The following is a 71,433-nucleotide window of genomic DNA, read 5'->3' on the forward strand; positions in this document are numbered from 1 at the left end:
CACAAACTCAGTGGCTTAAAACGACAGAAATTTCTTCTCTCCCAGTTCTGGAGGCCAGATGTCTGAAATAAGTTTCACTGGGCTGAAGGTGTCTCCTCCGCAGACTCCGGGGGCTCTAGAATGGAGTTGCCTGGTCTTCTCCGGCTTCTAGAGCTGCATTCTTTGCATTCTTTGGCTCCAGGCCCCTTCTATATTTTCAAAATTAGCAGCATAGCAAGTCTCTCTCTGCTGCAGAGGTCAAATAACCTTTCTGTGACCCCATCTCCCTCTGCCTCTGTTTCATAAAGATACTTGGGTTTGCATCTAGGGCCCAGCCACATAATCCAGGCTAATCTCATCTCAAAATCAAAGTAATTTGCGGAACAGCACATAGCTAGTAAGTGAAGAAGTTGGATATAGTCCTAGATTGACATTGCACTATACTATTAAATTAAAATTCTATTTTGTTTTTCACAAAGCTCTAGTAGAGACTCATCAAATCGATTTCACAACTCACAAATGGGCCACAAGTTAACAAACACAGCCTTGAGATCACCCCTAAACATTTTCTCATTCATGTAGATCTTCCTTGACTTACGATGGAGTTACCTTCCAATTAAGCCATCATAAGTTGAAAATATTGTAAGTTGAGGGGTGCCTGGGTGGCTCAGTAGGTTAAGCATCTGCCTTTGGCTCGGGTCATGATCCCAGGGTCCTGGGATCGAACCCAGCATAGGGATCCCTGCTCAGAGGGAAACCTGCTTCTTCCTCTCCCACTCCCCCTGCTTGTGTTCCCTCTCTCGCTGTCTCTTTCTCTGTCAAATAAATAAAATATTTTAAAAAAAGGAAAATATTGGGCACCTGGGTGGCTCAGTTGGTTAAGCGACTGCCTTCGGCTCAGGTCATGATCCTGGAGTCCCGGGATCGAGTCCCGCATCGGGCTCCCTGCTCGGCGGGGAGTCTGCTTCTCCCTCTGACCATCCCCCCTCTCATGCTCTCTCTATCTCATTCTCTCTCTCAAATAAATACATAAAATCTTTAAAAAAAAAAAAAAGGAAAATATTGTAAGTTGAAAATGCGTTTAATACACCTAAACACACTGACCGTCATAGCTTAGCTTAGCCTCACTTTAAATGTGCTCAGAACACGTTAGCCCACAGTTGGACAAAATCATCTAATGCAAAGCCTATTTTATAACAAAGTGTTGGATATTTAATGTAATTTATTAAATACTGTCTGAAAGTGAAAAACAGATTGTTTGGGTGCAATGGTTGTAAGTGTATATGGGTTGTTTATTTTCCCGATAGCATAGCTGATTGGGAACTACAGCTTGCTGCTACCTGGCATCACGAGAGAGGATCATACTGGATATCGCTAGCCCAGTGTTAATTTTAAAAATAAAATAAAAACTGCCAGTTATTTTACTAGTAAAAATGGACTTACTCAAGAATAAAAGAGGATTGTAATCCGGGACAAACAAGTTGCGGCAAAACCCATAGTCGAGTCCAGGGAATAAAGGGGAGGTACCCTTTTTTAAGGAGAAAAGGAGTAGGTTGGGAAGGCTGTTATAAACTAAAAAGTCCACTGGAGTAGATTGGGAGTTCAAAGTATAGCGGCTTCTTGGCTGAGCTGTTTCAGGGGTGTAGGAGATAAGGTAAGTGTTTTTTCTTTCCCCCAGGGATAGTAAAGTAGTACAAGGAGCAAGGTCAAGCCCAGGTAATGTCAAGTCGGTCTCTTCTTCTTGGGTCTGCCACTGATAAGGATGGGTAGGGCAGGAGAGGTCACCCTGTGGAACCTCCAACTCCACTTTAGTGAGGTTTCTGGCTATTAATTTTCACACCAGCAAAAGAGCAAAATTCAAAATTCCAAGTAAAGTTTTTTTTTTTAAGAGTTTATTTATTTATTTATTTGAGAGAGAGCAGAGCAAGAGAGAGAGGTATCTCGAGTGGGGGGAGAAAGGTGGGGTAAGGGCAGAGGGAGAGGGAGAAGCAGGCTCCCTGGTGAGCAAGGAGCCCAGTGCCAGGCTCCATCCCAGGACCCTGGGATCATGAACTGAGCTGAAGGCAGACGCTTAACCGACTGAGTTACCCAGGCGCCCCCCCAAGTACAGTTTCTACTGAATGCATATCATTTCCACACCATGGTAAAGTTGACAAATCCTAAGTGGAACTGTGGCAAGTGGGAAGACCATCTGTATTGGAAATAATATTTAGTATATAGTAAGCCTGGATTAATGTATACCAAATTGTTTATATGTTCTGGTGAAGAGATTGGGGGTAAATTTCATGTTTTATATTTCCATATTATCTGAATTTTTACAAAGAAAATGTATTACAGTAAAAAACGCAATAGGTGGGGAGTGGTTGGGAGAAATGGGTTAACCGGGTTTTGGTGGATCTTTTTTTTTTTTAGTTAAAAAAAATTAAAAACAAGTGTTGGAGACCTGACATGTGCTTAAACTTCCCAAAAATCAGGACAAAGAGATAAAAGGAAAAACAAAAAGCAAAAAACCTAAATGGATATTTAAAAAACCCTTTCCATCCTCTCTTTACCTGCAGTATGGAACAGCCCTAGACTTACTCATTTCTATATCTTACTCACTTAGCCCAACACCCGGCGCAAAGTCGACACTAAGCGTGCATGAGCGGAAGGACTCAATAAATGTGCACGCAAGAAAGGACTCTTCACCAGGCCGAAGGATGATAACGTCCAGAGCAAATCCAAAATGCACGAAGTCTACATTTCGTTAACAAGGTTTCAAATCACATTGACACAGGTGGGCATGGGCGGCTTGTTTTAGTGCAATTCACGCCCAATCAGGCGCCTCGAGTTCACCTCTCCGGGCCCCAGCGCACGTGGGGACAGACTTCAAACTCTCCACCCTCAAGTTTCCAGATCCAGTAAACGCAGCGAGCGACCCTTTCGCGCCCGCCAGTCTCACGCATGCACCCTTTCCCTGCAGGGCCCAACGCTTCGAGCCCAGTTCTCCCAGTTCATCCCGGGAATTTACTTCCCCCATACTCTTAATACAACTGTGTCTGGGGCGGAAGTGGGCGGGCGGGGCAGCCGTGCGCCCCGCCCCGGAAGTGGGCGGGCCCAGCGGGCCCCACAGTCGTCTCGGCCACCTCCCAGTCGGGTTGCGGCCGAGGCCGGTCCTGGCTTTGTAGCTCGCTCAAGATGGCGGCGCAGCCACCCAGCGGGATCCGCCTCAGCGCGGTGAGCAGCCGCGAGGGGTGGAGCGGGCCGTGTCCCAGGAGGGCGGGCAGGCGGGCAAGCGAAGGGGGGCCGGCAGTGGGCGGTGGCGACTCGTCGGCGCGGTGCGGCGGCTCGGGCCGCGGTGGGGCCAGGGGAGGGGGCGGCCATCTCGCTCCCGTCGGCGGAGCGACTCGGCGGCGGGCAGGGCCGGGCGGCACGGGCCGGGCTGCGTTCCGTTTCCTCCGCGCTGGGTTTCTGTTTTGCCCCCGCGGCTTTGGGGCGGGCCGGGGCCGCGGCCCCTCCTCCCGGCTCTCTCCTGGCTGCTTCGCCCCTGTCGGTCGAGGGCGAGGCCTCGGTGGCGGGACCGCCCGCCCTTCGGACCGCAGGGCCCCTGACCCTTCCCGGCCTGCGGGCCCGCGGGGCGCCCCGGAGGGGGAGGTAGCGGGAGCGGCAGTCCGCGGCCAGAAATGCCAGGCGGCCTTGACCTCTAGGCGGTGGGACGGGGTGAAGCGAGCCGGGACGGGTCTTCCTGATTCGTTCACATTCCTGCCGCTTCCCTCCAGTTAAGCCCTCGGGCCCAGATCACCAAGTCACTGGGTTCTCCCGTTTCCTCTAGTCTCTCCGTCGTTTCTGTTTTGGGGCGTTCTTGGAAATCCTCCAGCATTTCTTGTATCTAGGAGTCTTAAGTCGTAGGGAGTGGTCACACACAAGAATTGAAATTTCATCTCCTGAAATGTGGGCGTGGCTTTCCTACCTGATAATCCTTAAAAAGTTGGAGTTATGCAGAAGTGTACGTCCTCTTTTGAGGTTGGGGACTCTTGCCAGAGAATGGCTACCACAGTCTTGTTAAATTTAACAATCGAGTGGTAATACCATTGCTTTAAAAATGGTGCATTGCCCTGTGACTTTCATTTAATCATTCTTACCCATACCTGATATTGTTGGGACTTTAACAATTTTCCTGTATGGTGAATGTGAAATGTATCTGGGTTTATTTTGCATTTCCTTAAGTTATTTAACTTTTTTAGAAAACACCTATTTGTATCCTTTGCCCATTTTTCTATTTTCTCTTAGATCTTTATTGATCTATATATAAGCATTCTTTACCTATACTGAATAAAGGTCCTTTGGTTATGTAACTGGCCTATTCAATGAGATAGTATTTAGTAGTTTGAATATAGAGAACAACTTTATTCTTTTACCACTGGGTTTAGATATTGTTTGCTAATGGTTCTCTTCCACGCTTAGGTGAATCTGGGCAGATGTAAGGCTTTCCAATTAGCCTCAGGTATTGTGAAGTCTGGCCTCATCTAATTTAAAATATCTTATTCAATTTAATGCCCAGCCCTCCCCCCTCCTCAGATTGGGCCACATTCTGTACCAAAATCCTGTAGTGGGGAAAAGGAGTGAACTGGTTTCATCCTGTTTCTGCCCTTTGATTCTCTTCGTTTCCTGCCCCCCCCTACCCCCCTTGTTGCTGTCTCAGGTTCTTCAAGATTGAGGTGATAAAGGGAGCAAAGATAAGTGTCAAAACAGTGTTAAGAGACCGGTATTGTTGTTAGCTGGCTTTCTGGGTGAAGCAGCTGTCCATGTGCTAAATATTTCTTTTGTGGGTAATATGGGCTGTTTGGAACCTCATTGACGGTAATCTCCCATCTGCAGCTTCTGGACTGTATCTCCACCCATCTTTTTGCTTTAGGACAGGAATTGGCAGACTACAGTTCATGGGCCAAATACAGCTTGCCACCAGTTTTTGTATGGCCCATAAGCTAAGAATGATTCTTAAACAGTTGGAGAAAATCAAAAGAATATTTTGCAACATATGAAAATTATGTGACATGGTAGACATTACAGTTTCCATAAAGTTTCGTTTGAATACAGCCATGCTCGCTGTTTGGGTGTAGCTATCAAATGCTTTCATTAGGAGTCTAGGAATTAATGAGTTTATGCATTTGTCCGAAGTCATAAACCTAAGACACAAGGGGTGAACCATAATGATGTATGCACAATTTTAATTTAGGAGGGCAAGAGATCCAAGAACGGAATTCAGAGTGACAAAAACATTTACATTTTTGCTTTCTGCTTTCGTGTTTCTAAGTAAAGTGGTGGTACCATTTTGTTGTTTTCCAGTAGTCCTGCTGTGGATTTAACTGACACGTGCACACTCTTCACCTCGTCCCATCCTTCCAATGCACTTACCTCTTTTTTGTTGAATTACTGTATGATTTATCACTCTTACCATTATTCACAAATGAACCAACCAGAATTATGATTGCATTTTCTTTGTTGTACAGCTTTTTGTTTTTCTGAAGTTAATAATTGTATTTTGTTTGCTTAGATTTGCTCTTTTGTCCAAACTTTAACTGGAAAATCTTTTCCAGATGTGCTCAAGCACACCCAATATTTTGTCAGTTTTGTTGGCTCACTTGTGTTTTGGGGACTTCCCTTTATCATCTTTCTGGAAATTTCCTTCCCCTTTTGTTGTGTCTCCATCCCACATATTACCTCTTTTGGAGTTTACTCCCTTGGCAGGCGCAATAGATTAATGACTGAGAGCATGGGCTCTGGAGCCCACCTGCCTAGGTTCAAATCCTGACTGACAACTGGATATGTAACCTTGGCAAATTACTTACTCTCTCTGTGCCTGAGTTTCCAATCTGAAGGATGGGTGGGCACCTCAAAGGGTGGTTTTAGACAGTAAAGGAGCAAATACATATAAAAGGTCTGTGCATGCAGTAAGCACTCAGTAAATATTGTTATTTTTGTTCCTGGTAGTGGTGGAGCCCATCCATCCTTCCAAAAACAGGTATAGCTTCCTGAGAGCAGAGTACATGGGAAGAAAAAAAATTTATGTCATTTCTTAGAAATAGGTTTATGCTACCATTGCTTGCTCTTTACATATCATTTATCTGGAATTATAATTCTAAATTAGGAATGATTTCTCTTAGAAATTTAAAAACATGCTTTTAGAGTCCTGTGTATTGTATTGGGCACTTAGGCTGGAAACTCAAGTTCTTAATAATCTGGCAAGATTTCTCATTTATTTGACATATTTCTTCCATTTTTCTGTTTTCTTTTCTCTCCTGTTTTCCTACTCATTGTTTCTTTTCTGTGAGATTTCCTCCACATATTCTCCTACCTTTCTCCTACTATTTAACTATTATAATTAATAATTATATTGATTATATATAACTGTATATCTTTTTTTTAAAGATTTATTTGAGAGAGAGCATGTGCACACAGCAGGGAGGAGGGGGAGAGGGAGAGTCTGGAGCAGACTCTGAGATCAGGACCTGAGCTGAAACCAAGAGTCAGACACTTAATGGACTGCACCACCCGGGTGCCCCACTGAATGTCTTTTTAAAATCTTCCCTGGAGAGGGGTGCCTGGCTGGCTCAGTCAGTGGAGTGTACGACTATTGATCTCAGGGTCATGAGTTCAAGCCCCACATTGGGTATGGAGCCTACTTAAAAAAATAAAATAAAATGCTATATATATATACATACACAATCATCTCCCCTGGACAGAATATTTGTTATCACTGGACATATTGATCAAAGTATTTTTCAAGTTTTCTTTTGCTCACTGCATCGCCTCTACTTTCTTTTTCTTTTTTTTTTTTTTTTTAAAGATTCTATTTATTTATTCATGAGAGACAGAGAGAGAGAGAGAAGCAGAGGGAGAAGCAGGCTCCCAAGGAGCAGGGAGCCCAATGCGGGACTCGATCCCAGGACTCCGGGATCATGACCTGAACCGAAGGCAGACGCTTAACCATCTGAGCCACCCAGGCGCCCCGTGCATCGCCTCTACTTTCTTTGTTCCTTTTACTTTGTGTTTTTGACTTCTAATCTTACAGTCTCAAATGTCTGGAGATGGTTAACCTGATTACATTTCCAAGTAAGACACACAGCTGACTGGAAGGTATTCATATATGAGTAGAGCTCCTTTGGTGGGCTTCAGTGTTGGGTGATCATATAGGTAGGAATCAGTTATGTTTTGTTGGGGACACCCTATGTCAGTATTTGTAAGAGCCTAAAGAATGGAAGTGTTAGAAAATAAAAGAGGTGTGTTTGAAGTAACGTAAAAATTTGTGATGAGCACCGGATGTTGTAATGAAGTGTTGAATGCTATATTGTTGAATCACAATCACTATAAGTGTTGAAATTAATATTACACAGTATGCTAACTAATTGGAATTTAAATAAAATCTTAAATAACTTAAAAAAATTTTAAGTAATTTTTAAAAAGTGGGAACAACAAAAATAAGATGCTATCCAGAAAGGCCTGACACAACTGTAAAAGAAGCAGATGGAACTTTTAGAAATCATTTGGTTTTCCAGAGAGGAATTCTGCATCTAATCTTTTGCCATGGCATAGATAATTCTGGCTGCTAGCTCTTCTTTTTTTTTTTTTTTTTTTTAAAGATTTTTTATTTATTTATCTGAGAGAGAGAATGGGAGACAGAGAGCATGAGGGGGAGGATCAGAGGGAGAAGCAGACTCCCTGCCGAGCAGGGAGCCCGATGCAGGACTCGATCCCGGGACTCCAGGATCATGACCTGAGCCGAAGGCAGTTGCTTAACCAACTGAGCCACCCAGGCGCCCCTGGCTGCTAGCTCTTCTGAAAGCTCACCTGGGAGAAAGGAGATGGGAGTATCACGTTGTTCAGTTTGCTGACTTGGTATTTATCTCTTTATTATTGTGGTAAAATACACAACATAAAATTTACCATCTTGACCATTTTTAAGTATTTAAGTCAGTAGTGTTAAATACATTCACATTGTTGTAGAGTCTCCAGAACTCTTCTCATCTTGCAGAACTAAAACTCTATATACCTATTAAAAAATAATTCTCCGTTCTTCCTTCCCACAGCCCCTAGCAACCACGATTCTACTTTCTGTGAATTTGACTACTGTAGGTATCTCATATTAAGTGTAATCATCAGTTACTTGTCTTTTTGTGACTGGCTTATTTCACTTAGCATAATGTTCTCAGGGTGGTTCATCCAGTTGTAGCATATGTCAAGGGACCTTTTCTTTTTGAGGCTGAATAATATTCCCTTGTATGAATATAACACATTTTGTTTATCCATTCATTGATGGATATTTATGTGGCTTCCACCTTTTGGCTATTGTGAATAATGCTGCTATGAACAGGGGTGTACAAATAATCTCTTCAAGATCCTACTTTCATTTCTTCTCAGTATGTACCCAGCAGTGGAATTGCTGGATCATATAGCAATTCTATGTTTAATTTTATAGGAGCATGCTAATAAGTATGAGGTGGTATCTCATTGTGGTTTTGATTTGTATATCCCTAATGATTAGTGATGTTGAGCATCTTTTCTTGTGTTAGTGGCCATTTGTATACAATCCTTGGAGAAATATCTAAGTCCTTTGCCCACTGTTTAATTAGGTTTTTAGTCTTTTTGTTGATTTGTGCAGGAGTTCTTTATATGTTCTGGATATTAACCTCTTACCAGATACTTGATTTGCAGATGTTTTTTCCCATTCTATAGATTGCTTTTTCATTCTATCGGTTGTATCCTTTATTTTTTTAAAAAATATTTTATTTATTTACTTATTTGAGAGAGACTGAGCATGAGCAGGGCAAGAGGGGGCAGAAGGAGAGGGAGAAGCAGACTCCGCACTGAGCAGGGAGTCTGACGCTGAGACGTGGCTTGATCCAGGGACCCTGGGATCATGACCTGAGCCAAAGGCAGACGACAAACTGAGCCATCCAGGCATCCCAGTTGTATCCTTTACAGTTGATTTTGTTTTGTTTCCTGTACTTTTGGTATCATATCCAAGAAATCATTGCCAAATCCAGTGTCCTGAAACTTTTCCCCTATGCTTTCTTCTAAGAGTTTTATAGTTTTAATTCTTTATGTTAGATCTTTGATCCATTTTAAGATGTTCTTTTTTTCTCTATATGTTGTGAGGTAAAGGTACAACTTGAGTCTTTTACATAAGGATATCTAGCTTTCCCAGCACTATTTATTGAAAAGGCTGTCTTTTTCCTGCTGAATGGTCTTTACACCCTTGTGGAAAATCATTTGACCATATATGTGAGGGTTTATTTCTGGGCTATTTGCTGAGTTGCTTTTAACCCACCTGTGTTCCTTGTCCCTGAACCTGCCATCATCACTTTCTCCAGAGAACAGACCTCCAGTTTTCTGCCGGCTTGCTTTGAGTAGTTGGCAGGGTGAAAGAAGGAACTGGAGGGGAATCCTGACTGCTTCTTTAAAGACTTTGAAGCTATCTTGTTTTCATACAATCTCTAGTACCTTTCACTTTGGAGGCACGAAAGTCTAATTCCTAAGGCTTTCTGGAGTTCTGCCAAGGTTCCTGGTCTTGTTTTGCTGCTTGTTTCGTTTCCCATCTCTTTTAGGTTTCGGATTCTGCTCTTTATAAAGGCTGTTAAATCAGTTGTCACTATCTGTGCTTTCCAATTTCCAAACTACGGTTTTATCTCCTATTATCCATCACTTCTCTGATTATTTTTGTTCTTCTGGGTTTATTTCTTTTTTTTTCCCCCCTTCATTAGAAAACAGTTTCAGGCAGGAGCACAGGTAAACATATTGTGAATAATGCTGCTGTGAACGGGTGTACATGTGTTCAGGCTTCCAAAAAAGTTTTATATTTAACTGATTTTTATTTTTATTTTTTATTTATTTTTTAAAGATTTTATTTATTTATTTGAGAGAGAGAGAATGAGAGACAGAGCACGAGAGGGAAGAGGGCAGAGGGAGAAGCAGACCCCCCGCTGAGCAGGGAGCCCGATGCGGGACTCGATCCTGGGACTCCAGGATCATGACCTGAGCCGAAGGCAGTCGCTTAACCAACTGAGCCACCCAGGCGCCCTATTTAACTGATTTTTAAAATGTGTGACTACTTGTTGATTCTAAAAGTTCTATTAATTCTTTAAAAAATCTGTGTAGTCTTCAGAGCATCTCATTTGTGTGTGTGTGTTTCCTAATGTTTAGGGGTGGGAAGTGATGTCTAATACTACTGTATCTTGTCTGCTAACATTTTCTCCTGGTGGATTGTTCCTTAAAGGATTGTTCCCTTATTTTAGATTTTGTACTCAAATATTCTCCCAGATAATGAGCTAAGAGAATCCTGTGTGGTCTGGTTGAGGTTGTGTCTCCATAGAGTTTCTGCAGGTTATAGAAATTGAAACACTTAACCAAAGTGAAGGCATGCCCCTTTTTACAGAGCTTCCTGTTACACTTTTTTTTTTTTATTTAAAGCATCTAGACCAAAACAGACAAGCTTCCCATTAGAGAGATTCCTGCTGCCCCCAACTTCTTATTGAGGTGTGGAGAGGGGCAATTACTTCCAAATCTCCTATCCCTGAATCACCGTTAAAACCAAAACCTTAAAAACAAAAACAAAAACAAAAAAACCTTTTATTTCAGTTAAGCATCTCACTCATTGCATCCTTATTTTCAAATCTTATTTTTGTTGTTAATTCCTTCTTTACTTGAAACCCTTAAAGATTTTCCTTTTTAAAATATTTTTAAGGTTATTTATTTATTTATTTGAGCGGTCCAGAGAGAAAGAGTGCGCATGACTGGGGTGACGGCAGAGGGAGAGGGAGAAGCAGACTCCCTGCTGAGCAGGGAGCCTGATGCTGCTCACTCCTGGAACTCTGGGATCATAACCGGAGCTGAAGGCAGATGCTCAACTGACTGAGCCACCCAGGCTCCCCTTCCTTAATTTTTATTTTTATATGAGCTCAGTTGTGCCTTTAAGGAATACTTAAAAAGCACACACAGACACACACACACACAGTGCTTATTATGTTCCAATTGGTCTTCTAAGCATTTATAAATATTAACTCATTTAATAGTCTTAATACCCTGGTAAGCTGATATGATTATCATCCTCATTTTTATAGATGACAGAACTTGAGGCACAGAGGTTAAGCTTTTTGCTCAAGGTCACACACCTAAACATACTCTGCTTCGCGTGCATGTTTGTGTGTCTGTATGTGTGTCTGTGTGTGTATTACTGCTTTGGCCGTTCAAGGGTGTTTTTTTCCCTCCACAGCTAATGACATGTTCTAGAGATGAGAATTCAGAATAGTTGAAGAAGCCACTGTTTACCATTCAGTTATTTCTTATTGATGCCTTCTTTGCTTTGCTCTCCTGGGGCTCTTATGCAAGAACTATGTGTGCCATTGTCAATTTGGAATTGATATACAGGATGAAGACATTAAATGAAAATTGACATTCCCACTACCACATTCTGCCAGTACATCTGAAATTCACAGTACCCCATTTCCAATTCCAGATTTCACACCTAACAGAAATGCATAAAATAGAGCAAAGACAGATATTCTAAGGGTGTCTTCTCCTTTGGTAGCCAGAAGTTTCATACTCCAAAGCCATGCCCCACTGTAAAATTTTAACAGGTGAGGAGTATGCCATTCTATAAATGGTAGTGTGATAATTATGCAAAGGCAGGCGGCTGGGACATAAAGAGCCTCCTGATGGCTGACCCCTGGCACTGTCTCAGGTAGATTAATTGGAGAAAGGCCTCTTGTGCAAGATGAAGATCTGGAAATTGATTTTTATTAAAAAAAACTTTGTAACATATGCTGTAGAAAGGCTGAATTAGGGGCGCCTGGGTGGCTCAGTCGTTAAGCGTCTGCCTTCGGCTCAGGTCATGATCCCAGGGTCCTGGGATCGAGCCCCACATGGGGCTCCCTGCTCAGCAGGAAGCCTGCTTCTCCCTCTCCCACTCCCCCTGCTTGTGTTCCCTCTCTCGCTGTGTCTGTCTCTGTCAAATAAATAAAATCTTAAAAAAAAAAAAAAAAAGGCTGAATTACTTCATAGTCATGAATGTGTGCCATACTCCAGTTTGAAGACTGCTCTTCTACAGAATTTCATTTCTCACATGTGTACTTCAGTCTAATGGTGAATGAATGCCTGGGAATTACCTAAAACCAAGTGTGGACAAAGGAAAAATAGACCTCTTTCTGACACCTTGTGGCAGCAGCTGAGCACTACAAACTCAGTTGGTTTCATTTATAATCTCATCACATTTCCAGAGCTCTTCACATTGAATACTTGAAAGTAACCCCTCTCTTTTTTTCCCTAAATATAAGATAATCTGTTCAAAATGAACACAAAATCCCCATTGCATGGAAACTGTCTGAAATGGAAATTTTTCAGCCTCAGCCTTTGAAGGCCCCTTGTACAATTTTATATGTTTGATATCTATATTACTCAGGAATTTAGAGAGTTCCCTATAGCATGAGGTTGATTGGCATAGTCTTTCATACTGTATTACTGTGAATAAAATCAGACCTAAAGTCCTTGGATTTGAACTTTTATTTGACATTGTGTAAAGGGTTGATTTACTACTCCACTGCCAAGTTTGAACTATAATGAACTGGGAGTAAATAATATAAAAAGTATCAAATACTGATGTTCCAAGAGACCACTAGAAAAGCCTGTTGATTAATAAGTGAAGTTAAGTTTATTAAGCTAATGCACTCAGGAAAAAACACCCCCTTGGCAAAATCTTAGTTGTGTCTCACAGTAATTTTGAGGTAGGCCTTGCAAACTGGGTAACTTTCTGATTGGGTGGTTTATGATATCATGGCTTTGGATTGGTGGACCCAAGGAGGCAAGGGTTTTGAAGCAGGTGTTGATGAGTAAACTATTTAGTTGATTAGCACAGGCTTCCAAGAATCTTATCTTCGAGGTTATAACTTCCAGGTATATCCTGAAGCAAGCAGCTATTATTTTTGCTTGGTCTCAGTGTTGATTATTTTATTTTTATTATTTTTATTATTTTAAAATATTTTATTTATTTATTATTATTATTTTTTAAAGATTTTATTTATTTATTTGACAGAGAGAGAGCATAAGTAGGCAGAGGGAGAGGGAGAAGCAGGCTCTCCGCTGAGCAGGGAGCCGGACGTGGGGCTCGATCCCAGGACCCTGGGATCATGACCTGAGCCGAAGGCAGCCGCTCAACTGACTGAACCACGCAGGCGCCCCTAAAGATTTTATTTTTAAGTAATATCCACACCCAGCGTGGGGCTTGAACTCACGACCCTGAGATCAAGAGTCACAGGCTCTACCGACTGAACCAGCCAGGTGCCCCAGTGTTGTTTAATACGGGGACAGAAAATTATATTGGTTTCTGTTCTCAAAAATATGACTTGAATTAATTTACATGAATCATTGCTTTGTTTCAGCTTTGCCCGAAGTTTTTACATACAAATTCTACTAGTCACACTTGGCCATTCAGTGCAGTTGCTGAACTAATAGGTATGTAAAATTGACATTTCATGTATAATATGTTACTTGCAATTGAAGTTTTAAAAAACTTTTCATTGAAAAATAATATGCAAATGTGCTGTTTAATAAAACATGTATTTTGAATGATACCATCAGTAAAGGTTATCTAGCATAACAACTATTCAAATAGATGTCAAATTAATTGCTGCTCAACCTTCTCTGTACTATAAAAGTATTTTGCTAAATTTATGAAACATGTTGAAAATAGTTTTATTCTGATTATAAAAGAAATTGACATACTGCAAAAATGGAAATTGTGTTTTTTAATAGCTGGAAAGTACATATAACAGTCGATTTGTTTTTCTGATGTTAGCAATAGGGGGATTAATGTTACATTAGATTTGTGATAATACATTTTTGTTTCCTCCAATAGAATGATTAGGTATAGAATTGTATTTTAATAGTGTTTCAGTGAACATGAGAAGAGGCAAGGTTGTGATCAGATTTGCATTATGGGTCATGATTTTTTTCTATCTGGAAAATTCATGCATGTGAAATTTTTTTTTAAGATTTATTTATTTGAGAGAGAGCAGGGGTAGGGGCTGAGGGAGTGGAAGCAGACTCCTCGCTGAGCGTGGAGCCAGAGGTGGGGCTCCATGCCAGGACTTGAGATCTTGACCTGAGCCAAGAGTCAGCCTCTTAACCAACTGAGGCGCTCAGGCGCCCCTGATTTTTTTTTTTTAAGCATGTGTTTGAGAAACAGGTAATAAAGGAAAGTATATTCTTTGGAATTCTTAGAAATACTTTAGATTCTTTGTCAAGAAAGGGTTCTATCTTAGATGTATAAGAGAAAAAAAAAGGAGGCACTTTTGAGCACCCTTCTTTTCTTTGGCATAGTTAGATTTTCCAAAGTCTCCCAGCTAGCGTGTGCTGTTCAGCTGGTTTTTTAAAAACCCGGAAGTGGGTATAACACTGCAGCTATTCAGAACCATTCTTTTTTTACGGCAACCCAGAGGAGCCACCCAACCTGGGATTGATTGTTCATTCATATATAGTGATTGTCTGGCTTTGGGTTAGAGCAGCTGAAAGTCATGGTGCTCTTTGTGCTATACCAAATTTAAGTGAAACACCATTTCTCCCGACGTTGTTGATTAAAAAGATGATTTTAGTTCTAGGCTGCCTTATGGAAGGATAGTTTGAGAAGCATTATTTATGTTTAGTCATAAAGACTTCAAAATATACCTCAGCAAGTATTTTTGGTCAGTTAAGGATATTCAGGTAGAACTTAGATAGTTCACAAGCTGATGTTATTGCTGCTTCTGTTGACATTTTTAAAAAAAAATTTTTTTTTTAAATGTATTCCTTCCTACTTATTTATTCTGAGACAAACAAGGAAGCTAAACAAGAGTGTTAAGTGGGGATCTGTACAGAGATCATAGAAATGTAAAAGCCAGCAGAAACTTTGGTTAGATTGGAAAGGGCCACAATTTGAAGAACCGTGTAGAAGGTAGACCTTCATCTGTGTATCCAGCTTAGCAGAAAACATGACTGCTTCCTTGGTTATTCAGGAACTGCATTGCATTCCCTCGGTGTCAGCTTGTAGTGCGAGATGACACTCAGCTCTCAGTTCCTCTCTTGATAGCCAGGCCGGTTCTTTGGCAGAGGAAGACCTCTCATTCATCTCTTTGGTACAGTCATTCTTATTATTTGTACTTTTTCAGTAGAGTGGGCACCAGTGTGACAAATGGAGGGCTTTGGAAAGAGCTAATTCTGTAATGATCAGTGAATGATGTATAGCAAGGTACAGTTTAGTTTCATGTTTTCAAATTTTAGGAGTTTCTAAACATTTCAATTTTTAAAAAATATGTTGCATGTTAAAGGATTGTACTGAACTAATTGCTCTTTAAAATGAAAAATCAAAATTTCTCAAAACTTCTGTTTCCCAGATAATGCTTACGATCCTGATGTGAATGCTAAACAGATATGGATTGACAAAACAGTGATAAATGACCATATATGCTTGACATTCACTGATAATGGGAATGGTATGACTTCAGATAAGTTACATAAAATGCTAAGGTATGTAAAAGTGTCACATTTCTTTCTTTTTTTGAAGATTTTATTTATTTATTTGAGAGAGAGAGAGAGAGAGAGAGCCCGAGCAAGGTGAAGGACAGAGGGAAGGGGCTCAGCAGCCCGACACAGGGCTCGTTGTGACCTGAGCCAAAGGCAGACGCTTAACCGACTGAGCCACCCAGGCGCCCCAAAAGTGTCACATTTCTTAAAAATATTGCTTTTACCCAGTTCAGGGGTTTCATGTATCCTACTTATTGCCCATACTTTTTGTTTTTTAAATATGATATGCTATACCCACAGCCCACTCCGTTCTCTTAAGTCTTCCCATCATTTCCTACTACTATTTGATTATTAGACAATCCCTGCCATTCTCACCCCCCGCATGTCTGACTTATCCAAAATTCCACCGTTCCTTTAGAGTTATAGTGCAGTGATAGCAGTTATTTATACTCCAGTGTTAATTAGTTTTAACCAGTATTTCCAGTAAAACGCCACTTTTGGTGGGGAGTCATTTTAAAGGGATTCTGAGGATAAGGAAGGAAGCAAGATAAAATAGTCATAAAGCCTTGGGCTCTAGGGTCACAGAATAGCATGTCAGTGTGAAGCCAAATGTGCCTGAAAAGGAAACCAAAGTACCTAGTAGAGATACAGGATAGAGAAAATGTGGCAGCAGAGCCCTTTCTGCTGTCCCTTAAATACTTGTTATTCTGCCAAAAACTCTAGTCGATGCCATTAGTAATCATACTACAGTAGGCTTGCTGAGATCAAGGGAGTTGTTTGCATTTAGAAGAAATATCATGGGGTAAAATCTCAAGGGTCACAGGAGCCCAAATGAGAACTCAGTCATTTTGGCATGATGTGCTAGGCAATGAGCTCCTGTTTTAGTGTGTAATTCATACACCCTACAATGCAGATTTAGTTTTCATTTTAGAGATGGGGAAAAACGTCAAAATAGATTAAAAGTAGTTTGCCTAAGATTATGCAACTAGAGGATGAGGCTAACGTTTATACCCAGGCTTTTTACTTTATAATTTTTGAATTTAAAAAAATGAAGATTATACATATTTATTTAAAAAAAAATTTTTTTTTCCTTTTTAGCTTTGGCTTCAGTGACAAAGTCACCATGAATGGTCATGTCCCAGTTGGATTGTATGGGAATGGCTTTAAGTCAGGTTCTATGCGTTTGGGTAAAGATGCAATCGTGTTTACCAAAAATGGAGAAAGCATGAGTGTGGGCTTCTTATCTCAGACCTACTTGGAAGTCATAAAAGCAGAACATGTTGTTGTCCCAATAGTGGCGTTCAACAAACACCATATCCTTTTGATTTTGAAATAGAAACTATGGAGAAACTGAAGAAATACTCCGAACCCTTCCCTCCTCTTGCCCTTCTCCAGATTTTCGTTTTTTAATCAAAGTTTCCGTGATTGTTCCTACCCATTGCCTCTTACATCTGAGGCTAAGCCTTTGTCTCTTTCTCTCTTCTGTTGGAATTGTGCCATGGAAACCCTTAACGTCAGGTGGTTGCATTCTGTATTCAGCTTCCTGTAGCTCTCCCCTTTATTTCAGTTGTGTTATGCCTAATATGATATGTGGTTTGCCTTGAAATTTCCCCTAAGCCCATGAAAAGCAAGGTATCTTTAGGAGAATGTCTTCTGTGTATAAACACATTCTGTGTATAAACACATTCAGGTATTAGGAACCATTAAATTAGGAATCATAATAAACTTGCTCATACTTCATCTTCCTTGGTGTTCATCTGAAATCAAACTACAGTTTTAAAACTTAGAAATTAATTTAGGAAATAGTTATCTGTTACTGTTACTGTTTGAGTCTCCATATTGGAATTGTGAAAAATATGTTGTTGGTCTAAGTCTTTAACTTAAGATATACGACAGATGATAAATTTATCAGAATCAAAAGCAAGCCTTGCAGCAATTCTGGAACATTCTCTGTTTTCTACGGAACAGAAGTTACTGGCAGAACTTGATGCTATCATGGGTAAGAAGGGGACGAGGATCATCATTTGGAACCTTAGAAGGTAAATGTGGAACTCAGTGAATGGTTTCTCATTTGGAAAGGAAATTGCTTGTGCAGGAATGGTTTTATTACATTTATCCATTGTCACACGGAGTAGAAATATGTTGGAAGGTACTCATTTTTTGGCATAGGTAACGATTTGTCTTTTCCAAGAGTGTTTTATTGAGGCCACTTTGGCTTCAATTTGAGATAATTTCATATTATTAAAACTAAATTTCCTATCCCTGCCATTGAGTAACCATAGAGCTCAGTTCTCACTTTCTGTTATTCTACCCCTCCTCAAATAATAAGCCCTACTTGTGTAAGTTAGGAAGAGAAATCTTTGTCAGTTACTTAAAGCCAAGCATAATTTAACAACTGGTGAGAAAAGTAATGTAGATGAGACCTCTGTATTGCTAAAGATTGTAGTCCTTTATCCTTGTGAGGATAAAATCATTTGCAAATAAGGTTTTTTTAAAACTTAGGATGAATGTATAATGTTGAGATATTTAGACACACAGAATGATAGGAATAAAGCACCAATTGAGTGGTAAGCCTAAAATACTTTACATCTTTTCTGATTTATATTCCCTTTTTTCCTTGTTTTGCTGTCAAGCCCCACCCATTCTCACTCCCCTTTTTTAAATTTACACTTTTTATTTTGAGATACCTGTAGATTTGTGTGCACAAATCTCATGTACTCTTTATCCAGTTTCCCCCAATGGCAGCATCTTACAAAACTGTAGTACAGTAGTGTTGATATCGACATTGATAGAGTCAAGAGACGGATGTTTTCATCAACCGCGATCCCTCATGTTGGCCTTTTATATCCACACCCCCTCCCTCCTTAATCCCTGACAACCTCTAACATGTTCTCCATTTCTGTAACTTCATCATTTTAAGAATGTTATATGAATAGAATCCTATAGTGTGAAAGCTTTTGGGATTGGCTTTTTTCATTATATTTCTCTGGAGATTCATCTGGGTTCCTGTGTGTGTCAGTAGTTTGCTTCCTTGTCCTTGCTGAGTAGTAGCATATGGTTGGACCATCGTGTGTTTAACTATTCACCAGTTAAAGCACATCTGGATTTTTATCATTTTGAGTTATTGCAAATAAAGCTGTGAACATTTGTGTACAGGTTTTTGTGGAAATATAGTCTTTCTTTTTCTAAGATAAATACCCAAGAGTATAATTGCTAGGTCCTATGGTAGTTGCCTGTTCCGTTTTTTAAGAAACTGCCAGAATGTTTTTCAGAGCGGCTCTACCATTTGACTTCCTGCCAGCAGTGTGTGAATGTATACAGTTTTTCTGCATCTTCCTGGATTCTTTTTCTTTTGTTTTTCCCTTGCTTTCGTCTCCCCCCTCGCCCCCCAACCAGGACGGGTAGGTGTTTTGTTTTGTTAAATAAGTATATTTGCTTATCTTGCTGTGAAGTTAAAATTTAGCTCTTTCAAAAAATTGTTTTTATAGCTACAAAAATGCAACAGAGTTTGATTTTGATAAGGATAAATATGACATCAGAATTCCTGAAGATTTAGATGAGACAACAGGGAAGAAAGGGTACAAGAAGCAAGAGAGAATGGACCAAATTGCTCCTGAGAGTGACTATTCCCTGAGGGTATGTATTCAGCTCTCTTTCTGGACATGAGAAAATCATCAAATAATGGAAATTATGTTATCCACTTGTGTTATAAATGCTGTCAGTGATCTCTAAGTAAAAGTATCTCAGACAGGAACCAATTTATCTCACTTTTCATGAGCACACTGTCAGAAAAGGTTTTTTTGTTTTTGTTTTTTTTTAAAGATTTTATTTATTTACTTGACAGAGAGAGACACAGCGAGAGAGGGAACACAAGCAGGGGGAGTCGGAGAGGGAGAAGCAGGCTACCTGCTGAGTAGAGAGCCCGATGCCGGGCTCGATCCCAGGACCCTGGGATCATGACCTGAGCCGAAGTCAGACGCCCAGTGACTGAGCCACCCAGGCGCCCCTGTTCAGAAAAGTTTTATAATTGTAAAGTCATCAGGTCTAACAGCACTTGTAGTTCTTTCACTGGGTGGTTAGATTATTTGCATTAGGAATTCTAGAATCAGTATGTCCTATAGTAGCCATATTGATTAATCCAGGCAAAAACACGAAGTTCAGTGTCTCTCTTTTTTAGTTTAAAATATTCTAGAACACCTTAATTTGCATCCTAAAGCAAAATATAGATCATACACATTAATACAGTTTTGTGATAAATATCTCTGACATTTGACCTTATTAATAAGTGTTTTTGAGATTGAAATTAATACTGTTTAAAATGTTGATATGATAATAAGAATATTGTTTCTTAGTCACTATAAGACATATAATACTACCTTCCCTTTATTTTTTTGTGCTAAGATGATTCCATAACCCCAAGTTGAGGAAAATGTGACATTAACACATTTACAACTTTCTGATACCCTAGCAGTTATATACCCCAAAACGTTATTGAAGTATGTCCTAGTTGTTAAGAAAATGTTGCTCAATTATGAAACAGATCCAGAGGCAGGCCCAGCAGGTGGTGTGGATTTAGTGTACCATGAAGTAAAATGTTTTAAATATTGTTAATAAATTTTATAAATGATAAAACACTAATTTTGAAATCAGGAATCAGGAAATAAAGAGAAATGTTCAAATTTTGTGTTGAATCTTCATCTGTCCTTGTGTTATTCAATTCATTTCTTTAGCGATATATGATGGCTTGGAGGCAGGCATAGAACAGCATATTTATTTTTAACATGTTTTAGAATATGGACTTCAGTCAAGATTGTAAAGTATTGGGGCACCTGGGTGGCTCAGTCGTTAAGCGTCTGCCTTCAGCTCAGGTCATGATCCCAGGGTCCTGGGATTGAGTCCAGCATTGGGCTCCTTGCTCAGCAGGGAGCCTGTTTCTCCCTCTGCCTGCTGTTCCCCCTGCTTGTGCTCTCTCTCTCTCCCCTCACCCCATCAAATAAATAAAATCTTAAAAAAAAAAAAAGATTGTAAAGTATCTCAACTTTCTTTTTTTCTTTTTTTTAAGATGTATTTATTTATTTGTGAGAGAGAGAGTGCATGTGTGAGCAGGGGGATGGGCAGAGGGAGACGGAGAGAGAAAGAATCTCAAGCAGACTCCCCGCTGAGTGCGGGGCCTATGCAGGCCTCAATCCCAGGACCCTGAGATCATGACCTGAGCCAAAATCAAGAGTTGGCCGCTTAATTGACTAAGCCCCCAGGCATTCCAGTATCTATATTTTCATACATTAAGAATTGAAAATACATTTAGATTAGTGCTGATTGTTACAGTTCAATTTTTAAAAAATACTGAGCTTGTCTACTTGGCTTAAGTGTTGGTGTATTTATGATATTTTCCTTTTCAGGTGTACAACAGGCCTTTCTGTCTATATTAGATTTTGCTTGTTATTTTTGCCTAAATAAAATTTATCATTACTTTTAAAATGCAATAGTAATATATATACTTGACAAAGAGTCAGAAATACAATCCTTTTTTGTACATATGTACATTTTTTAAAAATTAAAATGAAATATCACATATGCTGTTTTATAACTTTAAAATGTTTTATTTGTAATATAATATTCATATAGGTCAATAGATTGTTTTCTGCAAACCATTTTTCAGGCTATAGTATATTGAGTATATATTTTTTTTTTTTGTAAAGATTTTATTTATTTGACAGAGACATAGCAAGAGAGGGAACACAAGCAGGGGGAGTGGGAGAGGGAGAAGCAGGCTTCCCACTGAGCGGGGAGCTTGATGCGGGGCTCCATCCCAGGACCCTGGGACTATGACCTGAGCCGAAGGCAGATGCTTAACGACTGAGCCACCCAAGCGCCCCTATTGAGTATATTTTTAAAGAAAAGCAATCAAATACTAATAAAAGCTTTATAGTCTATATTGTTGAAGAGTTCATGGGTCCTTTATCAAAGCAAAGTGGTAGGTTTCTTTTTAAATACACATATCAGTAATGTTGAACAAATGTGTAGGTAATTATTTGGAAAGGACAGATATTGTTGTGTGTCTTTGCAGGCTTACTGTAGTATTTTATACCTAAAGCCAAGAATGCAGATCATCTTACGTGGACAGAAAGTGAAGACACAGCTGGTTTCAAAGAGTCTTGCCTACATCGAACGTGATGTTTATCGACCCAAATTTTTAGTATCCTTTTTTTTTTTTTTAAGATTATTTATTTGTCGGGGGTGGGAGGAAGGAGGGAGGGAGGGCACGAACAGGAGGAGCGACAGGCAGAGGGAGAAGCAGTTCCCTGCTGAGCAAGGAGCCCAATGTAGGACTTGATCCCAGGACTCTGGGATCATGACCTGAGCTGAAGGCAGACACTTAACTGACTGAGCCACCCGGGTGTCCTTTATTTTCCTTTTTACGATGCTGTATAAAGATACATTTATAAAGTGTATTTCTCTTCCCTCCTTTCTCCTATCCTGATATGGAGTCTAATCCTCTCCAACTTTGCCTTTTTCTTTACACTTTTGGATTCATTAAAAAATGACTTGGAAAGGATGATTTGGGGGGAGTGAGGTGGTGTGTTCAGAATTTTCCTTAACATTTAAGACTAAAACGGTGAGAATTACTTTTGGATTCAACTGCAGAAATAAAGACCATTATGGGATAATGATGTATCACAGAAATAGACTCATCAAAGCTTATGAAAAAGTTGGATGTCAGTTAAGGGTAAGCTTTATATCTGAAATGTCTATCTTTTATAAAAAGTTAAAATATCTTATTGGGTCAAATGTGAAATATGCTTTGCTTAATGACTTTTAAATGTCAGTGTGTTTAATGTTGGTATGGCACTTGAACTTAAAATACTTTTATATTAATTTCCCGCTTGGTCCAAATAATCTTATGAGGGGGACAGAATATTTTATCTCTGTTTTACAGATGAGGAAATGGGGGCTAAGAAGTTAAGTAACTTGCCCTAGACCTAAAATGAGTATGGTTCTTAGATCCAGATGCAGATCTTTTGACTGTATTTGGATATGGATCCCTGATTATTTTGGGGATGAAATTGGTTAGTTTTATTTAGTCCTGACTTATTAGCCAGAAAAACAGGATCATACAGGTGATTTACTTCTTTGGAGTTAATTTCTAAATATATTGGAGCCTTCCTCCTAAACCACTTCCATTGTTGTAGAATTCAATTTAGGATGATGCACATTGCCCACTATGCTAGTCTGTTCATCCTTTACATGTTTTCACAGAAAGGTTTTTTTGGAGTATATGTGTTAAGAATTCAGTGATAAATTCTGAAAATGAAGTTTGTTAAAGGTATTAAGTCTAGGCATATCTTGTTTTCCAAGTTTATGGTTTTCATTTTCTATTCATCTTGTTTCATTCTAAGTTCTTTGTAGAATGGTGTGAGCTCTACACAGTATAATAGTGTGGGTTTATCTTGAATATTGCTCAATAGGGGTTGTAACTCTGTTACATGACCCAGAATATAGCATTTTCGCAAAAGTAAGCAAACTTTGTTGGATTCTTTTTGGTAACCACTAATTTCAGAACCACTAAATACAGAAATCTGGCAACCATGGTATGAGGTGTCAATAACTTTTATTTAAAGTGCTAATTTTCATTTATAATTGGACTAGTAATTTTCATCAGAAATATTCTATAATTAAAGTTACAGGGAATTTCACTGGTAAAATTAGAAATGCATTTTTGGTATTAAGCCTTGTTTCTCAAGTGCTTTGGGATTCAAAAGAAACAATGTATCTGCAACAGAATGTAAAATATTTTTTTTCTTATATCATTTATGAATCTTACTTAAGATACACAGCCCATTTTTCCAACCAAGTTAAATTTGCATTGTGTATAATTTCTGGTTAAGGTTGACCTTGTTAGAAATAGGCTTTTATAGCCAACTCTTACATTGTTTTTCTTTACCAGGTGATGGACTGGGCATAGTATTTGCATTCTGTGGATTCAATAAACAGTTACTAAATAAGTGTCAGATACCTGGTATGATTTGCCGTGCTTGATGCTCAGAATAAGAAGATGATAAGATACAGAGCATGCTCTCAGAGTTCTGGTGAGGGGAAAATGTGGTACAAGTTGGAAGAATCAGAAAAAGCTTCTTGGAGAAAGTGGTGATTGAGATGAGTCTCAGTTGATGTTACTGTGTTGAAAAGTCTGGCAAGGGTTTTCCAGGCAGAGAAAAATCTCTGCAAAGGAGGGGAAAGAGGCTTCATTAAGGGAGTAGCTAACTGCTTGGGGCATACGCAACTAAGTCAGGAGAGTGATGGAAGAGAGACAAGAAGATGAGGCCGGAAAGAAAGTGAACAGGAACTACAAATTGAAGGGTATTGTGGTTTATTAATGGTTTGAGATGAGAAACCACTGATGGTTTTTAATAGAGTGGGATTACGATTAAATCTGCATGGTTTCATCTGTATTTCTCAAAATTTTCACTTTCACTTTTTCCTTTTGTAGACTCAGCTATAATTGTGAACAGAATACACTTGTTAATCACATATAATCAGAATATATGACTCCTATACTTTGAATATTTTAGCTAGCAGCGTTTTAAAAATAACGTGAATTCAACTGGCCTGGGTTTTTACTTCATCACCATTAGCAACTGGATGTGTAACTTTGGATAAATGATTTTAATTTTTATCTAGCAAACTTTTGGAATATCATTGCTAAGGTCTTTGCTAGATACTGTGGATATAGAAAGGAGGTAGTTGTGGTTTCTACTATCTAAGAAATGTATCTCAGTAGAGGTGGTCTTTTTTCTTTTGTATAAAAGTGGGGATGATAATACTTGTCTAAATGGTTATTTGACAACAGTGGAAGTGGTTTTGGAGGAAGGCTCTAATATATTTAGGAATTAACTTCTAGAAAAGTAAAATACACCTACCAGACACTATTTTTCTTTCTTTCTTTCTTTTTTTTTTTTTGAAGATTTTATTTATTTATTCGACAGAGAGACAGCGAGAGAGGGAACACAAGCAGGGGGAGTGGGAGAGGGAGAAGCAGGCTTCCCGCTGAGCAGGAGCCCAATGCGGGGCTCAATCCCAAGACCCTGAGCCGAAGGCAGACGCTTAATGACTGAGCCACCCAGGCGCCCCCAGACCCTATTTTTCAATCTAAATTTCATAAGAATCATGACATAAAATGTAGGAAAATGGTTCATATAAATTATAAATCTTTGTGGAAGGGTAATTATTTTGAGCATCATGTCTTATGCTTGAAACACTGATTTCATTTTCTTTTTCAGGCAAACAATATGGGTGTTGGAGTAGTGGGAATTATAGAGTGTAATTTCCTAAAGCCAACTCATAATAAACAAGATTTTGACTATACTAACGAGTACAGGTATGTTACCTATTGAAGTTACTTTTTACAGTTTATTTTGGAAATACTTTCATCTCTTTTCCTAAACTGAATTTTTTTTTCTGTCTTGTGGATGTTTTTATATTATAGAACTTTAAGAAAATTGGTAGATGAGAGGCTTGCATAGAAAACACATTTAGCCATCTTCTCCCAACCTAGGAATTATATTTTACTCCATTACCGGTAGAAATTCGTTCTCCCCTGTCTTTATTGATGAAGTATTTCTGAGATTTATAGTAAAAATAGAGAGTATTTCTGCTTTCTTGGTGTCAATATTTACTGTGTAATATCCTGAAACTTTGTTCTTATTAGATGGGAACTTGAAGGTAATTTAGTCCTGTGTACATTAGACAGAAATACTCCGATCTTTTAAGAGTGGTTAGAAGTCACAGAATGAATATGACCATCAGTTTCACTTGTAGATTTAGGAGGCACACTTTCCTTAATGAGCACATAATGCAAATGCATGTGAACATTGGTGATGAAGACAAAAATAATGTCATAGGCCCTTTTTTCAAATAAAGAACAAATAAAGTAGAATAAATAATAAATGTAAGAGCAAATCAATGAATTAGAAATCACATATAATACAGAAAATCAGTATATACTCAAGAGTTCACTCCTGAGGCAGAGGCTACTCCTGTTAGTTGAACAGGGATAATTTAATATAAGGAATTATTAACTAGGATAGTAGAGGGTGATTACTAGAAGGGGTAAAAGAGAAGGTTCCTAGAACTAGCAGATATAAAAGACTAACATTCCCTCAAGGTTGAAAAAGAGGACTAGGAACTAGGAGAGGGGCCCCTGCCCCTAAAGTCAGATTCAGATCTTGTAGCAGTCATGACAAACATAGGAACAAGCTACCTCCAAGTTTCTTGCCAGAAAAAGAAGGCCTGGCCAGTGCTGGTCTGTAGATGTGACCTGCTGTTGCCAGAGGCTGTGGGTGGGCTGGAGCTGTTCTGTAGAGGAGACCTGTTTTTGCCCAAGGATGTGGGCACACTGGAACTGGTCTCTTGCTGGAGGTTGTAGGCTGCTGGAGAGCAGAGCATGGCTAGAGAGCACAGATGGAGCTCCTGGGGGCCACTGGGCTCCAGACAAATAATAATAATATATACCAGAACCTGAGGCACACATGTCTTCTGTCATCTAGCGGTTTCATTGACCTGTTAATCCAGTTCAGCATTCCTCAGGCTGCCAAAGGATAAATGTTTACGTGATCAAGCTTCAGAATCACAAAACTGAGCAAAGACTGGGTGTGGAGCTGAGAGACAATAAGTTCATAACTGAAAAAATCAAAAAAGCCCAGTTTGTTCTTTGATAAGATTAGTAAAGGGGCAATAAAAGGGGAAAGAAAGGAGAAAACAAATCATCACTATCAGAAACAAAAAGGAGACAGATGCAAAAACATCAAAGGAATAGCATGAACGGTTTTTTACCGTCTTAGATGATATGGCACATTCCTTTATAATTGAGTCAATTTTTAGAAAACTTTCCACATATTAAATTCAAACATTTAAGAAGGAAGTAGCAGCAGTCTTACACAATCTTTAAGATTTTATGAGGACATGTAATTTTGGTAGTGAACATGTGAATACATTACAAGAAAGGGATTTATGTCTCATGATCAAAATATAATTTTAATAAAATAATAGCAAATACCCTCTAGTGATATGCAAAAAGGATAATACATTAAAACCAATTGGATTATATTGCAAGATGACGTGATTTTAATATTCAAAAATCAATGTAGTTCATCACATTGATGTTAGAAAAGAAAAATCTTATGGTTCTTTTCATAGGTACAGAAAAAGCACTTGATAAATTGCAAGTCCCATTTGTAATTTTTTTTTTTATTTGAGAGAAAGCACCCGCACAAGCGAGTGGGGCGGAGGCAGGGTGTGGGGGTAGGGTGGGACAGAGGGAGAGGGAGAGGGAGAAGCTTAAGCAGGCTCCATGCTGGGCGTGGGGCTTGGTCCTACGACCCTGAGACGGTGACCTGAGCCAAACTCTTGAGCAACCTAGGCACCCCGCCCATTTGTAATTTAGGGGAAAAAAGGGAACACTTACAAAATCATTAATAGAAGGGCATATTAGCAATACAGAGCATTTACAGAAACACCAAGCATCATTCCTAATAGTGAATTATTAATAGCTTTCCCCTTAACAGTGAAAATGAGATAAGGATTCCTGCTATCCACCATTGTTCTTGAGGAAATAATCAGTATAATAAGGAAAGAAAAGGAAGTAAAAGTTATAAGGGTGAAAAGGAAGAAATAAAACTTTTCTGTACAAGATAGTATTAAGTATATAGTAAGTCCAGAATAATATGCAAATTTAGAATTAATAAAGGAATAAATTAAATGATACATATTTTCTAGGGTTGCTGGATAAGAAGTATTCAGAAATCAGTTGTATTTCTGTTTACCAACAACTAAAAACTAGAACATGAAATTAAAAAAAATTCATGAAGTTTAAAAAAAAATCAAGTACTCTGGAGTAAATAAAATATGCAGCATATACACTGAAAACTATGAAATATTGTGGAGTGAAATTTAAGCCCCGAATAAGTAGGCAAACCAGGTTCAAGAATTGGAAGGCTGTATATTATAAAATGTCAGTTCTTCCCCAATTAAATACAATTGCAGTTTTTTAAAAAAAAAATCCTTGCCAGTTTGGGTGTTGATATTATTAATAGGCTTATTCTAAACTTTATGTGGAAAGTCAGAAGACCCAAGATAGTTAAGACAATCATTAAAGAACAGCAAAGCAAGAAAACTTAACCTACTAAATACCAACACTTGTAAAGCTACGGTAACTTAAGTGTGGTATTAATTAAAGGATAAGCAGTCTGTTGAAATAGAGAAGCCAGAAATAACCCCCCACTTTTTATATGTTTGGTGACCTCATTTATGACAAAGATTACATCATGTTATAGTGGGAAAATGATCATCTTTCCAAAAATGCTGGATCAGTTGGCTATTTGTATGGTTAATATAATTAACCATACAATATGACTCCTACCTCAAAGGAAGCAAAAAATCGATGCCAGATGGATTTTAGACCTAAATGAGAAAGACAAAAACAGAAAATGAGAACAAGAATATTTTAAAAACCTTTAGTTAAGCAAGTTTTTAAAACAAGGTGCAAAAAGTATTGATCATAATGGGCAGAATGGAAAAGTTATTTAAAATGAGTAAGACAGAGAATGTTGGCAAGATGTAGAGCATTTGGAGCCCCTGCACGTGGCTGGTGGGTATGAAAATCGATCAGTTTTGAGAACTATTAGATTATCAAGTAAAACCAAACATCAGTGCCCATGACTATGACCCTGCAGTTTCATTCCTCAGTATATTCTCAACACAAATGGGTGCAGTCTCTTGGACTGAGGAATAGTGGTGATGAGAGGAAGAGATGAAGAAGACGTGAAAAAGTGAAATGCAGGGAGGATATGTTTGGGAAGGAAGATTCATTCTCATTTGGACACTTACATGTTATATGTTATGTGGTAATGGAGAAAAAATTAGTGGGAGATAATGGGTGTGGATAGAAATGTCTGATTAATCTGCCAGTGTAGAATTTGAAGTCTTGACATTTGAAAGCCTTATTTTAAATTTAGAATGTTACACTGACCGTACCTTGTGTGTGCATAGTTCTGGCAAAGTTGGTGCTTAACTCAGATGATTACTTAAGTGTGGCCTTAGATCCCACTGGTTTGATTTTTACTAATATCTTATTGGGGAAGAAGTGACAGTCTTAACTGTGGGACAGAAGCTGTTTTGAAATATACTTGCTGGTGATGATAGCATACTTTTATAAACTTAAAGTTTGAGTTCTAGGGGTGCCTGGGTGGCTCAGTCGTTAAGCGTCTGCCTTCAGCTCAGGTCATGATCCCAGGGTCCTGGGATCGAGCCCCACATGGGGCTCCCTGCTTGGCGGGAAGCCTGCTTCTCCCTCTCCCACTCCCCCTGCTTGTGTTCCTGCTCTCGCTATCTCTCTCTCTCTGTCAAATAAATAAATAAAATCTTTAAAAAAAGGTTTGAGCTCTAATATGAATTGAAGCTTATAAATTTATCGGTTGGGGTTGGAATTCAGAGAGCCTGTGGTACTCCCACTAATTGGTCTGCAACATACTTTCTCAACAGAGGACACAAAATATTACTATTTGTATCTTCAAAGATGATCCTGGCTCTGTTCTGGGAACTTAAAAGTGTCCTTGTAGAAAATTGCCATTAGAGCATTCTTTACTAACTGTACCTTTGGGAGTCATCAACCTCCCCTCCCCTGTAGTGTCCACATGATCCTTACTAAGTCGTTTGTGCTTTTTCTGTGTTTGACAAAGATTTAAGCTTTATCTTTTTTTTTCTTAAATTGATTTTGATTTGCTTTTTTAGGCTGACAATAGCAGCGTTAGGAGAAAAGCTGAATGATTACTGGAATGAAATGAAAGTGAAGAAAAATGCAGAATATCCTCTAAATTTGCCAGTTGAAGATATTCAGTAAGTACAATAAAAAATATCAACCCACTCTAATATCAAGATGTGATGTTGGAGCGTATAGGGATGGTACACAAACTTTGAACTAAGCCAGAGGAAGAAGTAAATTGTACAACTCCAGTGAGCACACCATGAAATGAGTCAGTGAATGTATACATTTATACATACACACAAAAGATTCATGAAGCAGTATTTATCCATACATTCATTGCATGCTGATACTTATTTCTTTTAAAAAATGTAAGTCGACCCATTAAATTGATTTCATGATCCACTAATGGGTTGTATCTCATACTTTGAAAAACTCTGGTCTTGTGTAATAGGATCATGAGTCTAAAGCCAGACCTGAATTTAGATTTTAGTTCTGCTTAAATAATGATGTGACATTGAACATGTTACTTGGCCTTTTATAAGCTTCCTTTTTTTTTTTTTTACTTGTAAAATGGGAACATTAGTAGCACCTCCCAGAGTTACAAGATTTAAAAACTATGCCTAACAAGCATTCAGTAACAGGATAGCATACAGAACCAATTCTGTGAATGAATGAATAATAACTGTGTACTGATGGAAAGATGACCAAGATGTATAATGAGGAACAGAAAAGATGCAATTCAGGGGCGCCTGGGTGGCTCAGTTGTTAAGCGTCTGCTTTCGGCTCGGGTCATGATCCCAGAGTCCTGGGATCAAGCCCCGCGTTGGGCTCCCTGCTCCACGGGAAGCCTGCTTCTCCCTCTCCCATTCCCCCTGCTTGTGTTCCCTTTCTCACTGTGTCTCTCTCTGTCAAATAAATAAAATCTTAAAAAAAAAAAAAAAATGCAGTTCAATGTATTAATTTCCCATTTTATTTTTTTAGTATATGTGCTGCCGAAGCGAGCACCCCACTTTATTTTTTTAAGGTGTCCATATACACATGCATAATTCTGCAAGCATAGAAAATTCTACCAGGGTTTAAAAAAATGAACAGTGGTAAGCTCCTGAAACAAGGGGTTTGTATTTACTTCATGAATTTCTGGAGCACATCCGACTTTGACCCTCCAACTCTTTTTTTTTTTTAAAGATTTTATTTATTTATTTGAGACAGAGAGAATGAGAGAGAGAGAGAGAGAGCACATGAGAGGGGGGAGGGTCAGAGGGAGAAGCAGGCTCCCTGCCGAGCAGGGAGCCCGATGCGGGACTCGATCCAGGGATTCCAGGATCATGACCTGAGCCGAAGGCAGTCGCTTAACCAACTGAGCCACCCAGGCGCCCCGACCCTCCAACTCTTGATTTCGGCTTAGGTCATGATCTCAGGGTGGTGAGACAGAACCCTGCGTCATGCTCTGCACTGGGTATGGAGCCCGCTTGGGATTCTCTCGTTCCCTCTCCTTCTGCTCCTCCCCCCTCTCTAAAAATAAACAAATTTTTGGATTGTTTCAAGTTTATGTAACTATGCAAATGCATTTTTAAAAATTTAGATATAAAAAGTTATTGGCGTTATTCATATGTTCAGTGAATTGTTAATAATTGTTAAGTGAAATGTTAAATGAATACCTAAATTCTTCATAGGATCATTGTAATTTTCAAATGATAAAACTAAAGCATTTTATAAACTAAAAGAATATACAAGTTTTAGATATTCAGAGATATGCTTATGGTAGAGGCTAAAATGTAATAGAATTATTAAAAATGCTTAAATTATAGTAATAACAGCTTGTCTGTTTTCTGTACTTGAGCTAATAAATATACTAGATTGGACATTGCGAATGCTAACTTAATATAAATTTCAGAGCAAGGCGTTTGGAATCTTAAGTTTGAATTTTTATTACTAGAGAACAAATTGAGTAGTATGCTATTAAACAAGACATTTAAGTCTCTGTTTAAATTGGCCTGTTAGCTTTAACCTTTTGAAGGTAACCAAAATTGTTTTTAAAAATTTAACTTGCTGTACAACAATAATTATGTCACAGGCATTTCAGGAACAGAATTAAATAATAAAGGCATTTTGTGGTAGAAATGATGTAGAAGATCTAATGAAGTGTACTTTGCATCCGTATTTTCATACTAATATTATGTTGTTTTGTTACAGGAAACGTCCTGATCAGACATGGGTTCAATGTGATTCCTGTCTAAAGTGGCGAAAATTACCAGATGGGATAGATCAACTTCCAGAAAAATGGTATTGCTCCAATAACCCTGACCCACAGTTCAGGTACCATATAGTTGGTAGTACCCTTTTTGGAAAGGCAGAAAGTACTGTTCAAGATATATGAATAGGCGCTGGTGACGTGTTATTCCCATGTGATTTTTCTGACTAGAAATTGTGATGTTCCAGAAGAACCTGAAGATGAGGATTTGGTGCATCCTACTTACGAAAAAACCTACAAAAAGAAGTGAGTATTGTATTAATGTTTGGTGGGGAAATAATGCTCAAATTATTAATAGTGGTGGGTGTGCAGCATTAATTGGATGCTTCTCCAAGATCAAGCTAGTACAACCCAGAAAAGATTATGACCCCGGAAGAGATTTTGATGTGGATGCATAATACCAGCTGCTTTTTTTGTTGTTGTTTTAACTTTATACTGTGGATGTCTGCTCTTTTTTCACTTGCTATTTATCCTATTATCTACAAGATAGTTTGCATACAGAATAGTTCGTTTTTGGGGGCCACACATAGGTGAATCATCAATGAGTAATGCCTGATACGAGTTTATAGTCTTAACAGGGAAGGTGAGATATGGGCATTACCAATGAGAAGTTGATGAGTACTGTAGAAGGCAGGATCCAGTCCTGTTGGGAAGCCCATAAGGAGAAATGACTTCTGGCTGGGGATGGGAAGGGAAATCTGGATCAGGAAAATTCATGAAGGATATTTGTGTAATAGGCCTTGAAGGATGGGTTAGATGCAAATGTATGGGAAACTGATTTGTTCAGCTTTAGAGCAAATACGTGAATGGGCATGATGGAAAATGAGGGAGGGAGAAGCTGGGTAATGAAGGATAGTCAGCCCTGGTGAACTGTAGGCTACTGTCCACACACACAGGCTGAGTGCATGCAGAACTTCCAGGTGGTTTTGATTTAGAGTGCACGGTTTTTGAAGATAAATGCAGCAGCAGAACTGTGAGTAAAGAGACCAGTTAGAAGCCTTTGTGATGTTCCAGCTCAGAGGTCTGAGAATAATGCTGGTGAGGGTGGAAAGCTTAAGGCAGACATTGGGCATTACTGAGGTAAGAGGTAGAAAGTATTTCCCTCCTGAGGGCTTACAAATGAAATTGAAGCAGAGTTCAGTGTACATATCTGAGTGAGTCAGTCGTGAAATGCCAAGTATGTCATTGAGAAACAGTGAAAAATAATTAAATATGTTCACTTTTCTTTCTTTTTTTTTTAAGAGACAAGGAAAAATTCAGGATCAGACAACCGGAAATGATCCCTCGGGTAATTAATGAAACCTTGCATTTTATAGCTGTGTATTATATTGGGTAGTGGGTAGTTTAACAAATAGTTTTAAAGCTTAAGAGTTGCATAACAAATGGAGGTGATTTTGTTCATTCAGTTCACATACTCCTTTTCTTATACCCCTTCTTGCCTTCTTTCCTAGCCCAACAACTTCATTGAAACTGTTCAGTTTTATTATTTAGTCGGGCATCTTCTGAGGAAAGGCAGGCATTAAGAATCTTACCACCCAGGCATCTGGGTGGCTCATTCAGTTAAGTGTCTCTTGATTTTGACTTAGGTGATGATCGCAGGGTTGTGAGATGGAGCTCCAAGTCGGGCTCTCTGCAGGCATGGAGCCTGCTTGGGATTCTCTCTCCCCATCTCCCTTTCCCTCTGCTTCTCCCCCTCTAAAAAAAAAAAGAGAGAAAAAAACGATGAATCTCACCATCACATAGGCAATTAAGGAAAAATTCACAGGAAGCCCTGGGGAGCCATGTTCTGGTACTAACCTGGACTAAAGCTACAGTGTTTTTCTTGACCACTTTCTTAGTGCTTAATGGTGTTAAGGAGCTTTTTCTGAGTATGTGTAGGCAGTTGTACTTCTTGTGTAAGGAAGTTTGGTCTGCTGCAGATGTGTATGTTTGCTTTTAGTTACACTGAAATGTTTTGTTTTTTTTTTTTTTTAAAGATTTTATTTATTTATTTGACAGACAGCGAGAGAGGGAACACAAGCAGGGGGAGTGGGAGAGGGAGAAGCAGGCTCTCCGCAGAGCAGGGGAGCCCGATGCGGGACTCGATCCCAGGACCCTGGGATCATGACCTGAGCCGAAGGCAGTCGCTTAACCGACTGAGCCACCCAGGCGCCCTACACTGAAATGTTTTCTTAAGGCAAAGGCTGAGGGTTTGGAGGTGAGGACAGAACTGGGTGAAAAAGAATAGTGGGCGTACTTATTCTAAAGGCAGTATCTTTGAAAAAAAAAAATAAATAAAGGCAGTATCTTTGACTTTATTTTCTATTTCTTTTTTTGAGAAAAATAAGTTTTTAATTATTTCATTAGGTTCTTTATAGCATAGGGTCAGTAAATCTTGCTATAAAAGACCAGGTAGTAAGTATTCTAGGCTTTCTGGGCCACATGCAGTCTCTGTTGTGTATTCTTTGTTCTGTTGTTTTGTTTACACCTTTAAAAATGCACAACCATTCTTCCACTCACTTGCAGGTTGGATTTGGCTTATTGGCCTGTTAGTGGCTCTCTGGTATAGACTAAAGAATTTACATGATTAGGATAGTTTTCAATGTTTTCTGGGATGCAGGGCAAAGGGATAATAGTATCTCGTGTTTTGGGGCATGGCACATTAAAAAAAGTCCTTTAAAGTTGATTTTTTTTCTTCCAACAGATTAATGCTGAACTCTTGTTTCGGACAACCCCCGTGTCAGGTCAAAGCTTTTCTCCTGTGAAGGAAAGTGTTCCAAGAGGACATCTTTCAGAAGTGGCAAATACTTATGCAACAAGACTTATAAATAATCATCGAGGTTCACCCCAGTCTGAACCTGAAAGCAACAAGTCAGTGGCTAAAATGTATTTTTCCAATGGGGAATGAATATTAAACAGAGCCTTTACTTGACACTTCTATGGCAGTAATGCACTTCTAAGAAGTTGTAGTTTATATATGCATGTAAAAAGTCTTAAGGATAAGTTAATTTACTTTTTTTTTTTTTTAAGATTTTATTTATTTGAGAGAGCGAGAATGAGAGAGAGAGCACATGAGAGGGGGGAGGGTTAGAGGGAGAAGCAGACTCCCTGCCGAGCAGGGAGCCCGATGCGGGACTCGATCCAGGGACTCCAGGATCATGACCTGAGCCGAAGGCAGTCGCTTAACCAACTGAGCCACCCAGGCGCCCCACTTACTTACTTACTTTTTTTTTTTTTTTAAAGATTTTATTTATATGACAGAGAGCACAAGCAGGGGGAGCAGCAGACAGAGGGAGAGGAGAATCAGGCTTCCCCCTGAGCAGGGAGCCCGATGCGGGACTCGATCCCAGGACCCTGGGATCATGACCCGAGCCAAAGGCAGACGCTTACCTGACTGAGCCACCCAGGCGCCCCTAGTTAATTTACTTTTATTATCTAAACTTACCCCACCCCACTCATGCCACCCATTTAAATCAATTTTTAAAATATCAGTGGTAATCATTGTGGAATTTGATCAAATTTTAACTTCTTTGAAATTCTGTATAATATGAAAATTCCTGCTTTTTAAATTACCAGTATCTTAGAAAAACATGAAGCAATTAATAGTACAGCACTATAATGTCAAGTGTGACCCATGAGTTCTTAGCTCATGGCAGGCTGTTTATTTTGGATGAGTGGATGGAGAAGGGAGGGAGAAAAAAAGGTATGAGTGATAGGTAAATTGGACAGTTAGCTCTCTTGACTGGAATGGTTAGGGAATGTTTGGGATGAGGTAGTACTTGGTTTGGTTCCTGAAATTCTGAAAGCAATACTCTTTGCAGGTGGCCATTCAGAGGGAATAGAATTGAATACAGGTGAAGAAGAAAACACGATGCCAGTTAACTAGGGGATCAGACTGAACTACACTTGGTCTTTTTTGTTGAAAGATAAACATTGAAACCAGGTTCCCAGGGATAGTGGGATGGGATTTTCTGAGTGGTTTTATAGCCTTCATTAAATTCTCAAAGGGATTTTTGACCTCCAAAAGAATTAGAAATAACTGCTTGCATGCATATATACATCAGGAGGGCCTGTTCTAAAATAGTTTGCTGTTTGTAGCCTACATTTTTGGGGCTGGATTGCTACTCAACTAAGAATTTGTGTGAATTTTTAAAAAATAGTCTCCTTAATGGTCTTGGCTTTTCTTCTTAAAGATGGTTCCAAACAAAGTAAGAAAAAGTGAAATCTGTAAAGTTTACAGATAAAAGATAATGGAATTTATTCTTTTTTTTTTTTTTTAAGGGGAGAGGGGCAGAGTGAGAGGGGGAGAGAGAGAGAATCTCAAACAGGCTCCACGCCCAGGGTGAGCCCTGAGGGGGGTTCAGTCTCACAACCCTGAGATCATGACATGAGCCGAAATCCAGAGTACTACGCTTAACCGACTGAGCCACCCAGGTGCCCCTGAAATTTATTCTTTGAAGTGATTTATTCCATCCAAGTGGAAGAAGAGAATAGAGAAATTTTTCATTAATTTTTAAAGCCTGAAGATTTTGAAGTTTGAATTTGAGAAAAATACAAGCTTTTTTTTTTTTTTTTTATATATAAGCTTTATAAATAAAGCCAAAGACTGGAAAGGTGTTCCTAAACTAAGTCTTCAGAAAGACAAATAGGAATTAGCTTCATAAGAAAAATAACAGGGCAGCTCCCAGTTAAGTGATTAACTCCATGGAACCCCAGGCGTGCTCCAAACTCGGAAGCATTTCTTAAGGCAGAAAATGGGTGAGAACAGGAGGCTTGTTTGAGAGTTTAAGGAAGAGTAGTTCTCTAAACCTCTTCATAACCTGCCAGGTCTGGTGATGTGGCTTCTCCTTCTCCGTCAGAAGGTAGGATGTTTTCCTTCTGGAGCAGTTTCACTGCTGAAGATGTGCGTGAGCCACTGTTTTGAAATAGGAGGAGTAAGGGAAAGTGAGTACTAAATGATGAGAAATCCCCCCGCCTTCCCCTCATTGCGCCCCCAGGGGAAAAGCCCTGGGTGGTGCTGACAGTTTGAGCACCCTTAGCACCACAGGGCCAGCCCTCACTGCTTCTAGTCGGTCTCACCCTGAAACATAAAGATAGGCAGAGATCACCAGGAGTACAAACTGAAACAAAGGGAGTAGAGGAAGCCCTGTGAAATTTACTGGGAGGTGGGTAGGTGTGGAACAAGCACATTTCTTAGAAACGATAAGCAGGTAGAGGGTAGAAAAAGGAAAACACAAGGTACAGGAGGGCCAACATCTAAATAAGGGAATTTCAGAATGGGAGATCAGAGAAAACAAAGGGGAGGAAATAGTATGACTTAACTTCCACTAAATACACAGCAAAAATGTCTGGAAAAAGATCCAATCTAAGAAACATGAAATTTTCGAACACCAGGGAAAATAATTTTTTCAGGGAGAGAAAACAAAAGTTACCTTCAAAAAGATCAGGAATCAGAATGGCAGGAACACCAAATGGTACATAACAATGGAGTGATGCTTTTAAAGTTTTGAGAAAGTAATTTCCAACCTGGAAGTCTATATAAAAACCAAGCCAGCAATAAAATTGAGAAGTGAATAAAGATACTTTCATCATGTAACCTTTCACATTTTTTTATGTCCTGTGTACTGTTCTCAAGATTTTATTGGAGACTATGTTCCCTCGATATGAGGGAGTAAAGCCAAGAACCAGAAGAACCTTTCCTGAGATGGAGGAAACAGGAGGGCTAACACCTAGGGCCTAAACAATAAACCTCAGATAACCTGCTGAGGGGGAGCAAATAGTATCATTTGGTGGTAAATTCACAGAAAACTGAGTCAATGAGGAAAATGAGGCAGTTTTTAATGCCAGGAAAATGGAAGGAGAGGGCATGCTGGTTTAGTTTGTGGCTCACCTTTGATCATCGAGCATTGATAAAAATGACAGCAAACTGGAAGGGCAGAGCCATTCACTGAGCGCTGGAATGCAAGGAGCAGACCTGGAGGGGAGGGGGCATTCCCATTTGGCCGTGTATATATTGAGGTGCCCAGAGGACATCAAGTGAAGGGATGTTTGGGAGTATGCAGAGCTCCTACTTTAAGGCAAGCTAAGTAGTCTAATTGTTTCCTCAGCTGTACAGGAGAAAATCCTCTCGACTTCATTAAATCATTGAGCAGTGCTGTGTTAAACATTTTTTTAAATGAACATGGACATTTCTTAGAATTTCATGATAGATTGCTTCAAGTCATCTATTTTGTTCATTTCTATATTTTATAGTCTTATATTTTATATATTAAATTTTTTTCCAGCCTGAAACGGAGACTTTCTACTCGTTCGTCCATTTTGAATGCAAAGACTCGGAGATTGAGTAATCAAGCATTTGAAAATTCAGCTTATAAAGATGATGATGATGAAGATGTCATCATCTTAGAAGAAAACAGTACTCCCAAACCTGCAGTAGATCATGACATTGAAGTGAAATCAGAACAGAGTCACATCGAGCAAAGTGGTCATCAGGTCGAGCCTGTGGCTGATAAGGGACCTTGTGCCCCGGCTGGTTCATCAGGCATCTCATCATCCAGGTGTGATCAGGGAACCGCTGCGGCTACCCAGACTGAAGCCCCGAGTGTAGTTGTTAAAAAGGAAGAGGCACTTGAAGATGAGATAGATGCACGAAATGATGCAGCTGTGCTGCCAGCCTGTGTGGAAGCTGAAGGGAAGGCACAGGAAACCCAGGACACCTTTGATAAATCTGCGGGTGATGCTAGTTGCCAGCTAAATGAACTGAAAAATGAGCTGCTTCTAGTTACCCAAGAAAAAGAAAATTATAAAAGACAGTGTAATGTGTTTACTGACCAAATCAAAGTGTTACAGCAGAGGATACTGGAAATGAACAACAAATACGTAAAGAAGGAAACTTGCCATCAGTCTACCGAAACTGACGCTGTATGTTTACTTGAAAGTATTAATGGCAAATCTGAAAGTCCAGACCACGTGGTATCTCAGTATCGGCAAGCTTTGGAGGAAATAGAAAGGCTGAAGAAACAGTGTAGTGCTCTGCAGCATGTGAAGGCCGAATGCAGTCAGTGTGCCAGTAGTGAGAGCAAAAGTGAAGTGGACGAAATGGTTGTGCAGCTTGACGATGTGTTTAGACAGTTGGACAAGTGCACTGTGGAGAGGGACCAGTATAAAAGTGAGGTGAGTGTATCATTCCGCATAATGAGAGTCCTGGGAGTCCCAGGGAGTCTGAACCACAAAGAACTGCCAGTTGCTAGATTGGAATAAATTACTTAGTAATATTTCCATGTATTGACTGTGTGTTGCCCTGCTGCTTCTCAGCTGGGGAGTGGTCATCCTGGGGGTATATGGAAATACGTGTTGAGGAGTTGGGCATTGCTAAAATTTAATGGGTGGTGACCAGGTATTGTAGTTTCCTGTAGCGTACTGGAAATTGCTGTGTAATGAAGGATTATCCTGCTCAAAATACTGTTCTCGTTCCCATCGAGCCAGTCAGTTGCTAAATATAGGGAATATCACATCCATTATTAATAGGCTTTGCAATAACCATGCAAGGTAGGTGATGATGTCCTCATTTTATAGATGCACCCTGTATTAGTTACGATTAGGTCTATTGGCAGGTGACCAAAAACACCGTAGAGCCGTGGCAGTTCCACAGGCATCCGAGACAACAGGCTCCTGCATTGTTGCTTCGCTTCTCAGCGTGCCATTATGGTCCGAGGTGGCCTCCAGGTCCAGTCCTCGTAGATCTATGTTCCAAGCAGCAGCAAAGAAGAGTGCAGTTCCTAAAGTTTGCTGATATTCCACCTGTCGGAACTTAGTCATCTGGCTAATGGGTGCTTTAGAAGTGTAGTCTTTATTCAGAGGTTCTTCTACTGAGGAAGAAGGAGAAAAATGGTAGACGTCAGGAGATAGGTAGTAGCCTCTGCATATACCCTCCATTCAGATTTAAGAGAGCTCCTTTTAGAAACATGTATTTTATGTATTGTATTAATGTGGTGTTTGAAAGAAGGGTTTTTCTGCTAAAGAATTTGGAAACAACAGGATGGTGCTGTACTGCCCCTTCTTCCTGGAAATAATGCTGACATAACAGCTCATCCAAACATTCATCTTGATGTATTGGCTTAGAGTTAGATGACAAAATATATAAAAATCAAAACGAGCTTTCGGTTACAACTTAGAGCTGGTGAGTGTGCAAGAAATGAAAGCCACTTTGACGTCGACATAATTTAGGCATTTTTATCTTGGTTTTCCAGTTTTTAGGTACCATTTGTTTTCATTCAAGCGGTAGTTAACATTTCGTATTCTTTGAATGTGACAAGATGTGGAGGTGAAACTAAAATGAAGCTTTGTTTATAGAAAGCTATTGTGGGTGGTTTTTTTTCCCCTTTTTTGATGGTAATTTTCATCAAGCAGGATTTTCTACATTTCTTAGCTTAAATTTGTACTTTGGCATTAGTATTTTTAAGTCTCATTTTAGCGTTAGTATTTTTAAGTTTTATTTTTATTAGTATTTTTAATTTTTAAATTTAATTTTAGTTATGAATTCTTTTTTGTCAGGTTGAATTATTGGAAATGGAAAAATCACAAATCCGTTCACAATGTGAAGAACTGAAAACTGAAATTGAACAATTAAAATCTACAAATCAACAGTTAGAAGCAGATGTTTCAACTTCAAGTAACATTGAGGAGTCTGTAAATTATACTGATGGGGAAAGGTAATATTACATGAGGCACAACTCTGGGGCTACCTTCTGGTTAGCATGATACTTGCTAGCACACCTCGAATAGATACTGTTCTATCAAAAGAAAACGATCCTTCCCTTCAAGGAATGAACAGTTTAGGTTCAACTTAAGTGAAATAGGAATTTGGAAAGAATAAAGCACTTGATCAGTTAGAGTGGTTTGGAATGCTGTTTGGGGAAAAGTGGAAATTGAGTTAGATATCAAAGAAGGTGGTAAATTTGGCCATGACTAGAAGACAAGGGAATATTTCATGAAACATACTTTTTCACCTGGATTTCTTTTACTTTTGTACTTGCCATTTCTTTATGGTTTTCTGTCCTCATTTTACTACATGCCATCCCCAATGTTAACTTTTAGGTAATCACAAAATTACTAGAAATTGCCGTAGTACAGGTGATTACTAGGAAGAAGTTCCTCTGTGAAAATAAGAAAAGAGTAAATGAAGGATTACCCTATCTCAGTAAGATATAAAATGGGTTTGGGGTTTTGTTTCGGTTTTGAGCGTGGGGGAGGCAGACGTTCAGGTGGGAGGGGATGATGGTACTCCTGATGTGTTGATGACCTACCATCTGAAAGTAGCTATAATAAGGTTAAAACTGGGCAACTCTTCCTGCTCATACAGTATGACTTCAGACCTAAAAGGCACTGTTGTTGAGATATAATCTCCTGCCATCCTCACTTGACATCAATTATATTATTACCTTGTTTTTTAAGTTAAGTTTTTGAAGGATTTCCGTAAATCTGTTCATGGAAATGGAGTAGAGCAGTACATAAAAGCCTAGAAGGCTAAGGTCAGAAGAAAATCCCAAGTGGTGTTTCTCAAAATGGGAACCACAAACATCTGTGGTGCTTGTAGAAATGTAGATCCTTGGCCTACAGTGCAGCTTATTAAATTGGAAACTTTTAAACCGTCTCAGATAATTCTCTTGCACACTGACCTTTGGGTAACTGATGATCGATTGGTTATTTATTTTATTTATTTTAACCGATAAACCTGTGCTTTCCAAAATAGTATAGGAATATGTGGCTATTGATACTTGAAATCTAGTCTGAATTGAGATGTGCTTTAAGTATAAAATAAATAAAATTTTGAAGCCTTAGTAAGAAAAAGAATGTAGAATGCCTCATTAGTAATGTATTTTGATTTTTTGATGATACAATATTTTAGTTACATTGGGTTAAATATATAACTAAAATTAAATTTACAGCTGCATTTTGCTTTTTACCGTGGCTATGTGAACATTTTAAACTGCATATGGAGCTTGCAGTATTTCTCTTGGGACAGTGCTGTTCTGTACATTAAAAATAAGAATCTGTGGCAGGTCCAGTAGATAATAGAAATTAGCCAGGGACAATCAGAAGACTTAAAGGAAAAGAGATGTAAGAGGATCATTGGGTCATACTAGTCTTTTGTGTACTTATCATATAGATAAAAGGTTGTGGTTACAACAAAGGGAACATTCTTGGTAAGGATATAGGATGGTAAACAACTTCTGGAAAGCAAAGCAGAAAAGTGTTTGAACCATGAACTCAAAGGTGAGTGAGGAAGCTTGGACAAAAAATGGCTGGAGTGGAAATGATGTAAAATTATATCCAGGGGCGAATGGAATCTTACAATCCAAGCTTACAAAACATGTTTTAAATCACCTTACTGTGGATTGTCAACGTAGGGATGAGCATCTTGCCTCTTCAGACATTTCCACCTTAGATCAGTATCTAAGCTAAACGTAGGCTGTTTATATTTGGGAGAGGGGCAGAATAAGAGCAACTAACATTCAGTTCCCATGTTTCACTCAATCTTTGAAGCAAAGGCTGCTGAATAGTTTTAAGTCTTCAAAAAGTCTAGGGTGTTGGGGGTACCTGCGTGGCTCAGTTGGTTGAACATCCGACTTTTGATCTCAGCTCAGGTCTTGATCTCAGGATCGTGAGTTTGAGTCCCACCTAGCCTAGTGTGGAGCCCACTTAAAAAAAAAAAATAAAGTCTAGGATGTTGATATTCAGATACATGTATATAAATTTGGAAGGAATGATAATGATCATTTAATCCAGGGATTCCCAGTGTTTTCAGCAAAGCACCATTCCCTATAAATGAATAGTAAAATGGATCATCAGTGAACTTCAGCATATGAAAGGTTCAGAGAAGTCTTGATTTTAAAAACTGTTTAACATTATTTAGCCCAAAATTTTGTAAGCTTATTTGACCACAGAACTGTTTCTCTTTCACACAAGGGTGGATATCTCATAGAACATGTTTTAGAGAACAGTTCAGTTTTTATTTTCCTCAAAAGCTGAAATTCAGGGAGATGCATTCTTATTCTGAGACCAGTGTTCTCACTAGTATATCACTGCTGTTTTCCAGGTGACAATATTTTGTATTATAAATAACACCTTGTAATTGTATGTATTTTACCAGTCCAGATTTCTCCAATAGCAAGTTTAAATTGTATTAGTTAGAACCAAACAGAGCCACTAGTTTTATGAAACACTCTACTTACCAAGAGATGCATAATTATTAAGTTAAATTATGGATTATTAAAGTAGGTGGATTCATGTTTCACTTAAATTTTAGGCTCCACGTGAATATTGAACTGTTATAATGTTCATCTAATAGACGTAATATTTGTATTTGCAGCCTCAAACTTCGATCTCTTCGAGTTAACGTAGGACAGCTGTTGGCCATGATCGTACCTGATCTCGATCTTCAGCAAGTGAATTATGACGTTGATGTGGTTGATGAAATTTTAGGACAAGTTGTCGAACAAATGAGTGAAATCAGTAGTACTTAAAGTCTGTTTTATGTGAGATAATAAAAATACTTGCTCAGTCCTGTGGTTTTATAGCTTTCAGAATGGAAACACTTTTGTTTTATAGATATGACAAGTGACAGACTGAAGAACCATGATCTTTACTGTATTCTATGCATTCAAGTGTGGTCACAAGTACTATGGGCACACTTAATCACACCTTTTGAAATGCCTGAGAATCATTCTTACTGAACGGCTGAACAGCTAACTCATGATTCTGCTTTGAAGTGTAAATACTTGTAATTAAGTCTGCACATATTTTTTTATTACTCTAGAGGACTTAAGTGTTTTTCACCAAGAGCTTTTCAGGTTGCCCCTAACCTTTGTGCAATTTTTTCTGGTTCCCAAAGTGTATTTTTCTCTGAAGTGAGGGCTGTGCCATAATACAGATGGAAATGTTACCTTTGATTTTCTTACAGAAAAGTTTTTAAAAAATGGAATTATGCTCCTGATAAGTTGTAAGTGAATTGAATCTTAATGTTTCTTTTCTATAAATTCTTATCTCCTGAAATATTTTATTCATGGAAACAAGGTAAGCAGAAACTCTCCATCCATTTTATCAGGATTTTCCTTGTGCTGAGATTGCCAATCATGGTTAAACGCAGTGTTTTTATAGAACAAAGAAATGATCTTTAGTATAAAAAAGCATCAGAAATATTAAATGTCCCACCACGTTTACTTTGAAGCCCATTTTTGGCTGCTGCTTCAGCATGGAGTGGGCACAATAATTGTTTAATATTTCTTTTTGTGAAATTTCCTGTACAGCCTTTTGTAGGATTACTACAGGTTAATGAGAGTTGAGGAAGACAATCTTTCTCAAACAGTACAGCATACTTTTCATTATATTACAGAGCTAAGTGTTTTATGTCCTGGAGGTAAGCAGCAAACTGCCCTAGGATTATAGTATTACATGTCATAAAAATTATGCTTTATTGGTCCCTTGTTTGTGCAATTTTAAAGAGATGGCTTTCTATTAAGTATAACTATGTATATATAATTAAGAATCGTATTTTCCACAACTGAAATGTGCATTATTTTTTTTTCAAAGTTTTATCATTGCTATTTATTTTTACTTTTGTTTCTGAACATTCAATACATGTTTCTCTTGTATGTATGCTTAATTACATGTCTTTCATATACAATATTAAATTTTTACTGTACATTAACTTCTAGAAAAAGCAAATAAATGAAGGTTGTTTTTATTTGCTTGATAAAGTAATTGAAAGTGTATTTTTGGTATGAAGCTGGTTTTCTGTCCTAATTGTATCTGCCCAAATTTTAAAATATCTTGTAATAAAATAAAAATATATATGATGGCTAACTCTTCAGATACTACTTTTAAAGAATTCTATATTCAAATTATATTTTGGAAACTGAAACTGTCCATTGAGGAACCCTCAGGTTGAGCTCATTTTAAAATCTATATTAATTACAAGTTCTATTTAGGAGACCAAGACTGTTTCCATTAAGACTCTAAAAACTGAGCTCATCTTGAGAGTGTGTGTGTGCGTGCGTGTGTACATGTATTTTACATTCAAGAAGAGACTCTGTAAATCATTTAGCCTAAAGAAACCTTGCTTAAATGATAGCAGCAATGTATAGCATGTCTAAGTTTGTGAATATTTATGTAGCAGTTCTTTCTGGAATTTGCTATTTTTCCCTTCCTTTGGGTCAGCTATATTCTTGCAAAAATATATATTTTATATGGCTGTTATCTTGCTTTTAATGGGAAAGTTAGTCATAGGATTAGTAAATTTGCTTGCTAAATTGATTCTTTGGAAGTACTTACATATTTTTCACCCTTTAAGAAAATATTGCCAAGATACGATTCTTTGAAAATGTAGCTAACAAAATTTAACAGAACAACAACATGGACTTTCATGTATATATCATATTTAGGTAGAGATATCTATCTTTTGTTGTTAAGTTAAATTTGTAAAAGGCTAGTGGGAACACAGTGATGTTTAAACTAATTATTACTTCAAAAACAGTATGAGGAAGTAAACCAGCATAGTCCACAATCCCTGCAAACAGGACCCACTGTAATTAGCTAAGCATTCACGCAGCAGGAGTGGTGTGGGGCATATTGTTGTGTCTTTTATTTGGGCCTCGAATTCTTAATGTAGGCAGGTACTGCTGGGGACTCTGCCAATGGCCTCAGACACTTAATTCTTGCGATCAACAGCCCATTAGTTCATTATTTATCATTGGAGAATAATTAAAGTGATACATCTGGTGGTTTTCACCCCTGGCTGTCTATTAGAATCACCTGGGGAGTTTTTAGGACTCCCCATGCAAGGATGCACCCCGTACTCATTAAGTCAGAGTCTGGGTTTGGGCCCAGATACCGGTATTTTTTTAAGGCCTCCCAGTGTGCCATCAGAGCTGAGAACCATTGATCTTTACCTTCCTGTGATGAGTGTTTACAAATGTTGAACTCAGTTGGCTCCTGAAACAAACACAGGATTTGCATGGCTGCTTTCTCACTGGGGTGAGCAAGGAGGGGAAAAGGGAAGCATAGTTGGTGCCTAAGTTAGAAATGTAAATGGGACAGAATGGTATAAAGTGAAAAGACTTACCCACTGCTTCCCTAAAGTTAACCACTATTGCTTTTTGTATGTCCTTCCAGAAAATATTAGCTGCATACATATACACATTCATATATATGCATTCAGTTTATATTCAATTTTATATCTTTATATTTGATTATATATTTGTATCAAGTTTTCACAAAGGTGGTACACCATATAATTGGTTATCTTGACATTTCCATGTTACTTTTTTGAACAGGTTTGGTAACAGTCTATGATCTGCATATTCTCCTAGTGCTCATTTATTTCTCATGTTTTGACATTACAAAATATGCTACTGTGAAAATTAACACACACCACACACACTTTTACAAGTATACCCAGAGTGTAAATTCTTTGCAGTGAATATTGATAGGTTAAAGAGTGTGTGCTATGTAACTTTTAATAAATGTTACCATGCCAAAATGAATTTAAACTCCTATGAAAAAGAAATGTATGAGTGTGTTTTTTTCCTCTATCTCCCATCAAATTTACTAATCTGACATGTGAAAAAATGACAGCCTGCATTCTTGGTCTCAGTTGAACATGCTTTCATGTTTTATTGACCATTGTAATTTCTTTTTCTGTGTACTACATCATGTTGTTTGCTTGTTCTTTTTCTATTGGGTTCTTTGTCTTAAGTGTTTTAAAGAAGCTAAACGCTGTGCTAATGTAGCAACAAACACCACCCAGACAACTAGCTTTCAGAAAATTCACAGTAGGTTAACTCGTACTTTGTACACTGTCTCATAAATACCGGAGAGGAGTTAGAGACCCACTGGATTCATGTTTTTCCATATATTTGTCTTTTGGACATTGGCCACAGTTCAGAAAAGGAATGCCATTAATATCCATCTGGTGTAGAAAGACATCCATCTATATATATATGATATTTAGAATTAAATTTTGTGATCACAGTTCATTTCCATATCCTGGCCTATAGGGAGAAAGTCAAGATCAGAGGAGAGAGTCTTGGCTAAATCAAGCCATTCAGACACGGATGGTTTTTAAATGAGTGCAGTCACAGAGAATGAATTAGCTCGTCTAAAACTGGAGTGTGAGTCACAAGTCCATTAAGTTTTGTACACAAACCTAATAATGAGTTGTGAGTAAATGAAGTTCCCTACTTCACACATGTACAAGTTTAACCCCAGGCTTCCTTGTTAATTTCTTGCAAAGCAGTCAGGACTCCGTATCATGGTAACAATATATAGAACAAGTTTAAATTTGACTCAAAATAACTTTTACCCCAACCTGACTGATACTTAGATTATGAGTGTCTTCACCATGCAGCTATCCAGAATTCGGCTGTAATCTTCGTAACAAAATGTAATGGTGCTTACATTCACCAAGTATGTGAGTCAGCAGCCTTCCTAATCTCCCATGGGTTTCCTGGTAAATGCTGTTGATAGTTGTGGCCAGTGTTTTGAAAGTCAGTACTGTGATCTAAGCCAAGGCCGACTTAAAGTAGTTTGTGTTTATAATGTGCCCATGGAGGCAGCTGAGCTACTGCAGAGCATTGTTGCCGGTTTGCCGTAGGACCTTTGGCATCGTTCTGGGGGAGAGGTGTTCATAGACTGCGGAATGGAAACTTGCTGTGAGATCCTGAGTTCCAGGAGTGTGAGTTGACTAACCGGCCAACAGCAAGAGAAGTGACGCAGTCTCATAACTACACCTGTTACCTCTTCCTGGTAGAGAAATACAGGGGTCTAGCACAAAAACTTATTATATATCATTAAGTAGTCATTATAATACATGATCATGTTATAAGATATGTAATCCTAGTATTACACACTATTCACTGTAATCACTCTTAACCAATAGTTTCTCACTTCCCACTAATTTACTGTGTTCTTAAATTGATTTTTTTCAGTATCAGATACTCTAAACTCTGTTATGGGAATTTCCAAATGTATACAAAAATAGAGAAACTGGGGTGCCTGGGTGGCTCAGTCGGTTAACCGTCTGCCTTCGGCTCGGGTCGTGATCCTGGGGTCCTGGGATTGAGCCCCACATCGGGCTCCCTACTCAGCGGAAGTCTGCTTCTCCCTCTGTCCCTCATCCAACTCAAGCTTGCTCTCTCTCAAATTTTTTAAAAAAATAGAGAAACTATTCTAATGAACTCCCATGTACCCATCACCATTTCAACATTTTCAACTCACGGTCAATTTTGTTTTATCTATACCCCCATTTACTTAAACCCCTTCCATAATATTTTTCATGTGTGTGTTACAAATATTAACTCATTTTTTTAATTGCAGAAAAATACAAAATTTCCTATTTAACCATCTGTTAAGTATGAGTTGAATTAAGTACATTCACATTGTGCAACTGTCACCACTATCCATTTCCAGAACTTTTCTCATCCCAAACTATCCACGAAACAATAACTCCATTCCTCCCTGCCCCTGGTAACCTCTGTTTTCAGTCTATGAATTTGCTTATTCTAGGTACTTCGTATCAGTGGAATCATAGGATATTCATCTTTTTGTGTCCAGCTTACTTCACTTTCCATAACGTTTCTAAGGTTCATCTGTGTTGTTGCATGTATCAATTTCTTTCCTTTCATTCCTTTTTAAGGCTGAATACTCCATTGTGTGTACCACATTTTGATATTCATTTATGTCATGGACATTTGGGGTGGTTTCACCTTTTTACTATTAAGAATAATGCTGCTATGAATCTTGTTGCATACGTATCTGTTTGAGTCTCTGCTTTTAATTCTTTGGGATAACATACCTAGAAGAGGAATCGCTGAATTATGTGGTAATTTTTTACGTGTTTGAGGAATTGCCAAAATTTTTCCACAAAGATACACCGTTTTACATACCCACCAGCAATGCAGAAAGAAGCATTCTAGTTTTTTCACATCCTCTCAACACTAAATTTCTGGGGTTTTTGTTTCTGTTTTTACTTAGCCATCTAATGAGTGTGAAGGGTTACCATTATGGCTTTTTTTTTTTTTTAAGATTTATTTATTTATTTGAGAGAGTGAGAATGAGAGAATGAGAGAGAGAGAGAGAGTACATGAGAGGGGGGAGGGTCAGAGGGAGAAGCAGGCTCCTCGCCAAGCAGGGAGCCAGATGCGGGACTCGATCCAGGGACTCCAGGATCATGACCTGAGCCGAAGGCAGTCGCTCAACCAACTGAGCCACCCAGGCGCCCAACCATTATGGTTTTGATTTGCATTTCTCTAATGACCAGTGATGTCGCGCTTCTTTTGTGTGTCTACTGGTCATTTGTATATGTTTGGAGAAATGTCTATTCAAGTTCTTTGCCCATTTTTAGCTTGCTTATTTTTTACTGTTGATTTGCAGGATATGATTTTGTAAAAAAATGTATTCTGGCTCTTAGTCCCTTATCAGATATATGATTTACAAATATTTTCTTCCATTCTGTGGCTTGTCTTTCCACTCTTGAGTTTTTAGTTTTGGTGAATTTGAGCTTATTTATTTTGTTGCCCGTGCTTTTGGTATCATATCCAAGAGAAATCCTTGACCAATCCAATGTCATGAAGATTTTTTTTTTTTCTGTTTTCTTCTGAGAGTTTTATAGTTTTAGCTCTTATATTTAGGTCTCTAATTCATTTTGAATTAATTTTTGCATATGGTGTAAGATTTCAACTTCTTTTTTGTGCTGTGGATATCCAGTTTTCCCAGCAACATTTTTGAAAAACACTGTCTTTTCCCCATTAAAAAATCATCTCATCCTTATTAAAAATTGATTGACCATATAAGTGAGGGTTTATTTCTGGGCTCTATAATCCACTGGTCTTTATGTCTGTCATTATGCCAGTACCACACCATTTTGATCACTGTAACTTTCTAGTAAGTTTCAAAATCAGGAAGTGTGAGTCCTCCAACTTTGTCCTTCTTCAAGATTGTTTTGGATATTCAGGGTCCCTTGAGATTCCATATGAATTTTAGGATAGGTTTTTCTGTTTCTAAAAAACATGCCATTGGGGCGCCTGGGTGGCTCAGTCGGTTAAGCGACTGGCTTCGGCTCAGGTCATGATCCCAGGATCCTGGGATCGAGTCCCACATTGGGCTCCCTGCTCAGCGGGGAGCCTGCTTCTCCCTCTCCCACTCCCCCTGCTTGTGTTCCCTCTCTCGCTGTGTCTCTCTCTGTCAAATAAATAAATAAAATCTTAAAAACAAAAACAAAAACAAAAAACATGCTATTGGGATTCTGATAGGAATTGCACTGAATCTGGATTATTTGGGGTACCACTGACATCTTAACAGTCTTCCAATCCATGAACGTGGGATGTCTCCATTTATTTCTATCTTCTTTAATTTCAGCAATTTTTTTTTAAAGATTTTATTTATTTGAGAGAGAGAGCACGAGCAGGGGGAAGAGACAGAGGGAGAGGGAGAAACAGACTCCCTGGTGAGCAGGGAGCCCGATGCGGGACTCGATCCCAAGACCCTGAGATCATGACCTGAGCCAAAGGCAGACGCTTAACTGACTGAGCCACCCAGGCGTCCCTAATTTCAGCAATTTTTAAAAAGGATTTTATTTATTTGGCACAGAGAGCGAGGGTACACAAGCAGATGGAATAGAAGGCAGAGGGAGAGGGAGAAGCAGGCTTCCCGCTGAGCAGAGAGCGCAACAGAGGGCTCGATCCCAGGACTCTGGGATCATGACCGGAACTGAAGGCAGGTGCTTAACTGACTGAGCCACCCAGGCACCCCTTAATAATTTTTTTTAAAGATTTTATTTATTTATTTGAGAGATAGAGCATGAGAGGAGAGAGGGTCAGAGGGAGAAGCAGACTCCCCGCTGAGCAGGGAGCCCGATGCGGGACTTGATCCTGGGACTCCGGGATCATGACCTGAGCCAAAGGCAGTCGCTTAACCAACTGAGCCACCCAGGCACCCTTAATAATTTTTTATTTTTTATTTTTTTAAAGATTTTATTTATTTATTTGAGAGAGAGAGAATGAGAGACAGAGAGCATGAGAGGGAGGAGGGTCAGAGGGAGAAGCAGACTCCCTGCCGAGCAGGGAGCCCAATGCGGGACTCGATCCCAGGACTCCAGGATCATGACCTGAGCCGAAGGCAGTCGCTTAACCAACTGAGCCACCCAGGCACCCCCTTAATAATTCTTTAATATCAAATCTAGTCAGCATTCAAATGTCTGGTCATTTCATAATTATTTTTCCAGGTGGTTTTGTTCAAGTTGGAATCCAAACAAAATCCACAAGTTGCATTTGGTTGATATATTGCTGAGGTTTCTTTAAATCTGTAGGTTGGTTCTTCTTTGTTTTCTTATTTTTTAGTTGAAGAAATCAGAACAGTTTTCTTTGATAATTTTAATTTTTTATATCATTTAATTTTTAGGAAAATCTTTTTCTTGTATTCCTGTAAGCTGGTAGATCTACAGAGTTCATCAGATTCAAGTTCTTTGGTTTTATTTTGCTTTGTTTGGAAGAATCCTTCTTCGGTGGTACTATGTTCTTTGGGTTGCATCATACCAAGACGTGCATTATATATATTCATCCCTTTTTGTTATAATTACTTGAGTTCGAGTGTTGTCATCTTAAACAGTCCTTTATAAAGTTCCCTATCAGTCTTCACCTAATGATTTTAGCATCCATTAATGATTGCACCTAGATCTATTATTTTATTAGGAGTTGTGAAATGGTGGTACTTATATTTTATCAATCCTTCTGAATTGTGGGACATCTAAAAAGAAAACCTATTTAGTTATCCCGAGACATATAGTTCATATAGGACAGGCAGGATAAATGTTTGGCTCATGCCTTGTTTCCCAAAGGTAACCAGTGAGGCTTTTTGTTGTTAATATCATTATGTATGAGTAAATTTTAGCATTTAATATGTTTCAATCCACTGTGGCATTTTTCCAATGTTAAATTGTCTCACTTTGGCTACAGGTCTTCAGATTGGCTCCTGTGTCCATATTACATATTCCTAGTAATCTTTGATGATTTTCTTGCTTTCTGGTATCAGAATAAAGTATTCCAGGCTGGTCTAAAACATTTCCTGTTCTAGACCTGGAAACAGCCATTCCTCCAGGAAGCTGTGGTTCTTTTCAAGGGAAATGCTATTTAGAGACCATAATCAAGGCACAGACATACTCCTTGCTTCTGGTTTGGTTATTTCTTCTAAGACTTTTTAGTGGACTGAGCTAGGAAATTCTATTCTTTTTTTTTTTTAAGATAAAAAATAAATTGAATATATACCAATACTGCCAATTTAGAGAATTTACCTTCTTAGATTTTATATATCTAGATTTCTACTCTCTTTTTTGCTGGAAATCTTGGTTCCTAACCACATAATATAGTTATTTGCTTTTCCCAATAAGCTTATATGTGTGCGTATACATATGTATCAATACCACTATCACTTCCAACCATGGGATGACTGCAAAAGTATAAGCTTTCTTTGGGATATTATCACATTTCTATGTATCACTTGAAGTAATTCCTTCTTGTGCTCATCATAATGCTTCATCCATGCTGTTGCAGTATTTCCTTTTGATCTCTGAATAGAATTCTATTGTATGAATATGGCACGGTTTGGTTATCTTTTCTTCAATTGATGGATATTTGGTGTCTCCAATTTGGGCTATTATGAACAAAGCTGCTATAAACATTCTCCTGCAAGTTTGCTTTCATTTTTTCTTACATATACACCAAGAGTGGAAGATCCTTAACTCTAGGAAACAAGCTGAGGGTTGCTGGAGGGGAGGTGGGTGGGGGGATGGAGTAACTGGGTGATGGGCATTAAGGAGGGCACGTGATGTAATGAGCACTGGCTGTTATATGCAAATGATGAATCACTAAACTCTGCCCCTGAAACAAATACTACACTATATGTTAACTAACTTGAATTTAAATAAAATCTTGAAAGAAAAAAAAAGTGAAATTGCTGGGCCATAGGGTAGACATAATCTTTGACTTAAAGAAACTACTGAACAGTTTCCTAAAGTATTTGTATCTTAGTTCAGGCTGATATAAAAAAGATATAGATTGGGTGGCTTAAATAACATTAAATTCTCACAATTCTGTGGGCGAGGAAGTCCAAAACTCAAGGCACCAGCAGATGTGGTGTCTGGTGAGGACACTTCCCAGTCTGCAGATGGCTGCATCCTCACGTGTAGGAGACCTGGGAGAGGGCGGTGGGTGGGGAGGAAGAGAATTTTGACTTTCTTCATCCCTTTTATAAGGGCACCAATCCCATGATGGGGGCTCCACTCCCATGACCTCATCCAAACCTTAATTACCCCCTTAAGCCCCACCTGTAGACACCATCACTTTGGGGATTAAGGCTGCAACATAGGAATTTTGGGGTGGGGGAGACCCAAACATTCAGTCCACAGCAATTTGTATCATTTTACACTTGCACCAGCAGTGTGCTCGACTAGATCCTGTGCATTCAATTTTTTACTTTCCTTTTCTCCTATTTTTCCTCTTTTTATTCTGATAAAATTTACTCAATATCTTTTCCTAACCCTGTATTGAACTTTCAATTTCTGCTGTTAAATTTTCAGTGCGCTCCTCTTTCCTATTCCTTTAATAATGTTTTAGTAGAACATATTCTGACTTCAGATTTTTATTCTAGAGTAGTCACACTTAGAAAAGGGAACTATAATAAAGTGCATTCAGAGAAATCTTTGTTTTTGAAGTCAGATTAAGATTTGCTCCCTTTATATTAATTTTCACTATTAAAAAAGTTCTCAGGAGACCAAATAACTTGTGGTCCCCTTAGAGTGATGCACTTGTGCTAAAATCAATGCTTGCGGCCCAAAGTGAAGTTCACTGATTGTTGAGGCATCTAGCTGGAATCACTTGCCGTAGATCTTGGTGCAAAAGTCTGAGGTCTCCACCAAACACTTGCCTTCCATCTTCCTTCTCTCCTTCTCTTTTCTTCTCTCTTTTCCTCCTTTCTTTCTTTTTGAAAACATTTGACACATCTCAGATCCCCACTCTGGGCCACCATGTGGCTCACCAGGCAGGCCCTGACGTCAAGCGCCGTCCCCCCGCCCCCCCACCCCAGTTTTCACCAAGAAAGCCATCTCCTTCATGTATATTTAGTACCTAAACCTATGTCTTTTTTTTTTTTAATCTACAGTCTAGAATCCTGGCACTCTAGGAGATGGTCAGAGGATTCATTTGTGAACCAAGAGCATTGTCAGAAACGGGGAGAAACCTGGTGGTTATGAGAGACATTGAACCCCTGGATCCAAACCAGACTCATTATCACTCACCTGGGACCTTGAGAAAATGCAGCCCCTCCAGGGGCGCCCCCTGCTGGATACTCTGAATCAGTGGGTCTAGATAGGGCCAGGAATCTGTACTTTTAAAACAGCCAGATTACCTGTTAGTCATTCCCAGTCCAAGCTCTCTAAATCCTAGCCTTGATTTAAGAGAGAAGATCTAAAAGCTACATATCTGGATTAAATTCTCTTAGTTTACTGTAGAAATCAGGTTTAAGGAGTTTCCAGTCATTCCTGTCAACACAAGACATCCATTTATAGACAAATTCTATAACTTTCATAAAATTGGCTAAAAGAATCAACCTGCATTTATATGAGAATCCAGGTCATTCTTTTTCCTAAAAAAAGAAGAATCGGCTCCTTAGATGAACCTATATGTTCCTTTTATCAAGTAAAAGCTATTCAACCCAAGGTCTTTGTTTCCTGGCCTTCTTGGAAGCTCACTGATAAATTGTTCTATTTAGAAAATTATCCCATTTCAAAAGGCCTGCTGCATCTAGTTCTGGCTTCTGATTTACAACCTTTCTTGAAAATGTTAAATTACGTGTTTAACAAGTGTTTATGACCACATCTGCTTATTGCTTTGAACTCTCCAAAACATTCTAAAAGCCAATATATATAAAAAAACAAAATTCTCCATTTTTGTTTGCAAAAGGAAGAAGAAACCTGGTTAAGTTCAAGTGCAATGATATCCAGGGAGGGGGCAGAGGGAGAGGGAGGGAGGGAAAGATAGAGAACAGAGGAAAGGTGGGGAATGGGAGAGCCACCTGGGGGAGGCTGGCAGGCTCTCTTCTGCAAGGTTGCACAGAGCAGCACTCGTTTTGCAAAGTCCCTTGGTCTTGAAGACCCAGAAACCTGCTGTTTGTCAGCACAAAGAGAGTGTCCATCTGTCATCTCGTCTCAACGAAGCTCCCAGACTAATACAGGCAGGATTCCAGTTAATTTAGAATAAGAAAACTGCCTTTGAGACACACATGTCCAAATGACCTGCTCATTCACGTCTAAATGCTTCCGGGGTTTTGCCCCATCCATCCTTTCCCATCGCGAGTCCCACTGTTCCCCCTCTGTGCCTCTGTTGTCAACTGTGAGTTTCTTTAAGCTTAAATTCCCATTTCCCAGAGCTGATCATCCAAAACTCTATCACTTGAAGCCCATTTTAAATGCCCTCTTCTCTTCAGACTTCCCTTGAGGCTTCAGATCAAAATAACCGAGCACATTGTTCCTTACATACTTTTTTTCCCACACTCCTTTTTAAAATAATTATTTGCGTACACGACTACAGAAGGCCCAAAAAGACTTTGTGTTTTACTGATGCTTGAAGCTCCAGAGACCGAGACGGGGCTTGATGCAGGTTACAGCTCTCAAACACTCGCTGTGAAAGAATACCAGTGACAGACGGGGTGGTCTTGGGCGGGTCTCAGAGATACAGCCTCCCCACCTGTCCTACAGGACCGCTCTTTTCCTTTTACCGGACTCTCAACTCCCTGAGGGTAAGTCAGTCTGAGTTTCTCTCTGCCCTGCTTGTCCAGCACCGGCATAGGGTCCAGCATCTGGCAGATGCTCAGGAAATGTTTGCTGAAAGAGTTAAGAAGGGAAGAAATGATTGAATGAATGAGACGATGAACTCGCCTTCCACAGAGGCGTCGGTCGGGCACGTAATAAGTGAACCGGCGGGAGCCGGCGGGGATTCCGAGGACTCAACACCTCTGGACCACTCTCTGCGGCCGGAGGAGGGGCGGAGCGCCACGCAATCCCGCCCACACGAAGGCGGGGCGAACAGAGTCCCACCGACAAAGAGGCGGGGCGTCGCGCGGAGTCCCGCCCACTAGGAGGCGGGGTCTGCGGCGCGCGGGAAGAAGCGCAAGCGGCGGCGGGAGGTGGCGGTGCAGTCGACTGACCGTGTCCGTGCAGGTACTGCTTCCCCGGCGCTGGCTCCGGCGTCCCCACGGTCTCCCTGCGGGGCCGGACGGGGGCGAGAGGATCTCGCTGAGGGCGGGCCCCCGGATCCCGGCATAGCTCCGGAGCGGCGTGCATTCGGGCGGCCGGTCCCCGCCCCGGCCGGGTGCGGCCTCCACCGGGCCAGGCCTGCTTTCGGCTTCCCGGCCGAGCGCCCCGTCCCTTGCGGCCTGCGAACGCGGGGAGGTCCTCTCCGGCCCCGGTTCCCTCCTTTGGGCGACCCCCTCCTCCTGGTGGCCCCCGCCCCTGGGAGGTGGGTGTCCCCCGCGGCCCCCCTACCCCCCCAAGCGGTCCTCTCCCCCAGGCGGCCTCTCCCGGGCGGCCCCTTGCCCCGGACAGCCCCTCACCCGAGCGACCCGACCCCTGCCTCTCCGGGAGCGCCCCCCAACCCCCACCAAGCGGGGGCGGTCGCGCAGCAGGGCCCGGCCCCTTAATTTCCTCTGCCTGGGTGTTCCATTTTGCTTTTCCGGACGTAGCAGTAAAATAAACCCAACAGCCTCGGCTCAGTGAAGCTTTTTAGGTGCACCTGCAAGGCGTTACGTGAGAGGTCAACACTGGCATCCTTTCCCGGTACAGCGTGCATTTTTAATGATGAGCAGGGTTCCCGGCTCATAATAAGCGTTCAGGACCCCTTTCCTGCTCTGATAGTTCATTACCAGCGATTTTCAGCTTTCCTGTCTTTGGGAAAAGAACGGTGCTGGAGGAATTTGTTTTGCTCCCTCAAGGCTCGGGAGGATGAAAGTCATTACTTGCGAAATAGCCTGGCACAACAAGGAGCCGGTGTACAGCCTGGACTTCCAGCATGGCGCGGCCGGGAGGATCCACAGACTGGCGTCCGCGGGCGTGGACACCGCGGTTCGGGTAAATTGGGAGGGATACAGAGAAGCGCTGCTGAAGCTTCCTTCTCCATTCTTTCCTTTAAGACGAGTGTCAACAAACTCCGACTATTTTGTCATCTAGCGCAGAGAGAGAAATTCTCAGGGCCTTGAATGAACCATGAAAGCAGAAGAAAGCTTTGCTCCTTGGGGAATGTTTCCCAAATTGATAAGCTGGATGCTCATGAAATTAGAATCTCGAGCCAGTTCCTGTTGGGAAACAGTTTGCACTAGAAAGAGGTAGGAGGGAGGGCAGTGAGCAATGGGACTGTTAGTTTACGTTTTAGAAAGAAGTTCCATTTTATGTAGCAAAAGAAAAACTGTTTTCTTCCTGAAAATTAGCCTAGTGTTGTTTTAGTAAGCACAGTATGGTAGGTGCTCACTATACGGTTCTCTGAGCGAATGTTTTGGTTATCAACAGATCTGGAAGGTGGAAAAAGGACCCGACGGAAAGGCCATTGTTGAATTTTTGTCCAATCTTGCTCGCCATACCAAAGCTGTCAATGTTGTGCGTTTTTCTCCAAATGGGGAAATTTTAGCATCAGGAGGAGATGGTGAGTGTTAGTATTAGCCTTCAAAATTCCTTAGAAACCAGATACCTTTGTGTCTCATGTTAAATAGTGAGATCTGAGCTAAGTATGCTTTTTTATTTTAGAGGTCACTTGACCTCTCAATCTGTCATTTAGATAGTTTAGTAAAATAGCATTCTGAGGAGCATGAGGGATGGAGGACAGCAAGCTTAACCTGAGAAGAGCTGTTTGTAAATGCCCACTCCACCCCCACCCCCAGCGACTCCCCCTCACCCCACTCTGCTGGTGGAGACAAGTAGGGCGCTTACCATTTGGCAGTGTTCCAATACAGCTGTCCTGGCCTTGTTTGATTGCTGGCTTGGTGTCCAAGTGATCACAGTCTTTCCCACGTCTCTCGTAATTAATTAATTCACTTGGGGGAGAATTGTCTGAATGGCCCTCTAAATTATGTTTCCTTGGTGGGAGTAGATTGATTCATATTTTCTGCTTGTGCTTAAATAGCATAAAACTACTACCAAAAAAGTAAATCTTTTTACCATGCTTTGACACCAGAAGAGTCTAGAAGTTACTAGAAAATAAAACACATCACAGGTTTTGTTTGCAGAAGGAGGAAAGCGACCCGGTGAAGTTCAGTGCCGTGGTGTCCAGGGCGTGTGTGCACAGAGGGAAAGGTGGAAAGTGGGGAACGCCACTGGGGGAGGCCGGCAGGCTGTCTTCTGAGAGGTCGCACAGGACAGCCTTTGGTTTGCCAAGTCCTTTGGCCTTGGAGGCCCAGAAACCTGCTGTTAGCAGTGGAGAGTGTCCACCTGCCAATGTCAAGGCTGATCTCCTCTCCACCCGGCTCCCAGAATTCCACACTTGTGCCCATACAGCCGGCTCAGTGACTGTCCTGCTGGCATTCAGAGGGAAGCCAAGCGGTGCTCAGACTTGTGTGGAGAGTTGGGGTCAGAGCACAGGGAGTTGGAGCACCCAGACAATGGATGACATCAGGCTGAGGTATCTGATGTGTCCATATGAGTAGCTAATGCGTCCATGCGTCTCCATGTGCTGGGCATTGTGTTTTAAGTGTTTTATGCATATTAACTCATTTAATCCCCAAGAAAGCCCTATGAGGTAGGTATATGCTGTTATCCCCATTTTACAGGTGAGGTCACTGAGGAGTTAAGATGCTAAATCCTGCTGAGGCTAAGATAGGTGGGAATGATTTGCCAATCCTTGCTTGATGGCTCTTGGTTTTTCCCTATTCAGCCATCCATAGGTAATGCCTTAGGATTTGTTAACATAGCGCTTTGTAGTGGTGTTTTGCCAGCCTAGGGACTCTTCTGTTGCATGTGACTCTGGATAGCTCTGATCTGGTATGAGTTTGATTTTGGAGTTTTAGATCAGAAGGCAAACCTGTTTGTCCTGTCCAAATTCTTAGAAGTCACTCATGGTGACCATAGTGTCTATTGAACAATGTAAATAGGGTTTAATATCCTAAAAGCCCAGAAATGAAGGAGCATGCAAAAAGCATGGCTTATCTTTAACCGAATCACCCCACAGATGCTGTCATTCTGTTGTGGAAGGTCAACGACAACAAGGAGCCAGAACAGATTGCTTTTCAGGATGAGGATGAGGCTCAGCTGAATAAGGAGAATTGGACTGTCATAAAAACCCTGAGGTAACTTGGGGAGGGCCCACGGGAGTGATTTATCTAACTGATCTGAATGCATTCAACTCACATGCATTTTTTTTATTATTTAAAAAAAAATTTTAAGTAAGCTCTACACCCAACATGGGGCTTGAACTCACAGCTCTGAGATCGAGTCGCATGCTTTACTGACTGAGCCAGTCAGGTGCTCTGCATTTTGACTTAGAAACACGATTAAAATGGATCTTCTTTCTCTTTTTTTTAAGAGAGAGAGTTGAGGGGGAGGGGGCAGAGGAAGAGAGAAAATCTCAAGCAGGCTCCACAGCCAGCCCAGAGCCCAACACGGGGCTCGATCTCACGACTCTGAGATCATGACCTGAGCCCAAACCAAGAGTTGGACGCTTAACCGACTGAGCCACTCAGGCGCCCCAAAATGGGTTTTATTTCTGCTATAAAATTTTCTTTAGTCAGATTGAATCAATTATAAAGCTATTACTACCCGTGAAGGTAGCAGATCCTAGCTGCAGCTAATATAGTTCCCATGGAAATTTCTAAAATCCTAATGTATGGTCTCCGAGTTTGCCTGTAAATTTTTGATGGTTTTTCTCTTGTTGAGACAAGATTTGCTTTTTCCCCCTCTTCCTCCTCTTTGGACTCCAGGGGCCACTTAGAAGATGTGTACGATATTTGCTGGGCAGCCGATGGGAATTTAATGGCTTCTGCCTCTGTGGATAATACGGCCATCATATGGGACGTCAGTAAAGGTAGCTGACACGTTTCTCTTATTGTCAGGGGGAAGGAATCTTCTAAGTGGCTAAAAAGTCTAATCTGTATGTTTTTTTATTTTTTAAATATTTATTTATTTGAGAGAGAGAGGGCATGGGGGTAGAGTGAGAGGGAGAAGCAGACTCCCCGCTGAGCAGGGAGCCCAATGTGGGCCTCCATCCCAGGACCCCAGGATCCAGACCTGAGCAGAAGGCAGACACTTACCTGACTGAGCCACCCAGGCGCCCATAACCTGCTTTATCTTTAAAGGCATAAGAAGAGTTTCTGAGTGAACTAAAATAGGTGTCTGGCTCAGCAGGTGAGGATGCCCCTGTGTCATGAATCCGACTCAGTTTTAGGGTCCCAGTCCAAGTGCAGGAGGCTTAGCCGTGGTGCCGGAGCAAGGTCAGTCCCACATGTATGGGGATGCAGACGTGTTGGGGGCAGGGCTCACCCCGTCTTCGTGGAACTCAGGCTCTTGGGTTTAGCACGTCGTCGTCATCGATGGGTCCTGAATTCGCCGTGTTGGGAAAGGTAGGGTCAGGTGTCTGTTTGACAGCAAGGACAGCCAAGGACAACCTCGCTCATTTATAGAACCTGTTCTCTGGGTGAGGAGACAGTAGACATGTGAGAATCTATAAGAATGGCAGCGAAATGCCAAAAGCCGCTTAGTGGCTAACGCTGGGCCGTTTTTGCCCCCTGCAGACTGGTACTCAGCCTTGATGTTTCCTCGTAGCCTCTTGCCGTGCTCCCGCTGGTGCTCCCGGCTGGTCCTCCCGTGGCCCGAGAGCGCTGGGAGGGAGTCAGGGTGGAGAAGGCACCCCCCCCCCCCGCCCCCGCGCTGCCTGCACCTCTGGATTATCCACTCTGTGAAAGTCTGTTCTAGGTCCTGCCATTCAGCCAGACCCCCTCTCTTGCCCCACCTCTGTCCCGGACTTTGGCAAAATGGAGGGCCAGTGTCCCCGTTGTCTTCTCTTTCCCACATCAGGCCATTGCTCCGGATAGTTTCAGTGTCTGTGTGGACAGCCCACGCAGCAGCCCCCTGAAGCCAGGTGGAACGACCTTAAACGTGGCCAGGTCATTACATCCTACAAGATGGAGGCTGCGTGCCAGTGGCGTCAGATACGGGTGTGATGTCGGGGCGGGTGTGACGCCGGGGGCAAGTGTGACGTCGGGAGCGGGCGTGACGTCGGGGGCGGGTGTGACGTCGGGGGCGGGCGTGACGTCGGGGGGCGGGCGTGACGTCGGGGGCGGGCGTGACGTCGGGGGCGGGCGTGACGTCGGGGGGCGGGCGTGACGTCGGGGGCGGGCATGACGTCGGGGCGGCAGTGCCAGGCGGGCTGCAGGCGTTCCTTCGGGGAGGAGGCTCCAGCCTGTGGGACCAGCAAGGGCAGGGGCCCTGGGGCAGGTCGCTTCCAGAGTCCCTCTCCAGAAACCCCCGCACTCACACACCGACCCAACGATGCAACTGTGGGTTAAAAAGACTTGTAAAACTCAGAGGGCGTCTGAGGAGGTGCCATCACCCAGCCCCGGGCCACCTTAATGTCACAGACTCCCCGAAAGGACTCGCAGGAAGGCTGGGGGGTGGTAGTTAGCCTGAAGCACACTCGCTGCATTTCACGGACATGGGGGGAGTCAGGGGGTCATGGGCAACTTTTGGAGGGGAGCGGAAGCCAGACTGCAGAGGGCTGAGAGAAGAAGATTGGGGGAGGTGAGTGAGCGAGTGTAGACTCCTTTTCAGAGAAGAGGGTTTTGGGGTTTTTTGTTTGTGTTGAATGGCCACGGCTTCATAACTCCCTCCTCTCTTTGTCCAGCTAATCTTCATGCACTACTGGCTTAATCTCTTTCCACGGAGTGCCTTTTCCATCCCTGCTAGCTTTGCTCGGGCCCCCGCCTCCGGCCTGGCCTGCTGTCACCTCCTAACTAGGGTACTGCCTGTGTTCTCTGTGAACCTCGGTTTCATCTTCATCACGCAGGTCGCTTCCCAGTCGAGTGTTGCTCTCGGCCGCACCTTGAATTCCCAGAACCTTTTCCTTGTACACGAGGGTCGCAGTCATGTACCTCCTATCCTCCCTGTCTTGCCATTTTGGCCCTGGACATGACCCTCTAGAATTCTCCCTTACTTATTGCTCCCTGTGCCTAAACTGCCCTCCCTTCCTGCCGTGGATCTGCTCACAATACCTGCTCCTTCATGACCCCCTTCATCCCGCCTGACCTGGAGAGCTGAACTCGCCTCATCCCCTTCTTGACCCTCACTGCTGCCTCAGCTGCCCCTTTGTGTCCCATGCTGCCCGTCCATGGGTGTGTCTCTTCCCTGAAGCTGCGGGGTCCTCTTTGTCTCCCCAGAGCCCGACACAGAGCGTGGTGCAGAGGCAGAATGATGGAATGGGGTAAAGGGCATCATACCTAAAGTGTAGTTGACGCCACTCATGCTTGAGTAGGTTTCCATAATGCTGTTGTGTGCTTTATTCACAGGACAAAAGATCTCCATCTTTAATGAACATAAAAGTTATGTCCAAGGAGTAACCTGGGACCCCTTGGGTCAGTATGTTGCTACGCTCAGCTGTGACAGGTACGTAAGTATTTGGCAAGTTGTCTTCTCTATTGGCTTAATCTTTCTGCAGAGGTGTTTTCATCACCACTTAACCAATAATAAAGCCAAGTCTAGGTTTGATTCATCCATCTGTCCATCTATCCATCCATCCACGTTCTTGGTTTCATATAAAGCATTTGGCTTTACTGTTATTCTTACACTATAACAAGAAATTGGAAACTAATTAGGGCAAGTGTCTTATATGTAGTGCTTAGTAAATCTTTATTGAATGGGTGAATGAATGCATAGAGAGCTTTGAATTACATTTGAATGTCATGGGCAACTTTTAAAGAAAAAGTGTTTTATGTAGCTATGACTTAGGCAAGAAGGGGCACCTAACGGTAGGGTTCGATATTTCTTTCTTCTTTTTTTTTTAAGATTTTATCTTTAAGTAATCTCTACACCCAGTGCAGGGCTCAAACTCACAACCCTCGAGATCAAATCGCACGGTCCACCGACTGAGCCAGCCAGATGCCCCTATTTCAGTTTTTGATTATAGTTTACTACTGCAGGGATTTTAATGATTCCACTTAAATTAATGTAAACCTAGAATATTTTGTCTTTTTTGGAAGGAGCTTTTGTTGCTGTGTTTACTGGTGTCCTGCATTTAATTGTGTTCTTGAAACAAGGAACTAAACATCAGAGGTGCTGGGTATGTTACTCACTGGTCAGAATAGTCTTTTTGAGTATTTACCCGACTACTTTTATTTTTTTTATTTTTTATTTTTTTTAAAGATTTTTATTTGAGAGAGAGAATGAGAGAGAGAGAGAGCATGAGAGGGGCAGGGTCAGAGGGAGAAGCAGACTCCCCGCCGAGCAGGGAGCCCGATGCGGGACTCGATCCCGGGACTCCAGGATCATGACCTGAGCCGAAGGCAGTCGCCCAACCAACTGAGCCACCCAGGCGCCCTACCCGACTACTTTTAATCATAACACCTTTGATTTCAGATGGCCCAGCAATGTGGAAGTGTTAGGAGAAGCTATGAAAAATAAACACCTTTATATTGTATGTGCATTTATTTTCTGATCTGTGTGTTTTATTTGGGCAATCAGAAATATAAGGATCTGATTAGCTAGTGGGAATAATATGAATTAGCAACAACCAAATTTATATGCTGGTGTTTTCCTTACTCTTCCAAATCCCTGAGGGCAAGACCGTTTGAAACAAGTATCACCATAGTCCTAGAAATCACCACTGGGCTGAGTGTCCAAAGCCTGAAAAGGCCAGGCCTAAAGCCCATCTTACTTGATAAGTTGAAACGTTCAGTAAGAAATGAAGTTATGACCTATTTCCTCACTTCATTAGTGACCTGCCTCGGTGGCTTGCTTCTGCCACAATTAATGTGTGACAGGGTGACAGTCGTTACTACAGGTGGTCTCGCAGGCTGACATTGTTTAATCGGTCTTCAGTTTTGGTACTGGTTGCTTCTGTGTGAAACACTTCATTCACTAGAAGGGACCAGTCAGAGTCTTCTTCTTTCTTTAGGATCCTGAGGGTCTACAGCACCCAGAAGAAACGTGTGGCTTTTAATGTCTCAAAAATGCTGTCTGGCATAGGTGCCGAAGGAGAGGTAGGAAATACTTGACCTTCTACTTTAGCAGGGCTTGCGTTGAGATTCGGGAGGTCATGAGCTCCTCCGTGTCTTATGGCTAAACCACTGGTCTCAGGCCCCCGACGCTTGAACTACCTTGTACTTCCTCAGATCCAGTCAAGGCTCAGTTAGACCGCTGGGCCGGTGTGCATGGGACTGGGGACATCTGGTGGGGCAGGGGCTGCTGATGGTGGACAGAGGTGTTCAACCCTAGCTCACTGTGGAGTCCCCTGGAAGCATTAAGAAATATGGGCACCCGTCCCCCTCCCCCCAGATGTCATTCACTTGGCTTGAGGTTGGCAGGGCCTCTGGGATCCTGAGGTGTAGTGAGGGTCGAGAACTTCTGACCTAGGGGGACCCCGGCACTGTGCAACAGGAAGGCAGGTGGGTCAAGCATCAGGTTGTCTGGCAAGAGGCCGTATACCATTCTGGCCGGTATGGAGAGAATGTTGCTAGCGGACAACGGAGACCCAGCCATTGGTCCTAGAAGAATCAAGACTACGGACACAGGCACATAGGCAAAAGGGAGCAGGTTGGTCACTGGAACAAAAAAGGGACACAGTGCGAATCCCATCCTCAGGCAAGCGGCTACTGGTGACGCGGGCGAGCTCCCCTGTGGTGAGGAGGGTGACGCTGGGTCTTAGGGTCCTGGAGAGCTAATGCTTAGTGTTCATCAAGTGTCAGTGAGTTGGAGCAAAAACCGTCCCACGCAGGCGTTTAAGACATGTTTGGAAAGATAGGTCTACCAGTTTAGTAGCGGAGTGTTTTCTAAGAAGTGTTCATTAAGTTGGAAATTCTGAGTGGACACACACAGATAACAAAGGGCCCCTGGTTGTCGTCTTGCGTCCCCCCACCCCAGTCTCATTCTCCAGACAAACCACTGCTCACGGTGTGCTGTGTTCTCATCGAGGCTTTGTAAAATAACCGTAGAGCCCCCCACACACACCCATGTACACCCACAGCTTTCCTTTTTTTTTAAATTTGAGGGGGGCAAGGGGCAGAGGGAGAGGGAGAAGCAGGCTCCCTGCTGAGCAAGGAGCCCAGTGCAGGACTCGATCCCAGGACTCTGGGATCATGACCTGAGCTGAAGGCAGAGGCTTAACAGACTGAGCCACCCAGGTGCCCCGACACACACAGCTTTCCTTAACAAACACAAATGGGCAGTTAGTCTTCATGAGACTCTTGCAGTTTTTTAAGATTTATTCATTTTTGAGAGAGAGTGGGGTGAACGGCAGAAGGAGAGAATCTCAAGCAGACTCCCTGCTGAATGTAGCCTCAGGGCTCGATCCCAGGCCCCTGAGATTATGACCTGAGCCGAAATCAAGAGTTCGGCGCTTAACCGAGCCACCCGGGCACCCCAACTCTTGCAGTCTTGAGTGATTATTTGATTTGTAATATATTTCATCTATTATTTTGTAATAAATGATACTATGTAAAATTAAAAAAAAACTGGTTAGCCTTTCTTGTGAATGTAAAGATTTGGATTAATGTTTAAACTTGTGTGCCACAGGCAAGGAGTTACCGGATGTTTCATGATGACAGCATGAAGTCATTCTTTCGTAGACTTAGTTTTACTCCTGATGGATCTTTGCTCCTCACACCAGGTAGGCTTAACAAGGTTGTTTTTTTTTTTTTTTTTTAAGATTTTATTTATCCATTTAGAGAGAAAGAGAGAGAGCATCCCAAGCAGACTCTGCCTTGAGTATGGAACCTGTCGCAGGGTTTGATCTCATGATCCTGAGATCATGACCTGAAACTAAATCAAGAGTTGGACGGTTAACCGACTGAGCCACCCAGGCGCCCCAAGAATAGTTTTAAAAGTATGGAAAATAATAACACCTGAGCAGGTGTTTGACTGAGTGTCAGCAGATACCTGTTGGTGCTACCATCAAGTCAACGTGGTTATTAGTATAGGAATAAACAGATGAGTGGACCAGAACAGAAAATCCAGAAATAGGTCCTGAGATCAAAGGGAATTAAATACCTGACTTGGGTGGTGTTTCAGTGGGAAGAATGAATTACTGAGTGAATGGTGCTAGAATGTCCAGGTGTCTGGAAGAAAATGATACTGGACCCTTACCTATAAAAAATAAATTCCAGGTGAATTCAATACTTAAATATAAAAGGTGAAAATGTAGGAGGACATCCTAGGAACAGGGACGACAAACACTGGAAACCTGGAAGTTCTTAAATGATAGGCCTTTTCGACTGCATTTGACTGGGGAACCTTTGTATAGCAAACACTCCGTAAGCGAAATCAGTCAACACATAACAGAACTGGAAAATACTGTTTACGTCACAGGAAAGAGAGAGCCTATGTATATCATTTAGAATGGCTCTTCCAAATTGATGAGGAAAAAGGAAAACCCAGAAGAAAAAAATGGGTGAAAGATACAAAAAGGCAGATCTATGCGTTCAGCACACAAAGGAAAAGGTTTGGAAACTCAGTGACAGAAATAGAAATTAAAGTGACACACGATGAGGTATCTCTTTATTCTTTTCAGACCAGAAAAAAGTGAAAATATCGCTGCTGATGGGCAAGCAGAATGTGGGTATTGCTGGTGGGACTGTGAATGGTTACAGCCTATTCAGAAAACAGTCTGGTCACTGTTAAATGCATGTCCTCGTCAGCCAATCTGCCCCTCACCTTAGACTCAGCCTTTTTTTTTTCTTTTTTAAAGATTTTATTTATTTATTTGAGAGAGAGAGAATGAGAGACAGCATGAGAGGGAGGAGGGTCAGAGGGAGAAGCAGACTCCCTGCCGAGCAGGGAGCCCCATGTGGGACTCGATCCCGGGACTCCAGGATCATGACCTGAGCCGAAGGCAGTCGCTTAACCAACTGAGCCACCCAGGCGCCCCTAGACTCAGTCTTTAAGAAATGAAAACCTAGTATGAAAAAGTATATTTTCAACCATGTTTATTGCAAGTATTGTTTGTAGCTGTGAAAAAACAATACTGATTAACAAGATGGGTAAATGAAGTATGGTATCCTCATAGCAGTGACTGTTAGGCAGCTAGTAAAAAGGTGCATTACCCAAGTTAGCGTTTATGAGTGGTCGACGGAGCAGACCAACGGAAGGAGGTGTAAACGAGACCCCGTTTCTGTGAGCTGGACTGAAAACCGCACCGTATGAATAGATACGCAGTTGAGTTGTAACTGGTTGCGGTGGGTTGTGTGAGCATGGGGGAAAGGAAGTAATGATCCATGGTTTGTTCAAATGGGTTAGGTGGGGATGGCAGGCTGGGCTGGGTGGGGGAGGGTTGAGAGTGCTGACAGGACCTCTGCCCGCCCCGGTGGGGATGAGGTGGTCCCAGGTGAGATTTCGCGTGTGTGTATCAAGAAAGAGGGGTCCAAGGGAGCTGTGGTTGGCGGTCATTCTCCGCCCGGGTCTGACCTGGTTTTCAGGACATCCTGGGGTGCGTGTGGAAGAGCTCAAACGTGGGCTCTCCCCAGAGCAAGGTCAGCTGCTACAGGGGGCTGGGACTGTAGTGGAGGCCTGGCCGCCCCCCGCCCCCCCCGCCCGGTGGCCTCCTGGCTCCAGTGGGCAGGTGGAAAAGAGCAGGCACAGGCCGCCAAGTTCAAATCCAGGGACCGAGCCGGGGGGGTCTAGCGAGAGCGCTTCTGCAGCAGGAAGTAGCTGGTCTCCCTGGCGGAGGTCTTCGTCGCAAGGGCCCCCTGCTCTGTTCTTCCTGCCCAGGCCTCAAGCCGCCCTGGGTGGGTGGGCCGCTCGGGGGAGGGGACAGGTGGGTAGAGCTTGGGTGAGAGCCGAGCCCAGACTGGGACTGACTGTATTCGTCCTCAGTCACAAAAACATTGTCCAGAGCAGACAGCTAGCGGGGGAGAGTATTTTATGAGCCAGGGATGGATGCTCTTGAGTTTATCTTCTTCAGTCTAATAAAACCTTGCCTCTTCTCCCTCTCCCTGCTTCCCCAGCTGGATGTGTGGAATCTGGCGAAAACGTAACAAATACGACTTATGTTTTCTCCAGAAAAAATCTTAAAAGGTATGTAATTGAAGGCATAGTTGAACCGTTTACCCTTTCTTTTTGCTCTTGGTGCGAAACAGTGCCCTTTCTAAAAAGGTCATGACCCATCTTCCAGGCCTATCGCTCATCTTCCGTGTCCTGGCAAAGCGACGCTCGCTGTCCGTTGCTGTCCGGTCTACTTTGAATTGAGGCCCGTGGTGGAAACAGGTACGTTAGAGCCGCAGTGGTCATGCTACGGGTCGCGGTTTGGGTTTTATCTTGTGGGGAAAGGTATCCTGTGGTTTTATCTTGTGGGTTTGGTTCAGTTTAGTTACTTGGAGGAGAGCTCAGAACGTGTGTCCAGTTTTTGCATTGTCCAGAATACACCTTCTTCACTTAAACTTTAAAGGAAGAAAGGTACTCGTATTTTTCTAGTGAAGCAGGTCGAATGTCATTCATCCATTTCCTATGCAGTAAAGTTATGTTTGAATTAGATTTTTGTTTTTTAGGGTTTTTTTTTTTTCCTTGATGTAAACAGAGAAATCTTGTCTGTGGCTTTAAGCAGTCAGATTATGATGGGCCTTTGTGTGGTTTTCCTCAGGTTTCTCGTGCTTGGGGTTCAAGATCTATGGGTTTATAGTTTTCATCAAATTTGGGCAGTTTCGACCATTATAGCATCACATTTTTTCTGTCATGCCCTGACCTCTCCGCCGGGGACTCCACCTACATGTGCGTTAGGTCACTTGACGTCACCTCCTGGCTTCCTGGCGATCTGTCTACCTGTTGTATCTCAGTTTTCTGTATTACATATCCCACGTCTCTACTTAACATGCTCCATCTTTCCTCTTCTTGAACATGCAGAATACAGGGTTTGTACACAAAGACATTAAGAGTTATTACAAAGGAGTGGCTTTGACTTTTTTTCCCCCCACCTCGTTGTGGGTCAGCATTTCTTCTTTGAATGCCTGGTAATTCTTTGTTAGATGCCAGACATTGTGAACTGTACCTTAGTGGATGCTGGATATATTTTAAAGATTTTATTCATTTATTTGACAGAGAGAGTGAGAGCAGGAACACAAGCAGGGGGCATGGGAGAGGGAGAAGCAGGCTTCCCGCCTAGCAGGGAGCCGGATGCGGGGCTCGATCCCAGGACCCTGGGATCCTGACCTGAGCCGAAGGCAGACGCTTAACGACTGAGCCACCCAGGTGCCCCTGCTGGATATATTTTTATAAATATTCTTGAGCTTTATTTTGGGATGAGGTGAAGTCACTTGGAAACACTGCACTGCTTCTCTTCCGTAGACTGGACCCCAGCGGCATTTGGTCGACAGCTAATCTCCCCCCTGCTGCAGCAAAGTACGCTCATCTGAGCCCCAAGAGCTAGGTTTTCCACCCTGGCCGCAGGGAGTGCCAGGAATGGCTTTCCTGTAGTTCTTGCTCTGTCCTGGGGTGGTTTCCTCACATGCTCACGCCCATCAGTGCTCTGCTTGAGACCAGAAAGGGCCCCTGCGCGTCTCTGCCCGTGAGCTCCTGCCGCCTGGGCCTCCTGCTTCCAGTCTGGAAGCTCCAGGCAGTAAACTGAGGCAGATGTAGGCCTCCCTCTCACTTCCCTTCCCTCAGGGATCCGTGTCCTTCAGTGCCTGATGGTCGGGGTCTGGAAGGCCGTCGTTTGGTCTATTCTGCCTGGTGTTTGTTGCTCCAGGTGGGCGAGTGAATCCAGTCCCTGTTGCCCCGTGGCTGGAAGTGGCTGTTTTTAACTCCTTATTCCTTGATGTGAATGCACATAACGAACTGAAGGACCGTTAAAAGTGTCACTTGACAGGATGTTTCTCGGTGACCCTTATTTTTCCTTCTCCGAAAGTGGCCCCTCAGCTTCCCTGTTTCATTCACACGTCCGGTCCCGTCTTTTTGGACCTCCTGTGGTGCCCCCGACGCTCGGGTCAGGACCCAGTGTCCTCGCCGGTTCCTGGGGGTGGTTCTTAGAACTGGCCTTCAGTAAAATGATGTCATTTATGTCCCCTGACAGAGGGCTTTTGGGGGGGATTTGTTGGCGTTTGCTCCTTGTTTCCTGTCCTTTGTCGTCCCCCCCCCCCCCCAGCAGACGGACCCTCGCAGGAGCCGGGGGTGGAACTGGTACGCCTGCCCTACCGCCTGGTCTTTGCTGTGGCTTCCGAGGACTCCGTGCTCTTGTACGACACCCAGCAGCCGTTCCCGTTCGGCTACGTGTCTAACATACATTACCACACCCTCAGTGATGTGTCCTGGTGAGTGGCCGGTGCTGAGCTGCTGCAGGGCCTGGGGCCCTGGACCAGACCCTCGGGGGGAGCATGTCAGCACGATAGATGGCTTTTTTGGCCCGTTTTTACTAATTTCGTTTTTCTTTTCTTTTCGTTTCTTCTCTCTTCTCTTCTTTCTCCTCTCCCCTCTCCCTCTTCTCTCCTCTCCTCCCCTCTTCTCTCCTCTTTTCTCTTTTCTTCTCATTTCTTTTTAAGATTGATTTGTTTGAGGGGCACCTGGCTGGCTCAGTTGAGCGTCTGCCTTTGGCTCAGGTCATGATCTCGGGGTCTTGGGATCAAGCCCTGTGTCGGGCTCCCTGCTCAGTGGGGAGCCTGCTTCTCCCTCTCTCAAATAAAGTCTTTAAAAAATAAATTAAAAGATTTATTTGAGAGAGAATGTGTGCGTGCACAATTTGGCAGGGGGGGGGGGCGGCGGAGAAAAATCTCCAGCCGGCTCCCTGCTGAGTGAAGAGCCCGATGTGGGGCTTGATCCCAAGACCCCGGGATCATGACCTGAGCCGAATCCAAGAGTCAGACACTTAACCAACTGAGCCACCCAGGCGCCCCTATCAATATCTTTTTAAAGGAATTAACATTAAAAAGAAAGCGATTTCTAATTTGCTATAATACCACTTCCTATGGTAACAGTAACATGTGAATGATGCCATTCCGATGTCCTGGAGATTCCTCTAATTCTCAAACTGAGGGGGTGCCCCGTGGGCTCCCTGGTTGTTGGGGACTTGCCATCCCCCCGGCAGGAAGCCCATACCCGTGAGCTCCTGTCACCCAGAACTGTGCTTGTCGGTCACTTTGCACTCTGCCTTCTGCTGGGCTCCTCCACACCCCCGGGGTGCCTGATTCAGCCCTAGCTCCCGCCGGGCCTGCCCACCCACCATCTCTTTCTTGCTCTTTATAACCTTTTTCCTTCTTTTTCTTCTTAGGGGTGGGGAGGGGAAGGTCATCACACCTTTATTTGGGTGATTTTGATGACAGTCCTGAGATGTCGCAGTGCCTGAGAAAGTCGAGCTGGGGCGGGGGAGGAAAGGGTGGGAGTGAGGAGCACACAAGCCCTTCTCCCTTTCACACCAAGCCTGTGATCCTGTGTGAACTGGCATTTTCTAACGAATAAAGAGAGCCTTAAGAGGGTCCCCTTTGGACTTCGGTACAGTTTCTAACCTTTTTTCCTGTTTGGGGAACAAAGGTCCAGCGACGGGGCCTTCCTGGCCATCTCTTCCACGGACGGCTACTGTTCATTTGTGACGTTTGAGAAGGATGAACTTGGAATACCTTTGAAAGAGAAGCCAGTTCTAAGCATGAGAACGCCCGACACAGCAAAGAAAACGAAGAGTCAGCCACACCAGGGGTCTTCGCCGGGACCCAGGCTGGCCGAGGGGACCCC

The 71,433-nt window shown here is 41.5% G+C and overlaps 2 protein-coding genes across 3 annotated transcripts in view; both read left to right on the forward strand.

Annotated features, from left to right (window-relative positions):
* The first annotated feature begins 3,073 nt into the window (after nt 1-3,073).
* MORC3 (MORC family CW-type zinc finger 3) lies at nt 3,074-44,360 on the forward strand. Its single transcript, XM_081799833.1, has 17 exons — nt 3,074-3,195; nt 13,389-13,461; nt 15,378-15,510; nt 16,606-16,820; nt 17,399-17,546; nt 18,996-19,143; nt 21,575-21,703; nt 22,115-22,234; nt 24,786-24,883; nt 29,293-29,397; nt 31,460-31,582; nt 31,689-31,763; nt 32,760-32,805; nt 34,201-34,367; nt 37,781-38,669; nt 40,050-40,207; nt 42,868-44,360. Exons 1-17 carry the CDS (start codon nt 3,157-3,159, stop codon nt 43,019-43,021), a joined length of 2,820 nt encoding a protein of 939 aa, XP_081655959.1. The 5' UTR covers nt 3,074-3,156; the 3' UTR covers nt 43,022-44,360.
* Nucleotides 44,361-55,660: 11,300 nt separating this feature from the next.
* CHAF1B (chromatin assembly factor 1 subunit B) overlaps nt 55,661-71,433 on the forward strand; it is an 18,134-nt gene continuing 2,361 nt past the window's right edge. Inside the window, exons 1-12 of one of the 2 annotated variants that reach the window (XM_031041400.2) lie at nt 55,661-55,761; nt 56,532-56,667; nt 57,103-57,235; nt 58,754-58,871; nt 59,502-59,605; nt 62,082-62,178; nt 63,686-63,770; nt 65,302-65,395; nt 67,728-67,797; nt 67,895-67,986; nt 69,857-70,022; nt 71,236-71,433. The exon at nt 71,236-71,433 is cut by the window's right edge and continues 183 nt beyond it. In XM_031041400.2, coding sequence (XP_030897260.1) covers nt 56,542-56,667; nt 57,103-57,235; nt 58,754-58,871; nt 59,502-59,605; nt 62,082-62,178; nt 63,686-63,770; nt 65,302-65,395; nt 67,728-67,797; nt 67,895-67,986; nt 69,857-70,022; nt 71,236-71,433 — 1,283 coding nt within the window. In that variant the 5' untranslated portion in view covers nt 55,661-55,761; nt 56,532-56,541. The remainder of the gene's footprint in view (nt 55,762-56,531; nt 56,668-57,102; nt 57,236-58,753; nt 58,872-59,501; nt 59,606-62,081; nt 62,179-63,685; nt 63,771-65,301; nt 65,396-67,727; nt 67,798-67,894; nt 67,987-69,856; nt 70,023-71,235) is intronic. The other variant, XM_006745397.3, reaches the window with a different exon arrangement.

This window comes from Leptonychotes weddellii, chromosome 1 (assembly GCF_054177405.1).
Source record: "Leptonychotes weddellii isolate Sample4059 chromosome 1, ASM5417740v2, whole genome shotgun sequence".
Lineage (NCBI taxonomy): Eukaryota > Metazoa > Chordata > Mammalia > Carnivora > Phocidae > Leptonychotes > Leptonychotes weddellii.

Excerpts from the sequence above, each read along its gene's own strand:
- MORC3 (XM_081799833.1), top strand. The coding sequence starts at position 3,157 with ATGGCGGCGCAGCCACCCAGCGGGATCCGCCTCAGCGCG. Across the intron at positions 13,462-15,377 it reads TGCAGTTGCTGAACTAATAG|ATAATGCTTACGATCCTGAT; the intron begins GTATGTAAAATT and ends TCTGTTTCCCAG. Across the intron at positions 40,208-42,867 it reads AATTATACTGATGGGGAAAG|CCTCAAACTTCGATCTCTTC; the intron begins GTAATATTACAT and ends TTGTATTTGCAG.